Here is a 72,089-nt window from a genome sequence, read left to right as displayed (position 1 = left end):
AGTTACCATGAAAACATGGTAACAGAGTTGGTTTTGCTAAATTTCTGAGTGCCAGCCTTTCATCCTTCATCCTGCCTCCTTCACCCATAAAGTATCAAGCAATGCTTAGCACAGATTTAAAAATAGTGTTATAACCATGCTACACATATTTCAGCTAATCAGGAAGGAATTGAAAAGTTACAACAATGCTATGCTAATCGGGGCATTTACTCACTGTCAGCTCTGCCTGTTCCTGGGTGAGTGTCAATTTGTTACATCCCACTGCACATATAATAACAGGGGGAAAAGGTAAAGAATGATATGCATGCTCCGTGCTTGTGGACAGATAGATGCTACACACCCCCCATTTCACATTAAGAAGTTCCATTAAAAGGAGTAAAATTGTGAGAGGAGATTCAGCCAAGGACTTTGAAACTGTTGTCCATTATTTAATTCTTTTTGGTAAAAATAAGAAAAGAAAATGCAAGCAGAGTTAAAGGCATGAACTCCCATTTAGCAACGCTCACCACATTAAAAGAAAAAGTTATAAGGCACTGGGGCACCCTTTGTTGCCTGCCGTGAGTCAGATTGCTTTCCTCGAGACCAGTGTAAAGTATTTTTGCAGAAGACCAGACTCTGAGAAGGAGAGGGGTTCAGCAGCAGAACATAATTAGCACTCTCTAAAACTGGAGCTACAGTGTAAACAGCTCGAGTCTTCACTGCACAACGCAAACAAACAATCCCAGCTGAGAATTCCCTGGCAGGAACCAAGCAAATACAGCCCTCGCTGCTGACTGCTGTTATTGCTATGGTTGCTTAATCAAAACAGACAGCAGCATGTAAAAATGTAAATATTTGATATTTGTTAATACAGTCCTAAGTTATTGCTCTGGCCTGCTGGTTTGGTTCCATGCATTGGGATCCTCTGTGCAACTCACTCGTCATACATTTCAGCAGAGGAATATTTTTAAGAAGCCATTATCTAAACTGCTGATGTAATAAGGCACCGGTATATGAAATACACTTAATAACTCAACTTCAGTTATTTATTGTGAACGAGGGTGCATTCTCCTTGATTCCATTTCCCAGCAAAATATAAGTGGAGCTTTCATCATGAGTGCTTGAATTTATGGCAAGCAGACCAAGTGACATTAAGAAAGCCACACAATCCCTTCATTCAGGCTTTAATAAGGAAGCCAAGGAAAAATTATCCAAGCTGGTTTGTGGGTGACAGCACAAGAACTTTTTGGAGTCAGAAAGTTAGCACGGAGGCTCCCTGTCAGCCCATTAAAAAGCAAGGTTGGCATTCCCAGATATTGGAACCATGTGTGCAGAGGAATTTTTCTTCTGGTAAGACATTCCAAATATTGTCCCAGAGCCAAACACTTCGGTGTTAGACTAATTTAAGCAGTATGTTGGAATCAGCTCTCAGGACTTTGATCATATGGAGATCGTTTGTTACAAATTGAACTAACCCAGTCTCTATTTCTGGTGGATCAGAACTATGGATTTGTTGAATTAAATGCCTCATTTAATGCAGTTTGCACATGAAAAGAAAGCTGCACTCAGGAATCTGATAGTGAATTTTTCACCTAACCAACAGGTCTACTTTTTTATTACTTTTAAACCTAATCCATACTCAGTCCACACTGTTCTTAATAAGCCCGAGGCTGTTTGGAGTGAAGGTTTAAATCAGCTCGTATGTTATGGGGGGAAAGCATCACTGAATTATCAAACCGTGTAATAAGGAACACATTTGAATCCAATTCTAGAAATAATTTTATGAAGAAAAATAAATTAGTTCTTGGTTGTTATTTACCATCCAAATAGCTCAGTGCTCTTTCATGACAGCAGTGGACAGAAAGCTGAAAAATGATTTTGCAGACATACGATTTTCTCCCTGCTTCTCATTGCTATCCCCATTTTTGCAGCTGAACTATTGTGAGGGTTAAAAGTGCACAAAATAAAGCATTTCCACATATGGCTGCACTTTCTTTTCGTTTCTTGAAGTTATAATGTCTTTAACTGTTGATAATGATATTATAAACTGTCATTTAGTGCATTTTGAGTATATTAAATACATGAACAAAAGATGTGTAGTTCCAGCTGGACCCTGATCAGAAACACTGAGATCTGATTCACTGAAACTGCAGATAGCAACGTGCAGAGCTTTTGAGGAGCCTCGTGGAACAGGTAGCACTTGCAATAGTAACAGAATAAAATAATTGATTAAAATAAAAGAAACCTGACAGCAATTATTCTCCACGAGTGGGATGAAACTGAGAAATGGGTACCCAAGTGATATCTAATGGAAGAGTGCCTGGCATGCTGCTACACAGTGGACTGACATAGGGCTTGAGTATATCACAACTCTCTGCCTTGGGGAACTCAGGATTTACACTGTTTTCAACACATTTTCATCTGGAGTCTCACACAAAATAAAAGCAGGAACACCAGCAATTCCCAGGGACCCTTCCTCTCAGTCCCAAGGGAATCTACATAACAGAGCTGACATGGAAGGAAATGGGAATGCTGTTTTCTGCCCAGAAGGGGCAAAATTAATCTCTCCAACCTCACAGCTTTGAAAGGACCCTACAGCCAAGCTGAAAACCTCTGATACATGGATATAATTTTTAATGACATCTCACTGTTCTACTGGTTTAGCAAAGAGATAAAATGCCATGGTATATGTAGCCTCAGCCCCTTGGTGCTGTTACAGGCATATCCAGCCACTGCAGCTGGAAAAGGAACTAACCAAAACCCCAAAAAGGTGAAACCCCTGCCAGACATGAGCCCTGAGCAAGAGCTTCATTGGGCCTTAGAAGACAGAAAATAGTGACATGGAAATAACATGGCAATACCCTAGGCCTGACCCAGTTTTTGGTGACCATGGTGTTTCCATTGCACCAAGCTCCAAGGGAACCATCCTGAGCCTCCCCTGTCCTTACCCAGGCCATGGGGGATGATGGGGAGCTTGGCACAACCAGTGCAGAATATCAAACAGGAGAGGGAAGCAATAAGGGTGTTGTGTGCTCCAAATCCCATCCTGGGGCAGGGGCAGTGGGAAGCGTCTCCCACAGATCATTCACTCCAACTCCATTGCATGCACAGAGCAGAGTTCATTCTTCATAAAGAAAAGGGAAACTGTTCCTTTAGGGAAGAAAAAACCCCAAAACAACACAAAACAACAGTTATCTAGCAGATACTGATTTATACACACTCACACACACTTACATATATATTTTATTGGCAAATAAAGAAAGATCAGATCTTTAATGAAATCAGGATGGGTTTGGGAGCTGAACTTGAGCTGAACTCCCCAGATTTTCATGGAACTTCAATTAAAAGGGTTTCAGAGGAGTTGCTGAAAGCCAAGCACTTGCCATTGAAAGCTTAATTTAAAATGAGAAGCATTTTTACACCACATTTCTCAGTGAAATTCTATCCCTGATCCTCATTATATACTTTTTTCTTGAACAATATATTTTTTTTTCAGATAAACCATGTGACAATGTATATAAATTTTATCCTCAGGTGTTACAACCAGCGCACACATAGTGGCTACAGTGACTAAAGAAACTATCATTATTGTGCAGAAAATCCCTCTGCCTTCTCCACTCTAAAACTAGTGGTGAAATTTCAATCAGAATTTGTTGTCAGGTATGATATATAAGGATTTAGATACCTGATAAATACTAGGACTAGCAAAAAATGTGGTTTGGGGGAAGAGTGAAATCTAACTTCAGAAAACAAAACAGAAGAAAATAATGAAAAATAAAGATGGTTGTTTAATTTCTGCTTACCAGCCTATTCTCCCTCAATCCCAAGAATACAAGGTAAATACGCAGCTTCACTTTAGGGCCCCTTTCAATACCAGTGGAGTCACACAACTCAATCTTTGAGCTTTGCCTTCCAAACATATCCCTTCTTGATCAGATGCACTACAATTCAATTTGAATGTCAGCTTCTGGCTGTGGAAAGAGCAGTTGAAGGGTGACCAAAATGGACACAGATCCTGGAGTTTCAGTAGCTTGAAAGCATTAAGGGAAATGATCTTGTTTTAACCAGGTACCAGGAAATAAGTTACTTTGAAAACCATTTAAATAAATAATACTTTACTGTGTAATGAAACATGATGGAATAGAAATAATTGTGAAACTTTTTAAAGTAATGATGGGGGGGAGGTGTGCCTAAAATAACAAAATCCAGCACTGTGTCAGGGACACAGTTACCAAGACAAACTTTATGTGCTCTGGGGTGGAACCTCTCCCTCTGCCCAAGATATCTGCACTGCAATTGAATAATAACAGACCTGCAAACCATAGCTGAGCTCTTGGAGCTGACATGTAAGACTAAGCACTGTAGTTTCATGGTCTCACATGCAAATGGCAACAATAAACTGACTGAAAGGCCTTGTTCCAATTAAAACATTAATTTCACATACTTCTTCCAGTTTTCATTTTCCTATGATCATTTCTTCTGTCCTCACTGTAGACCAAAGATTTCTAACTCACTTAAGAAAAGGCAAAACCAGACTGTCCTCAAAGGCTCTCCAGTCTCCTTCCCTTCCTGGCAGCTTTGTGAGGAGGCTCAGGAGGAATTCTTTCTTCTTTCACCCTTTTGGGAGATCAGTTGTGTCCTAATACCTTCTTTGTCCCCATTGCATTCAGCTGTGAGGAGCAAACTCCAAAACCTTCCTTTTTGTAGTCTGGGAAAAGAACTGACAGTTCAGATTGCCAGACATGGATGCTAGGAAAGTTTGAGTGCTGGATTGTCTCTTATGGGGCCGAAACGCGGTCGCAAAATTGTGCAAAATTCAGAATGTTCAGTCTTGTCCTGGTCCATCCCACAGGAGAGCTTCCTCCTTTATTCCACAGACATGGTTCCCATCCTGCCTAAACTTCAGTGTGAGAGCATTGGGCAGCAGCCAGCCTTTTCCAGGTCAGTATTGTGTGCCTTGGCTGGTGATTACTGCAAACTCCTACCAGAGCCTAGGACTGCAGGGCCTCCTGTTAATGTTCAGAGCCATCTGAGCATGGCCAGACACCCAGCAGGACAAGGCTCTGAGAGAGGCACAGCTGCAGCTTTGCTGGGCTCACCAAAGCACTCAGCTTCTGCTGGCTGAATGTCTTCAGTGGAGCAGGAGTCAGGTACTGGGGCATGGTCAGGCAGCATCTTGTTCTACAGCAGCACCTGCAGAGTGGTGGTACATCAAACCCAGCAGATACTGCTTTATACACACACACACACAGATAAGTTATTATACTGTGTATTATTATGTGTTACATATTGTATTCTTATATATCTTACAATATTTCAAATCAAAATATTTCAGGTTGGTACCAGAGACCCATCAGCGGGGTTGGCACAACACTGAACCATGTATTAGGACAAGTTTTGATATAAAAATAGATTACCTGGATGAGTTAGAGGAAAGAGCCTGCAATCTGGTACCTCACCCTCAGCCTGCTGCACAGACCAGAGCTAACACCAGCTAAACCAGGCTGCTCCCAACATGTCCAGGATTTCACAGATAGTGCCAACCTTCCAATTCATGTTTTCAGCCTGCTATAATGCAGCAAGGGGAAAATCAGAGCAGATTTTTCTCTCTGCTCATACCTTCTATTCCCATAATTTCCTATTTTACAAAGAGACTGATGCTATTTAAAATGCCAGAGTCATTAAATCTTTTGTTTTCTCTAAATAAGAAGAAAATGGTTTCTCACAATTCTATGGGAAGCCATCAATCTTTTGCAAAGTGACTTACTGTATGGAAGAAAATAAACATTGCTGTGTATGTAAAGCAGAGCAGAAAGGCTGCAGTCATGGGCAAAGCACTGCTTTCTTTAGCAGTAGCAGCATATTAAAGCCAAATGTAGTCCACTGAAAGTGACATAAATAAGTGGATTTCCCATCTGAAACATTGTTTTTAGCAAGAGAAGCTTTTAATCCCCTTAAGTTCATTTCTAATCTGTCTTGGAAGTGCTTGTCTAAAGAATATTACATTGATATAAAGGATTTAATTTATTAAAACTAAACAGCAGCCAGCACACTACTAAAGAATATCTTGTACACAGTACTCTCCCAAATGAATAAAGCTGCTACAGGTAGAAAAAAAAAGCCTGCACAAACACATGGCACGGCATTCATTAAAAATTCACACATTAGGTTCCTGAGCTCTCCTGCTCACTGTGCTTTTCCCAATAAAGCAAACACTTTAGAATTCATAATACCTCTTTATCCCATGTGCACAAATGACCTCCTCTCCTTTATGCACCTAGCAAATGAACAAGTACAAAAGGGAATAGAGTAAGCAGAAAACTAAACATGCCCTCTCCTACCCAGGAGCATAAAGAGAGGGCAAGCAGAGGCTCTCAGAAGGGTTTAGAGCAGCCTTGACCAAGATGCCAGGGCTCCCATCAGTTTTGGCCAGTGCAGGCTACGTAGGCAGCATCAATTATGGAGTTTGTCAGTTAATTAATTTTAAGGGCTCTTAGAATAACAACTGAAGGAAACAAAAGCTGCCTTCAAAGTACATTTAAATCACTCATTAACCACAGATTTGGCAGACTATTTAATAATCAGCAAGAAGCCAACTACCAAATGATAAAAATGGCCTTTTTTCTCTTCCTGAGGGTGTAAAAATATCTCTGTTTCTAGCAGCCCACCTTGAGACACCATGAGACAACTCCCTGATTTCTCCATGAGTGCTTTTAGTATGTAAGGTGGTGTCCAAACACAATAGCGTCAAACAAGGCCCCAGAGATCTTTTCATCCTACACACTAATCATGGAAAAAATTGCAGAAATTTTCAGAAAATGAGCAACCAACTGTTGTAAGGGAAAATTTAGTCTGCAAGGAACAACCTTCACCTTCAAAAATGTAGTTACTATAGGGCCTCTTTCCTGAATTTTGCAGATTGATATAGTACTGGTCTCCAGGGGTTTTCTTCTGTCTTGACAAAAGAGACAATATTTATTGGAAAAATTCTGCTGTGCTGTGGCACAGTGTGTGTGTTGTGACTCACATTACACCCATGATTCCTTCTGAAGTCAGAATGGAAGCTCACTGCTACAAGTGAGATCAGAATTTGGTCACACATTGTTATCACGCTGGATCTTGGATGATGTTGCACATGACACAGTTTCCTTTTCCCATTCCTCTCCACTATGGCCAGCAGCCATCCTGCCTCCATTTCAAGCCCACATAGCTTAAGTCAAATGGGGTCAGGATTGGTCAATGCTGGAAGGTCTCCAAAGGAAACCATGAGGCAGGCAGAGGTATAATTCAGGGATTAAAATTTAAACCTGCAGAGAAACATGTTGCTGAGGAGTCAGTCTCTTAGCTGGTGTTTTCTGCAGTCTTGGGTTGGTGCTGATGGTGACTAAACACACCCCTCGCCAGCCAGGGAGAGAAAAACAGACTCAGCAAGCCATACTGGCTTTTGTCCTACTACACCATAGCAAAGTGAAGTGATTCTCATTCTAGTACCTACACACAGCTGTGGCAGTTCTAGCAGCATGGACACAGCCTGGTGTGAGCAGGAGGAGGACTGGCTTTCCTGAGCTCTTGCAAAATAAATTGTCCATGAAACCAGGGGCCTATAACAGGAAACCATTTCTCACTGGGTGTTATTTACATGCATATTCTAACACAATAGCAAGGACAATGAGAAAAATGCTCATCTTTAAGGAAAAACTTAATTAGCAAAGAAAATAAAGTCTTCTGCCTAATAGGAAATCCCTTTTATTCCCTGCATTCTTCCCACCATTTTAGATGGTGCTGTAGCACAGTCAAGTGGTACTTACTGGCAATTTTATCTTGGGTAAAAGTCCATGAAAACATTAAAACATGAACAAGTCGTCAAGTCAGTTTATGAATCAATATACAGATTTCTTCCATGCCCATAGCTGATTTCCATAACCGTGAGCGTGCTGAAATCCTGTCTAGATGCCAAATCAATTTTTCTTATATATGAACATCACAGCTACTTGAGAAAGGGAATCTGTGCCAAAAACCTCACGCTCTTAACTAATTATTTCTGTGACTCCCTCCTTGCAAAGCACAATGACTGCCACATAAATACACATAACATTTATTAGGAACAGGCACACTTCCCACAGGTTCAGCCTGAGTGCAGCAACATCCCTGACAAGCTCATCTTCCCAAAATGTGCAGCCAGCCTTTATCACAAGAAATAGTTCTGCTTTTCCCAGGACTTCTTTGCTGTGAAATATTCAAGCACTTATCGTCTCAGGCAGGGCAGCCAGGAGGGTAAGGAAATTCCCAGCTCTCCATGAATGCATCCTGCAGAGACAACTGTTGTCTGGCATTTACTTTCACTGGTCATTGATCCTGGTCTTGCTCAGAGTCATTGTGGAGCTGCTGCCTGTGATATGAGAGCAATACTTTATGTAAATAATGTCCAAGTAGAGGAACTAATCATTAATGCAGACTGTTCTGAAAGTAAAAGCAAACAGCATTTGGCAGGGAAAACTATTAATGAGAGGGTCACCAGGGAATTCATTCTACAAACCACATGGAGATTTGCAGGGTATTTCCTTGTGAGGCATCTCAGAGCAGATGTTGTGCAAGTACCACTGATGGGGATCAGGAGAAAAGTGGGGCTGAGGTACTGGTCAGTGCAGATGGCCAAGTAGAGGGAAGACAAGAGGCTGTCAGGACAGCAGGGCCTGAGGAGGTGTGGGCTCGTATTGACAGGCTGCAAGTACACTGACATAATGAACTCCCATCACACAACAGGGACAGCACTGGGGAAGGTGAAGGTTGGGTCTTGGCTCCAGCCTTCTGTTGTTTTTGGGCTTTCTGGACTTCAGGCACCACTGTGCTTCTGTGGGGGTATAAATGTGTGAATATGTGTATAAGAATGAGGAGCTAATCTAAGCTAACCCTTGTCTTTCATAGGTGGCTTCTGTTGTTTAAAAATAAAGTGGATACAGAAGAGGAAAGAAATCCCTGTCTTGTGTTTCACATTAATATATGGTTTTGTTGAATTAACTGCTGGCCCCTGCCATCCCCCCACCCACAGTGTGAGCCCTTGGCTACCCTTCCCCATTTACTTCCCTTGAGAAAGGATGAGTTTTCATCATTTCAAGCACTAGCAGTAACAAGAAAAGGAAATGTCCTACTCAAACATCACCCAAATTGCTACATACATAAGTTACAAATTAAATATATTATGCAAAAATCTGAATCACTCATATAAAGCAAGAAGACAGAATTCATTCCAGGCTGCCTGGTGATGTGATGAGTATCTGAGGAAGGTCTGAAGGAAAACTGCTTCCCTCATTAATAAGGTCTGGAACACTTGTGCAGTGTCCTTCCTCAATGCATTTATTTAGAGGAGAGAATACCAACCAGTGGAAGGTTGACAGTGGGTGCATTCACTGCCTGAGTTACCACTGGAGTCCAAGTTCCCAAAAAATTTGAGAGCAGCACTGTGCCACAGCCACGAGACAAAGCTCTGGGCATTGAGGCACTAATTCTGTGGTATCTTCTGGTGCTCCACAGCCTTGAACCCCCACCCGTATCGGTACCCTGAGCACTGATCTGTCTGAGTACATGTAACTGGCACTTCACTTCACTGGTGAGAAACCTCTGTCCCCTGTGCTGCTCCTCCAGTGGGCACTGGATGCTGCCAGCCAGGTGCTACTCCCTGGGGATTATCACTCTGCCTCCCTGCCCTGACCCAGCTGAGCTGTGGCACAGGAAATGCCACAGCCATCCCACACTGCAAAGCCAAGCTTCTCCAGATTCCTGTCAGGGACAGAACAGGAAAAGTGGGTTTTGAGCAAGTGCTCTCTGCTGCAATGAGGCCTAGACTTTCTCAGAGCTCCCATGGAGACTGTCCATGTTCCCTGGCTTGTAACACCCAAAGACAGCAGTGCTGCAGGCAGGCTGCATTTTACCCAGCAGAGACCTTTTTACAAGCACACATGGTCCCAAGCTCTGCACTTAAACCCATGGCACCTCTGAGAAGGAAATAATCCAGTAATTGCTTACAACACATGGGCAGTGCCATTTTGTAACATCATCTTACCATTTGCAAATATAAGCTAAATACCTAAGTAGAAGTAAAAGCTACAGACAGGACAAAGCCTGTCTATGTGACAGATCCATAACTTTTCTGGGTGCTTAGTGCCTCAGTATCCTAAACAGTATCCTAAAAAATTCTTGTACAATCTAATGGCCAATTCTTGATCTAATGGCATTGGAGCTGGAGAACTAAAGCACTCAATATGACTCAGAACTGACTATATTCTACCTCTGTGCTGTAGTTTATATAAGGAGATCATAACCTCCTCTGGCACCATAAATAACCATGCCTCTGCAGCAGCAGGGCCAGGCACGACGGACGAAATCACTGAAATTGCTAACCAAACAAGCAGAAGGAGTTATTAAAGAGCGCTTAGACTTCCACATGTTTATTTTCAATGATTTCCACTGCAAGCACAGCCTTAGCTCTCCCAAAGAGCCAGGGCACTGATTTTGCTCTCATTAAACAATGCCCTGTCATCAAGCCGAGACGCTGGATAAAATGCATGATTATTAATCCCTTCTACATAATTATAGATGACAAGAAAGAGAGAGGGGAGACCGCAGCAGTGGAACAACTTTGCTCACCAGAAGAGAGAACAAACAACGATGATTGCAGATGTTATAAATGTTTCTAATTCAACTAAGCAGTAATTTTTTGTTTTTCGAAGTAGCATCCATTGGGTTTTGCCAACGGCTATGAACATACACTATGTGCTTAGAAAGGTTGCAATTCTAGTACATATAGAAGGAGGCAGTGTTTTTGTTAAAAATAAAATTAACAAGCCATTACTTCATTGACAAAATCAGTTTTTGCTTCAACAAAATGACAAACCTGCAGTCAGAGCCTGGCTGATAAACTGGTGACCCAGCTCCAGTGTATGGTTTCCATGCACATTTTGTGAAGCTATGGGTATGCCTTTGGCTGCTTTTTGTTAATCTGGGTGGAGGAGCCAGGAGCACCCATGGAGGGTGATGTGTTAATGACCAGGACAAGTTTTCAGCTGAAAAGAGAAGAAAGTTGCTTGATAAGAAACAATGTTCTATTTTCAAGAGGCTGTGGAGACACCATGTGTGAAGGGATGTTAAGCAACCATATTCCTGAAGGAGAAGGAGGGGTGCAATGACAACAGCAAAGAGTTAGAGGTTCAGAGGTTATTTAAAATATCTGTGTGGTATTTGTAGGAAGTCTGTGTGATTTCCTGGGCTGCTGAGCCCAGGACGAGGTGGCACGTGTGTCTGGGAAAAGATATTCCCGAGCTAAGGAAGAGGTGTTGGGTGAGTTGGGCAATGGGCAGAGGAGCAGGGCAAGAGTGGAACTGTGATAAATGAGTTACAAGACAGGAGCAGGAGCCACAGGAACATGTGAGGATTGCAGCTATGGAGCCTTTGCTCCACAAGAATTGATACCAGATGACTCAGCCGTACAAATCTGATACAGATCACACTATGGGCATGTGACTGCTTCTACCAAATTAGATACAGCACATGATGGGAGCCTGTGCCAGCTTCACTCAGGCTGTTGAAAGACAGACAATGAGGATGAAGAGCCTTAAAGACAGTGTGGAGCAGTCAACCACCACCTATTCAAACCGGGATCTTCTCCCCAAATTTTTTCTTCAAACAAGCTTAAACCTGTGGTGGTGGGATATACTGGGACAGTGCTTTGCATCACAGGGCCATGACATTTTCCACTCAGTAGCTGGAGAACAGAGCCAGATGAGCTGTGTCACGCACAGGTGGAAGGATGTGTGGCACCCCCACAGCACAGGGGCTCTGCTCCAGCAGCTGAGAACAGGAATGGGGTGATTTCTACCTGGGACCCAAGGCAGCAGATGGTGTTTAAAAGCTTGACTTTCTCTTGGCCCTGCTGTAGAATATAGGTCTAAAACCCAGACTATACTGCTTGCAGCATCCCAGGAAGTCAGATTTGCAAAACTCTGAAGAAACTGAAATCAACACACACTTGAGAAAAACCCCCAAACTAGCAACCCAGACTCAAAACTCAAACCTTCTGGTCAGTTCATTCAAAGCTATTTTTCTTTTTACTTATCACTGCCACCAACGCTTTGCTTAGTCTTGAAGAAAATGTTGTCATTCCACAGTCAGATGTTTTTACATGTACATCCATCATGGCCTGATATATCCTGACCTTAGTTAAAACTAATGTTTTCTAAATTGTACTTTTATGTTGAGCAAGCCCTTAGGCTACACTGTTAAAAGTTTACATTGAAAAATCATTTATAATTGGTTTGTTTGAGTTTGCCTGCTTTGCCTGTTGCAAAGTCACCAGAAAGGGCAGTATTAATTAGCAAGGACTTATATAGAGTCTAGACAATAAAAAGAAAATTATTTTACCTTTTTTAAAAGCTTTGAGCATGTTACCCATTCTAACGAATTAATCTTATAGAAATTACATTTAAGGAAAAAAAATACTGTATAATTTACAGCAAAGCTGTTCCATTTGAATAATTTATTTTTTCTTGAAGTATTTTCAGGATATACACACATTGCTCAAATAAAAATACAATTATTGTGAAATTGAGACAGCCAACAAAAAATTTTAATTTATTCCATTTGTTATGCAAAATCTTGGTTGGAGAATTAAACAATAAATTTTAGTTTATTGCATAATGTCCTAAATTTCACTATAAAGGACTTGTTTTCATTTTGGGAAGATAATGATGACAATTGCACAGAATTTTTAAATAGTGCACACAACAGAAAACTTTCCAGAGCTCCAACAAACCCTTCCCTGCACATATTGTTTCAGCAAAATTAAGGAGTCAGCTCGTCTGGGTTAGACACCGAGGGATTGAGCTTTTAGTTCCAGACATCCTTTCCAAGTGTCTGACATAACTTTGCAAAGCCTTATTAAACATGAATTAATGAATCATTGGAGCTGATTTTATTTATTCACAATGTCACTGTGAAAAGACAGAGGAGTTTTGGATCATGGCACTCTGCAGCACTTGATGTTATTTTAGTTCATAATTGGTGGTGACAAAGCCACAAAATGCTTAGAGCATTTGGCTAATGCCAAAAAAACATAATAGCAGGCACAGAATTTATCTTACATCTACCTTCATTTGGAAGCAGATTATTTTGTCATCTTTGAGGAGACTGACAAGAGACCCCAATTTCTGTGTTGGTTCAGATCATAACTCGCTGCCTGCCCTGCCCACATGTGTTGCAGTTTATGCTGCTGTCACCTGATACCCTGGAGGTCAGCGTGGCAGGGGGCGCTGAGGAAGGACTGACAATACAAGAATGACTGCGAGCAAAAGGCATTCTTCAGGGCTGATTCTGATCTCAGAGCAGCCAAAGATCAGCATGTATTTAAACAGATAGGGTTACTTTAAATAAATGTACAGTAGCAAAAATTCCAGGAAACCCTAAGGCAAACTGGAAAAAATAATCTGCTCTGTTTCCTTGTAGTCCTTTCCTATTTTGTATTGGAAAAAAACAAAGAAGTGGTTTTTTTTTCCTAACACAAAGAACAGCTGAAATAGAAAAAGGAGAGAGGACTAACATGCTTTTACCGCAGGGCTTTGCTCAGCCCAAAGACAACCTCTAACTCAAGAAATATTTCCTTCTTTCATCTCTCCCATTTTTCACTGAAAAAGGTAACAAACTGTAGGCAAACACAAGAAATGTGAATCTCCATCCTTGAGCTGTTTCTTGATCCCTTTCCTATTTTTACTTCCCATCTTCTATTCTCTTACAGATCCATTCTTTCCCAACAGCTCTGGCAACATATTTTTTGAAGTAAATGAAGCTGATTGAGATCTTGCTGACCCAGGTTAAACACAGATTCATGTCATGAAAGCCAGAGGAGCTGTATCAATATCAAACCAGTGTGAACAAAAGTAGAATCAGACCCAACGGCATAAAGGTATGGAAACATATATGTCCCAGTTGCCTCTTATTCACATCAGTTTAATGTAATGAGGTGCCATTGGCTTCAGAGGAATGGTTCCTGACTTACAGAAGTAGAAGTAACTGGAGATGCCAACAGCGCATGTGTTGTTTGGCACTGCTCTCCCTGCGCAGTGCAGGAGGAACGCCAGGAGAGCCAAGAATGCCTTTCCCTGCCTGAGCCCTCTCACCGGCTCCCAGCTGAGCTATTCTTGCCCACCTGCTCTGGCAAGAAGCTCCCACACACGTTTGGTGTCAAGCACAGCCATAGGGTGCTCCCCATCCTTTGGCACGGTGTTTCGGTACGTGGCCAAGGAACGGTGACTGGCTCCGTGTCACAGCCCCTCTTTCCATGCACACAGCCTATTTGCCCACAAGTCAGCCTCAAGCACTTGTTTGTACCTAGTCTTGCTGCCAGGTTAAAGAGCAGTTACCACAGGCAGAGGAAAAGAAATATTTTACAGGTTTGTCATTCATTAAAGCACTGGACCTGTTCCAATATGAGTCTACCGTTGGGTAGGAAAGAAGACATGTTGAGACTGTGGTCTACAATGACACACTTGTAATATTTGTGCACATTTCTAGTGACTGAAACTATTTTCCGGGTGTTCTGCCTGTGCCAAGAAACTCAAGCACACAAATTCAAGGTAATGCCCTTTTTCTAGCATGATTCAGGCTTCTGTCATTTCAAGTTTTAATGGTAGATTTAAGAGGGTCACTTCAACCATGAGCTATAAGACAAACACTCCTGAAACAAAAAAATTCCAGCATAGCACAAACAACAAAATCACCTTAAATCTCCCAGGTGTGGCTCTTTAGTGGCTTATACTTAAGTGATTTCTGTGCATGTGAAGAAAAACACTTCAAAAGATCTTTTTACCGGTATTATAGTCACACATTTACCTGGTTGGAGAAAAGAGTTCTTGTCTTTTCTCTTTTAGAAAACCTGTAGAATAGAATTTACAAGACTTTAGAGTCTTTGGCCATGATCCATAAATCAGTACACATCTTCCTATTAATCAGAAATGAAAGATTTAAGTAGAAGTCAGTAAAATTGTGTCCTCTGACAAAACTGACAACCATCTCTTTAGTTTTGACATCACTGACTTTGGATATCAACCTCAGTCACCTGTTACTTTCCATAACAGCTCTAACCAAGATCTTTCACATTAGAAGCAAAAACTTTGTTTTTAAAATTCACAGAAAGCTTTAAATTTCTCCTCTACTTTCAAAAGGAGGTAATATATGTGTGACACCAGAAAAAAAATTTAGAAAAAAAAAGATATGTGCAAATATTCACAAATTGCATGCAGATTCAAAAATATTACCAGTTCTGATTTTCCTTGTAATTCTTTACATGCTACTATCAGAATATCCCTCCAGTTCATCCAGTGTCAATTTGTACACACTTATTGAGAGATTTACACAACTTAACACCAATAATTATACTCAACAGGGAATGTATATTTCAGAATAATAGCCAAATTATAATCCTAAAAGGTAGAAAGGTTGAAGCCAAAGTAAGGGGAAAGAAGAACCATAAAACAAAAAACAGATTCTCTTGCTTTGCCCAGGCTGTAGCTAAATGCACAGAGAGCAGAAATAAGTCTCCCAGGAATGTATCAAACCAAGCGACATAAATGCAGCCTCAATGCACAGAGAGTCAGCAGCAGTGCTGCCAACCTCCAGGAGCCACAAGTCAGAAATGATGTCCCAGAAAACCAGGAGACGTTAAAGGTCAATGAATGTAAAAGTTCATTGCATTTGTTTGTGAAGTTTGCATTTGAAATTCACACTCAGAAGTTTTTTTTCTACCCCTCCAAACCCTGAAAACATTTATTAATTGCTAAGCTTCTCATATGACTCTAGGAGCTGGGGAGTTTATAGAAAACATTAAACATAGAAAGCTTGGATGGGCAAACTCAACAATTCTGAGAGACAAAAATTAAACAGGACACAAAAGCCATGCCACCATGGCTGGAAAGACCCTGTGGACCTGGCAAGAAGTGATCCAGTGGGATCAGCCATGCCAAATCACACAGTCACTGGATGGCTGGTGCTCTTCAATCCTGGCCTTGGGGTGACCATCTACTTCTGGTTCAGAAAATTTGGGAAAATCTCTTCTGGGTAAATGGAAAAGAAGAGAAACTCAGAAGTCATAGACTCTTTCTGAAGAGGATGGTCATGCAGTCAGTACTTGACTTTATGTGACAGTCACAGAGGTCACTCTCAGATGGGAACAAGCAGAGGGACCTGGGAGCATCAGCACTGGCTGAGACCAGCAGAGCCAGCAATCCCTGTCATGCCATTCCCAGGGCCATCCAGGCAGGGCACAGGGTTCCTCAGGAGGCTGTGAAGTCCCCCTCTCTGGAGGCTTGCATGGCCCCACTGGATCAAGCTCTGAACAGCTTGGTCTGATGTCCCTTTCTGCTCCAAAAGAAGCGTTTCTGGCAAGGTCTCATCCATTGTGAATTGCACTCTGATTCTGCATTGTAACAATAATTGCCCAGACTGAGAACAAACCATCATTCTCTACCATGTTTCACATGATAAAGTACAAATAAACAGACCTAAGCACAGGCAAATATAGACAGAAAATTGGAGCTCACATATAAAAACCCTATTGCCACTCAGGGGACTCCTTTTCAGGCAGAATTTGCATGAGGAAATTATTGTCCCTGTCTTCACTCCCACCCAGGTGCCTCTCTCTCTACAGCACCTGTAGCCTCCAGGTTGCTCCCTGCTCCTGGTTTCTATGCCCCATGTCAGGATACACCATCCAGTGATGAAACCTGCCATCACCCAACGCCATGGCAAAAGCCCAAGCAGGAGCAAGGCAGGATTTCACTCCCATTATGGGTAGGAAGCGCTTCATGCTCCCCTTAGAATGAGTTATGAAGGGGTTGCAGCCTCAAGTGAAGCCTGTATCAGTGACTCTTTGGTGAGAAAATGCCCTAAATTGCCAGCCTCCACCATGGGCAATGCACACAGTATCAGAGTGTCTCACATTATGGTCAGATGGGAGCTCCTGACAGCCTCCTGTTTCAGTGCCCTGGTGTGGAAGAGAGTTTAACAAGTCAGTCTTTCCCATAGCCAGATCCATAGGGCACACCAGCAGGTCACTCAGCAGCTCCCAGCAGCAGATAATAAATAAACATATATATATATATAACTATAAAGAATAAAACAAATTTTAATTTCTACTTTAGGAGCCAAGGGAAATGGCCCACTGGCCTGTAGAGTTATGCAACAATTGACTTCCTTTCAAGTTGCAAATTACAAGATGGCACAAACACAACTATAAATATGTTCCTATCGTACTGAAATAAGTTTTGCTTTCAATTAAGCAGTTGTTAAAAGTATGTCTCTGTTTAAAGAACTGGCTTATGATAGGGGATATTTCTTCCTTGGCATTTTTAGTACATAGGAGCTTAAATTTAGGTTACAAAACAACCAGCCTGACCTTTTCCCAGAGCTTTAAATCCTGGACAATTTCCATGGCACTCAGAGGTTGCTCAGTGCTTTTGAAAACTGGACCATTTCTTTCAATTTTAGGAGCGTAACTTCCAGGTACCAGTCCTGACAATCCCAAACTAATGTGTTTCAGAAAATAGTAGTTTTCCTGAAATATAGACAATTATAGACAAACCTTTGTGGAGTCAGATATACAGGCAAAAGTTTGAAGTGCTTTGTCTCAGTAGTACTTCAACAAACTTTATAGACAAGAAGCACCAGCTATGAGTTTTAAAAACCACAGATCATCTGCTTTTCCATCTCTCCAAATGGAATTCTGAAATGTCATCAGTTTAAGGTTTCAGATGAGAAGATATTTTTATCCATTTGAGAAAAAAAATCCATTTCCCATGCATTAGAGTCATGTGAAACTCTAATGTTAGAGGCTGTGTCTGTCCTGCTCACTGATATAAATTGTACCCTGACAATCCCAGTGATGGGATTGGAAGTGGGTTGAGCACCACAGCATCTCATAAGACAGCTCCTCAGTGCTATTCCTGCAGATAAGATATAATTTGTGCTCCCCTCAGGCACCAAAGGCAATGTACCAGTGCAATAATCTTCTGAGTATCCCAACATTTACAAATAATTGTAAAGACCTGCTAATATGGTTTAGTTCAGCAACTCTTCACAGTGCTGAGTGCTGACAGAAATGACAACTAAGAGAGTATTAAACAGCCTTTAGGATGTCTTGAAGGAGAAGGCTTGTGAAGCAGTTACTACAAGGAACAAGCAGTGAGCAGCACATTGAACATTTCATAATTCTCCAGCCCCATGTTTTGTTCATAGACTGAACAAAAGCCTTATTTTGGGTTATGTAAAACTCCCTAACAAATGGGACAAGGAACACAATGGAGAGGTTACAGTGCAGTCATGAATGTGTTGTTTGTTTACTCATGTTCAAATTTTGTTACTAAACTGCTCAGCAGTCACATGCAAAGCAGGTGGTAGAGACCTTAACAGTTTTTTTTAAAAACAGTTTCAAGGGGTTAGAGGGTCTTATAGGACAAATTAAGGAGTTTGATAGAAGTATTAGAATAGCAGTTGATAGAAGTACTTAGGATGGCAACTAGGAAGGGGAAGCCTGTTTACACACCAGAGGAACAAGTGACACTGAAGCTAGAGCTTTAAACATCTGACAGAAAAACAGAAAAAAAATCCAGATAAATTGACTCAGATGCCCCCAGTGTTAATCACACTGAAATTAATAATACAAAGTGATCAAGGTAAAATATGTTGGTGTCAGCTGAGGCAATATTTTGACCCATCTCCCTCATGCCAGAGGCAGGGTGTGGAGTGCCCCGATTCCCCCTGGATCCCCACTTCCCTCCCCGTGCTGAGCTGCACAGTGGGAGGTTTTGGTACCAGTTTCTGCCAGTGAAATGCACAGGAGGACATTCCAGCACTGGTGCCCAGAGCCATCATGAGAGGCTGTAAGGCCCCACCAGACCTCAAGAGGTATTAAAGATCAAATTCTCTGTGGAGGGGTTGCCATCTGTGGTAACACTTCCAAGACATCTCAGCAGGGAAGCAGTTGCCATTTTTGTACTAAGAAAGAACATTTGAAGCCTCCATTCATTTTACTTTTGAAGTTGGATAGGAGTTGGGGAGGTAAATAATTATTAACTTTCTGGTTTGCTACACATTTCTTTTAGCTGACTCTGCCTCTGGTTCAACTATCCCATTCATTAAATGGTGTTACCATCACTTTCATCCTTCACATGAGAATCTTTAAAGTCAATCTACAAAAACTGTTAAGCTCTTAAATAACAATGTTTAAATATCAGAGAAGAGGGAGCTTGTATAATGCTTAAAAGAAACAAAAAAAAAAAAAAAGAAATCAAAAGCAATGCTTTTAAGGGTTTTTTCCCTAATTATCACTGTGAATATATTCATCTTTCCTAAAAATATAACTTTATATACTTACATTAAATTTGTTCGATTATTTCATACAATGCATATTTCTGAAAAAAATGCATGTTGCCAACAAAAAATGAGCGTTAACTAAGAGACAGTTACCCAGATTTTATTCTTCTGGAAGTGGAAAATCCAAGCACATAAATCAAAATGACCCTAAAGCAGTGACCAGCATGCCCTAAGCAGATCAACAGTGGTTTCATTGACCTCCAGACTCATAAGGGTCATATTTTCACACAGATGAACTGGTCTTGAACTGCCTTGCCATTGCATTGTGCACAAAGGGACCCCAGCCACAAAGTGTCTCTGCTTTCTGTTAGGGTAACCTGGATCACTTCCCAAAACAAAAAAAATCAAAGCCACATTCCATTTTAGAAAGTGTTTGTCTGTCCTGCCTGAAGCCCTTTCTTCTAGTCTTGATTTTTATTAGTACATTTGCATGAATTTACCATTAATATTCATATAAAAACAAACAAACAAACCAAACCCCCAAAACAGCACAGTAACAGCCCTCAGAATTCGTTATTACAGATTTTTCTTTTCTGAAGATTTTTCCAGGACACTTTTTCACACTTGTGAGACTCCAACTATTCAATGAGTGCACAAACTCTGGGCAGCTCTCTTCAAAGCTGTGGGCTCTCCTAATAGACATGCACTGAAGCATCCCTTACATCATAGGAGCGTTGCACAAGTGTTAAAGTGAAAATCCTTGCAGTTTTCCTGCTTGGCAGGAGGGAGCACTGAGGCACTGACTGTAAACAAGAGGTTCAGCCCTGTGCTGAAGGACACCACAAAGCTTACATGCCATTGGAGTTTTCTAAATATACTTGTAAAATGTCCAAGCAGCGGGTGAGCCTTGTTTGCCTCCCAGCATCAGATGCCATCCCAGCCTCTCTCTGGCTCTCAGCACAGGATGAATTTTGACAAAAACAGAGCATGCCATGGCTGGCTATGCAGAACATCTGTGGCACAGGCAGGAGCTGAATCCAAACCAGCTAACTCCCAGTTTACTGCTTTGATCACAAACTCTGCTCCTTCCTATCCTGTAGCATCCCTCTGCACGCTTTTGGGAGTGCTCCCAGGGCAAGGTGGAGAAACAGCAAGTGAGGGCAGGAACAGACAGAAATGGGAGCTGTGCAGGATGGGTCACCTGCTGTGGATTCTCACTCTTACCCTAGGATTTTATAAAATAATTCTGGAAGCTTTTGGGGTGACTTCTGTGGCAGAACTGCAAAAGACAAAGTTTTCCCTCTTTCAGAAGCCCACATTTTGTTCCTAGTTTCAGTGCCACCATTCATATTAATGAAAAATGCACAATGTTTTTGTTGCCTCCTTTTTTTTTGCAATGGAAGTGATTTCTCTCTGTCAAAATCAATCATCATATCAGTTTTAATCAGATAAAGCTTTTGGCTTCTACTATCTAAATTGCCCTTCCCACAGTGCCTAAGACAAGCATCAGTGCTCCATCACAAAATAAATGTGTTGATATTTGATAGCTCATTTGAACACGATGGTATTTACATCTTACTTGGTTAGATTTTCATTTAACACAAGTTATGGGTTCACATTAAAATAAAAACAATACTTCTCTGTTCCTCCTGCCATTCATGTCTACTTTTGTTTCAGCCTAAAATAACACATTGCTGGAGGGTATTTTCTTAACACTGCCAAGCCTGAATGCAAGCCCTGTGGAAAATGTTTGTGTTGGGCTTGCCATGGTCCAGGCTAATAACAACGTGATGATGTATAGGTGAATTCCTGCTCCTCAAGTCCTCTGTGACACACGGATTAGGTCTGCCCTTATCTTCTAAGACATCTGGATGAGTGTCTGGGTTTTAATTTCACAATGAAATCACAGGGGACTAGAGTTATGTTATGTGCTTATGAACAAAGTGGAATATCCCTGGTAAGGGCAAGAGTGGATTACCTTAGATAACTCTACTTAAACCAGGGAACATTTGAGAATGTTGAAGAAAGGAAAGAGGTTCCACCAATAAAAACAAACACAGGCTTAAATTTGTGTTCTGTGTACTAAACATTTTAAAGCTCCTGGAGGTTGAAATATGACCACATGCAAATGGACTGATAAAACTAAGACAACTCTTGAAAGACCAGATCAGGCTTCCCAGGACAACTACCAGCACTAAATCCTAATGGCATGCATAAATCATCTGAAGACACATTTATTCAAAAGATGCCACTTTAAAGTCAAAATACTCTGCTTTAATCACCAGAAATAGTATGTGCATGCTAACATTTGCAGAAAATGCTCAAGGGCAACATGAAATTAGTATCTTAAAATTCCTAAATTCGTGCTTTTCCTAAGATGAAGACTTTTATCTATTTATGCCCATAAAACTGTCAGGAAAAAAAGACCTGTGAGAGCATAAAAGGGTCAGTCCTGCTGACTACAGCCCAGCCATGGACAACATTAAAAACATCAAAGTTCATATGATGTTCATGGCTGGGCTCTGAGTGTTGCAGAGCTGAATAATCAGCTTGCCAGACCCAAATCCTGTAATCTGGGACTATTGCAGCTTCCCAGCTTCCCTGAGACTCTATTCCCTTCCTGCAGCCTTTGTAGACATTTCCTCCACACTCTCAGTCCCTAGTCAGGCTGTAATCCCAAGGGTCCAAGCCTACCTTGCTTGTCATCATGCTAATATGTGTTTGGGTCTGCAAGAGAGCCCAGGCTCAGCAGCCCAGAGAAGGGCTCTTCCCCTGCCTGTATTCAGACTGAGAGCCTGAAGGATCCAGGCTTATTTTCTAGCATGACTGCAGACTGTTCCCTGTCTGCTCATGCATTTAAGTTGCAAAAGGGCTGAACACTTGCAGTGCAGGAAAAAATGAAGATGCAAATAATGACATTGAAAGGAAAACAGACAAAATTCCATTTTGTTTAGCACATTAACTACCTGTCCTCTAATCTATTAAATTAAACGAGATCCAGACATATTGAAAGCTTTTAGTAAACCACAGAGATTAATATATACTTAAGAAATCTTCTGTTAATACAGTATTAGTTCATAAATATGTAACCAGCAAATCCATTTTAAATAAGCAATAATATAACCTGCAAAAGTTGTTGCTTTTTTTCCCCCTCAAATATCAATAGAAAATACATTAGGCTTCAGTGAAAACCATAGAAAAACTTTTATTGACTTTGGTGGGGTCAAGATTTCACCCAATAATTTTCATGACTGCAACAAAATAAAATATTTTCCTCCTGATTTAAAGACTCTACTTGCAGTTTCTCTCCCTAGATGGGAATATATCTTTAAAATTGTCTCTGCTGTTCCCATATAGACAAGTTGTTCTATTTAGGCTAATCCAGCCATGAAAATAGCTAAATGAGGTGTCAAGATTTCTTTTTGATCCTCAGTTTAACAAGAGTTTTAATCAGTAATAGACCTAACATACGTGTGATGCTCTGCAAGCAACGTGAGAAAAGTATATCAGTTTTCTTTCTGAGCACTTCACCTGCTTAACAAGCAATCAAAACACAGATCCTGTTGTTATTGTTCATACAATAGATACAAATGGGGCAGCTCCATGACACTAAACTTTCTCTGAATGTGTGTGACTGCAGCCTACAGACCACAATATTTCAAGGGGAAAATGCTATGTGAGACAGTGGCCCTGGAAAAATTATGTACTACAAAAAACATCATTATATGTCTTTTCTATGTGTTATTCACAGCTGTTTCTTTCCAATGTAAGAAGTCTAAAATCCCATCAGTGAGACTCAGGCTAATCTTGTGAGCATAGATGTCCTGCTTGGCTGGAAAGCTGGTCCTTTAGTATGTGAGATTATATATAATCACTCTGATCCATTTGAAAGACACAGAGATGGCTGAGATTTAATGTTCTCTTCATTTTGCAAGGAGAGCCCACTGGTCTGGGCAAAGGGGACAACAGCCACTGAGGGCTGTAGTCAATCTCACTGAAGCTGTTGTCACCACCAGGTGCCTGCTGCAGTTGCACCTCTGTACTGTGGGGTGGAAGGGGATGCTCTCAGCATCTCAACTTTACAAACAAATATATTAGCTTAAACCACTGGTAAAATGCTGGACTAGTGCTTCTAGTTGTGCCATAAGGACAAGTAGCAGGGTGGCAGCTGTGTCTCTGAATCCTTCATTCATCACTGGAGCTGTTGTCAAATGGAAATTGAGTCAAAGCCCTAAAACCAGCTCTGAGGCTTTAGTGTGTGGATAGGAGCCAGGTCAAATGGCTAAAACATCAGGATTAATGTGACACCTTCTAGAACACAGTGGATTGGTGAGAAGGAGTTTCCTCATCTTTGACAGGTTAACAGGTATGCCTGAGGATGGAGGCAAAGCTCCAGTTTATCAGAGGAAAGCAGGAAAGCTTCCAAGACCAAGCAGATCTATCTACCATCTCCAGTAACTGTGGGTAGGCTGAGCAAATTTGCCTTCAGTGTTCAAAGGGAGGCTGTGGCTCTGAGAACAGCAGCAGAACCCCACCCAGCCCTCAGCTGCAGTCTCACCTTTCCTGTGCAAGCGTGTGTGGGCCCACCTGAGCCACACACCTCCTGCTGCTCCCGGCATGCTCGGGCTTGCCAGCACAGGTACACCAAGGAGGGCCAGCCTTGCAATCCTTTACTCAGACAGATGAGTTGCACATAAATAATGAGCTGCTAGCATCCCAGCATGTTAGACAATATGCTGACAATGTCATAACATTATTTCATCCTTCTTAAAAGATAAGACCCAGCCTGTTCGAACCCGCTCAGGTCATTATCTTGTTACCACAAGATGTCCTGTCACTAACCAGTTTAGAGTATGTAAAGCTATAATTTGCACTAAAATGAATTATGTATTGTTTACAGTTTACCATTAAATTACAATGAACAAAAACAAGCATTTAGGATGCCTCTTTCAAAGTGTTCCAGATGAGTTTAAATGTACACAGAAACAAATGTCTTGATATAACAGCATTAGAAGTAGGCTGGAGCTTGGTTGACTAATTTTCACACTAACTTACTTAAAAGCCAGAAAGAAAACAGTGAAGATCTTTATACAGGCCATCAAAAAGCCTGACTGCAAGTGTTTCCAATTTGCTTTAGTAATTAAATTGAAAGGAGTTTACGGGTTTTTTCACCCAGGTCATTTACTACTTTGGAATTTTACTGCTTGCTTTGCAAAGAAAACAAACTGGAATGAGTAACTGGTGAGTATAAAGAGTGGATGAACACTGCTAAACAAACCAAACAGTGAGCTCAAGTGGATAGAGAAAACACAAGTCAGAATTCTAAATATGGATCTGAGAATAGTGTAAAAGGATTAGACATCTTTGTCACATGAAGAGCAAACCCACATGCCAGCATGCCTTTCCAGTGCAAGCAGCCACTGATCAAAGTAACATCTACCAGTTTGTAAATATGCTAATCTTCATGTTTACACAAAAGTGTCAGCACTTGCTTTACATCACAAAGAGCCTCATGCAGTTGAAGATTAATTACTTCCAACACTGAGATAGTGTGTAAATACTGGTTTCACCAGAACCCTACCTTTTGCTGTATTTGCACAGCTCAGCAGAGGTGTATGTTGCTAAGACAGATAATTCAGGGACACTTACAAAGTGTCAAATACCTCCGGATAGATAGACTTTTGACAGGTATTTTAGTGATTATGTGGAGCCAGGATTAGGCAGGTTTAGGCTTCATGTTGCAAGTACTGGATCGAAAAATATATTTTTGCCTTTTTCTATGAATTTTAGCTCTGAATAGCACTATCTACCCTAAACATGATTTGTGCATTCAGCTTTTACACTTATATGTGATTACAAAACATTTAAAATTAATTTTTCCACTCACTGGCTTAATATTACTTTCCTTCCTTATAGTGGCTTAGAGCCACCTCACAGTCCAGCAGGCTCTTGGCAGCATCCGTGTCTGTTTGCTGAATGCTCTGTTCTAACTCCTGTTTAGAGAAGGATGAGGGCTATGATAGGGACACACAAACACATCATCTTCTAGCAGTGAATTTCAGAAACCTTCAGCTGTGGTATAAAACAGGGAAGGTAATTACAATGTGCAGTGAGAAGGAGAGATCAGTACCTACTGCTGCATTTTTGCAACAGGGAATGACAATAAGGAGATGAAGCCAAGGCAAGACTGGATTTCCAAGGTTCAGGTGCTTAAGCCATGTCTTGCAAGATCTCTTTAAAAGATATTGTTCATTTTCATTACCAGGTACTCTCTACAAAAAAAAAAAAACCACGGTGGCAATTCTAATACCAAAGGGCCACGAGCAACAATTAAAAAATGAAAAAAATTCAAGTGGGAATTCTCTTCACCTCTCCCTTGCTGTAAATGCTCAGCACAATTGCCACAAGAACATCACTACTTGCCAGCAAATAATATCACACTTGTTTCCTATTCTAAACCTAAGAAAAAAAAAGTGGGATGTCGGCAAATGCTAGCATTACAAGATTGCCAGAGCAAACAAGAGTGACTAGATGAGGATAATTGGGAGATTTAAAGAAAAGAGAATCAAATGCAATGTTTAGAAAGTGAGAAAGAAATGGCTTCCACGTGAAACACCAAACCTGAATGGAAACACTTCCATATTAAACACTCAAGGAGGCATTTCATTTCACAGGAGTGCTTGCTGCCCAAGCCAGCCAGTCTTGCACTTCCCTCTTTACTCTGGCATGGCACTGGGAAGAGCTCTCAAGGCACAGGGGCTGACAGCAGCCAAGTAAGATTGATGAGGTAACACAGGGGCTGCTCTGTCCCCAGTCCCTGTCCCCAGGATGCAGCCCTCACCCCCTGGCAGTGCAGGGGCAGCAGGAGCTGCAGGCTGAGTTTGGGCACAGAGCAGAAGCAACATGTGCAGCAGAGACTGAGGCTGCTGTGGTTAAATCAACATGCTCCATCTCACATTTGCATAGGGCAACACAACCATCAGATTAATTACTAATTACAGTGGATTGCTCCTAAGTAGGTTCACAGCAATAATAGTAATAAAAAGACTAAAAGAAGCATTATTAGCATAGTTAATTATATGACCATTGGCGAGATTATTGATGGAGATACAAAATGCTGTTGAACAAGAAAGATATGTTTGACATTGCTTAAGAGAAGCTTCACTGTTGCTTCATATCTTTTTGGATTTTTCTAATCATCTCATCTGTGTTCCAAAAGTGCAAAAAACCAGTAATTATCTCTGTTTGATCTTTGAATAACAATTATTTATGAATCTATTGGAACAATAGTATTTCTGAAATGTAAGTAAACCCAGCAAACTTTATCAGCATGAAATCTTCAGCCACACTGGACTGGGTTATGGGAATCTGTCGTGTGATGAAAGCAGACAATAGTAATTTATTGGTTTAGTCATAATCCTTTCAGTAGTCCAGATTGCTGTTGCAAATTTGTTAAAAATCTGCTACCATTCACTGAGCAACCGTACAACACCTGAAGCAATAACATGGGTGGGGAATGTAAAGCAGCACTCTGATATTCATGTGTGGCATGAGTTAGACAAGGCCACGGGAAAAGAGCTGAGAAAGAACAATGTTGCATAAACCAGAGAGAGATTCCTGTTCTCCCACAGCATGTATGCAATTTAATCTCCAAATGGAGACCAGTTTAACTTTTCAAATGCTTCAAGAGTACAAAAAAGAATTATTCACTCAGCAGTTATTTTTTATCCTTTACAGAGTGGCCATGTGCTCCCATGAAGGACCTACTGCAACGGGACACCACCTGCGTAAAACCACACTCTCATGTGAAAAGTATTTACATTAGTACACATTATTTTCCCTTTCATTTTTCTTTATTTGGTGCACTTGGCAATACATAGCTTGCAGCTCAGTCAGCCAGTTGCCCCAGTGTTTAACATGGCAACTTCAAGAATAAATATTAATATTTTTAATCATCTAGTTTGGCAAAGGAACTGAGGAACAGCTGCTGTATTTATGACTGCCTTCAATTCATATCCTGAAATAGGCTGGATTTGACTGCCCCCCTTTAAAAATATCCTAGAAGGCAGACCTCTGTTGGAGTCTAACTTTGGTCGCAGGTACAATTACTGCTCCCATTGAGAGGAAGACAGAGTTGTGACCAAGTGATATAGATCTGTTTTCAGAGCAGCACTCAGCAAACAAATAATCCTCCCAAGCACTTCAAGGGAACACAGAACAGCATAAATGGTTGTGTTAGCATGTTTGTCTCAACATTACTTTTTGGTTATGTTCTGATCACTCACTGCTAGTCATCATATTTTATGAACCTCACCCATGAACACTAACATGCAAACTGAAATTTAGGACTCCTGACCTTTAACACAAAGTGGCCATAGGTGTTCCCACAGCTGTTAAATAAACCTATGTTTATGGAGCCATAAATGTAGAGCAGGTGAAGTTTCCAATGATGTAATAACAAGTTCCATCGCTGTGCAGTTTGTCATTTATACAGCAGTGTACCATCACTGGTGAATATTGTTTTACAATAACAGCACAGGTTCCTTCGATTAAATCACTCTTTCTTCATTTATGAGTCATTCGACCTTTAACCTCTCAGAGGAAGATCAAACCACTTCTTAAGGCCCCACTCTTTTAACCAAGGAGCACAACAGTTGGTTAGATAACTAAGGAGGTTGGTATGTGCCCCCAGGGTTTCACAAACAACTGTCCTAGATCTTTTATAAGATAATCTTAACATAATCATGTAGCCACAAATTGTCGTGTAAATTCCCAATTAAAAACACCAAATAGGAGCTGTAAATCATGATACAACTGCCACCTTTTCAGCACTGAAATGCAGTTTAAAAAGCAGTAGAGGAGTTCTTGTTTGTGCTTGTTCTAGTACTCAGCACACCAACAGCAAAACAGTCCATTTATTTACAAGAAAGAGACAAAGTGACAGGACAACTAAAACTGCACAAAACTTAACACAGCAGCAACAGAGAACACAGAACTTACAAAACTGCTCCATCCCCCATTCAGGACAATGCTTGTAAAAATGAGCATTTGTGTTGGCATGGCTCCACACCCACTCCTTGTCCCAATTTACATAAAACTGCAGCATGCTCCTGTTGGAAGGATTGATGGCAATTTGGGGGATGGGAGGAGATTTTGTTTTTGAGAAATGGCAGCTTAATTACAATATAAATGTTAGAAAAATAAATAGTCATTAAAGCCCTTTATCCATGGCTGATTGGCTTCATTCCACAAACTTTAGCAAAGTTTGAATCAGACAGAACTGAAGACATCCCATCTGCCACTGTGCTTTGGCCTTTGTCAGGGACCCAGCTGAGCTGTGGGTACCCACTCAAAGTCCATTGGGACACAATCTCCAGCCTAGCTCATGGTAACACAGCTCCTCATTCCAAGACAGCTGCATTTCTCCTGCCACCACCAAAAGTCAATCTCTGCTCCCTTTGTGAAGATCATTCTGTAGCCTAAATTATTCCAGGACTAGGCTTTAGTACTAAGCACCTTGGCTACTTGTCCTTCACATGCACACTCACTTGAAGATTCACATCCTTTCCCTGTGAAATCCTTCCCCCCTCTGGCAGCCAGAAACAGGATTAGAATGGATTTTATAGGGGGTGCATAAACAATCCCTACAATTAATTACAAAAATTTTAAAGCATTCAGCAAATGTCTTAGTTGCTGTCAACAAATGCAGATTGCGTTTTTCTCCTCCTACTTCACACTTTCCATGTTTCCCAACACTTGCCAGAATGTTGTGGTGATAGATTCAGACAATAGATGCTTTACTAAACATGTCCTTGATATCTGCATAATCTCCTTTAATATATATCATTAACTTGGGCCAGTCCCATGTTATTGCTTCCTCAATAGTGCTAGCACATCATGATCAGGAAGGAGCTATTTATTGCTCCAAGAATGTGACTGTCTCACCCAACCAGTCAGACCTCAAAATTTTACTTACTTGTCCATTTTAGCTTCAGTTCCCTACAGTACCTAATGCAGAAAATATGAAAATGAGACATTGCAGCAATAGAGATTTGCAATAAAATATTCCTCCCAAACACCTTTCCACGCTGCCAAAGTCTGAGCATTTGTAAATCCAAGATTATAGACATGTCTTGTGATCACTAATAAAATCCTTTCTAAACAAATTTTTCAAGTGGAAAATATAGTCAGAGATATAATAATTTTTTTCAAGTGCAAAACTCATGCCTGTGAGGTGCAGGGGATCAGAATCCTCTGAGGGGAACCTTAGATATCTCAGGATAAAAGAATTCCAGAGCTGTAAAAGGGTCACCTTCCTCTGCGTTATCTGGTAAAACATTGGACCTGGGTCACATGATAAAAACAAATTCCCTTGGCAGGAATGTGGACAAAAGACGAGTAAGAGGCACATGCTGAAGAAACAGAATGTTGAAGTGGTGGGCAAGTCCAGCTTCTCAACCTGAGTAGTCCCGGAGAGACTTCAGAGAGTCAGAGCTCTTTCTCTTACGCCAGATTTACTGAAGGAACCCCAGGACTACAGTCCCCAAACAAAGAGCCTCAGATGGAAATGCTCAGGCTGGAAATGGCTGCAAAGAGCCTGCAGTGAGGAAATGCTTGGGTGTCTATCTAGGGCCCACATCTCACAAAGGAAAAACAAACCTGCCTGAAGCCTGCCTTGGTGTGGTGCAGCAAGAATCTGTGGTCCTTTAAAGACAGCTGGAATGGTTTGGCTCCCAGTGGCAAAGCTGCCCTGACAGCCTCCTGCTAAGCAGGCCTCCCCAGGACAGCCCACACTGCCCCCAAGGCGCTCCTGGGCTGGGCTGGTCAGGAATGTGCTCCACGGGGCTGTGCCCCACCAGGAGCGCGTTCCATGGGGCTGGGGCCCACTGGGAGCGTGTTCCATGGGGCTGTGCCCCACTGGGAGCGTGTTCCATAGGGCACGGCCCCACCGGGAGCGTATTCCATGGGGCTGTGCCCCACCGGGAGAGTGTTCCATAGGGCACGGCCCCACCAGGATTGTGCCATGGGGCTGTGCCCCACCAGGAATGTGTTCCATAGGGCACAGCCCCATGCACTGCTCTGGGCCATCCTCCTCCCAGCAAGGCCCACATATCACTGGACCACAAGGGCCCCCTCTTCCCTCCCAGGCATAGAGCAAAATCACCTTTTTTATCAATAGCCCTATGTTTTTTCCTCCGTCTTTTTACCTTTTTTTTAAACTAATTTTGTCTTTATGGAGACAGCTATCAGTTTATCAGAGGATAAGACTAACAGCCTCTCCTTTCTTCTCTGGTTTTTTTTCCCATGGCCAGCAAAGGAGATCCTAGGGGAACAATGATTATATCCCACCCTACCTAGCAGTTTTGCCCAGCATAGTACTGTAGCCAAATGCACTGATGTTTCCATTGTTTTTACTGCATAAATCCCTCCAAAAGGCTCTTGTCATCCTTCCTTTTGGACAAATAACCTCAGATCTTGGCATTTTCTACATACTTCTTGTGAGTGGCTGTTTCAGGAATCGTTACAAATCCACACTTTGTGCTCCTTAGCAGTACCTGAAGGCCATGGGAACAGCTGCTCAGGGCATTGCATCTACTCTGCTTCATTTGTAAGGCACTTTCCAGATCCTGAAGATTCAACACTCACACCAGGCCAAGAGACTATTCTGCTTTAGGCCACAGGGATCATTCAGAACCATGCCAATGAAAGTTGATAGTAGATGCCTAAAATATGAGCACGGTTGATCTGAATTACATAGATATTTGTACAGGCTCTGCAAGCCTCTCCCAAAATGCAAAGAGTTCACTCTGATGCAACCTGTGAGAACTGCTCTGGGACCAATATAATTTTTTGGTTGTTCTTAAGCCCTGAGTAGAAGCCTAGGAGTTTTTCTCCTAGGACCTTACTTTTGGTATAGACTGTATTTGTGTTTTTTCTGTAGGTACAGAAGCCAGGACACACAGGCTGTTTCCTCCCAGAGGGAGGCAGACAGATACAACCCCTCCTTTTTCCTTTTTTTTGGGAATTCCACAACAGCTCCACTGCTCCCCAGACAGTCCTGAGTGAAGGCAATTCATCTTGCAAGGAAAGGCCAGCAGGTTCACCGACCTAGCTAAAAGGCATGCTACAGGAACTCTAGAATATGTTCAGACAACATTTTCTATTTGGGGTAAATGCTCGCGCCTCTCATTGGCATTTCCTACCCATTGTATTCTCCTGATAAATTCAATGCATTATCCTTTGCCCATCCTTGTTGGGTTTTAATTCCATATGTCCTGTATCACTGTAGCAGTCCACTGAAAATCTGATTTCCTTAGTGATCTCTGTTAAAATCATGACAGAACTTGCAAAAATATAAAATGGATTCACCCAGGAGCAATTTCTCTTCTTTGCTATGAAAAAAGCTACCAGCAGTTGTGACAAAAACAATACAACCAGGTTTAGTGGCCAAGCAAAAAAAGGCCAGGAAGGAGATCAAGTGTGAAACCTGCCGAATTCCACTGGTATCTCCCTTTTTTTGAATCTTCAGCTGTTATTAATATTTCAATACTAGACTGGCAATATTCAGTACCTGATGGAGATGAATATTACTGAAAACAAGCACAGCAGAAGTACATCATTCTTTAGGTTTTGGATTTTTGATAAGCCATTGCCATCATGAAATCTGTCCAACTGCTCAGGAAAATCCGGCAAAGTGAAACAAGATCCTTTTGCCCGAACCCCATAACACAGAACCTTGTGCCACATGACTTTATTTCTTGCATGCGTAAAATTTGCTTCAGTCAGTTGACAGAAGGTTTGGGGTTTTCCAAATGTTGTGAACCTGGTTGAGATTATTGAAATCCTCAGCTCTAGGAGTGTTGGGTTACTGTTCTTTTAAAGCATGCTTCCTCTGACAACAAAATGTAATTAAGGGGGGCATCGTTGTCATGTTACGGTCCTTTTTAGAAGGTCTGGAAGAATGTAAAAAGGGCACAGCAAAAGTTGCTTAACCTCCTTAGAAATAAACGTCCCTAACATTTTTATGTCTTCTCTTTGGTCCATTATTGGTCACAATGATGAAACAATTTAAAGGAGAAAAGGTCATGGCAAAGCAGTGAACTTTATATGCTCTTCAGTGCAATAAAAGTTACTTAATGTATTAGCATGGGAAAGGCATGCCTGGCAATATGAGGGGAGAGGATGGATTTCAGATTCTCAGTAGGCTGTTCAGAGAAAAAAGTCTTTGGGTATCTGTGTGAATCAAACACCAAAAAAAAAAAAAAAAAGAAAAGAAACACTTGTAAATTTTCCATCTTATCTAATTTCACTAAAAGGGAGAAAAACAAGGTTCAACCCTTCCATGCAATATTCAACATGCATAAAGTATCATGGAAAACCATCTACCTCACTTCCAACACATATGCTGTACTGAGGGCTCAAAAATTGCCATGGTTGAAGCCATCTCTAATTCATGCCAGCACCTACAGGAAAAAAAGATAAATTTGAGTCATGAACATTATTTTAGGTTTTATATTGAAAATTAACATCATGCCTAATTTTTTATCATATTTTCTATTTTGATTGCATGTAGCTGGGGTATGAAGGAAAATTCTTAGACCATCTCTGAGCTGTTCAAAAGCCAGCACTTTCTAGAAAAATTATCTTTTCCTCCTTGTTCTCATGCTGTCAATACAAACACAACTCATTCTAATAATGCAAATGCTAAAATTTTCAAAACTTTTTCTTCTATTAAAGCCAAAGATTATGTAGAAATAAATAGGAACTGAGATCCACACACTTCTTGAGGTTTGGGGGTTTTGTTCTTTTTTGTTTCTTTTTTTCTTACATTAATTTTGTTTTTAAAGAAAGAGTTAGTTATCTTCCTAAGACAATTCTTTTTTAGTCCTTAATTTTAGAAACTGCACTGGAAGGAGAGAGATTTTATTTTTATATATTATTTCCCAGAGTATGCTTTCCTTCAAATCTCAACATAAATCCTTTTTAAAGCTTACTCAGCTTTTCACCATTCTGGAGGTTCACATTTTTATATATTTCTGGCTGGTGTCAAAAGAAATTTTGTTCCCAGCACCCTATGACACCAAAAATTTTTGAAGTTTGTTCGCGTTGTCTCACAAGTCTTTACAACATCAACTGATTCCAAAATGTGTACTGATTCAGTCAGAAAAAAAATATATTGTACTGTGTGCCCAAACAAAATCACCCCAGACTTCAAGTCCTTAATATTCAAAACCTCCATGAGTGAACTGTAACCAAGAAGAATCCATTATAATAATTTGAAAAATGAAAACTTGAAAAAGTTGTATCTGTTTCTGAACAATTCATGAGCACAGAATGAGGCACAATTCATAGAATGAATTATTCTTTGTGAATTATTGGCCCACTATTATCCTCATAACCAATGAGACACATGATTTACATTTCTTTTACAGGCGATAGTAGCTAATTGATGTCCTGGTGTGATATGGAATGAAGCACAGTCATATAAATAAATTGTTTCCTAAATTCTTCACAAAAACACATTAATATCTTTGACACCATGCAATTGTATGCGGTGAACACTGCTAAGACAGTAATCGTGTCATCAAGAGTTAATTTATTCTCAGCAAGTCCATGTAATGCAGATATTAATCTCCTGGAGCACACACTGTTGTTCAGGGTTAAAACATTCACAGTTTCTGAAACATAAACAAGTCTCACACTCACAGCTGTTCTCCAAGAGGCAAACAGAGCTGCTGCTCGGTGAGGATTTGTCACTTTGCTGCCTTTTTGAAGAACAAGTAAAGAAATTCAGAATACAAAGGGAGGGTGAACTTGTTCATATTTCCAGCGACTTTTCTGCTACCTTTGGGTTACAGCTGTCAAATCACAGATGCCTATGAACTCTTATAAAGTGAGAAATGCAGTTCTTGGCAAGTGGCATGGCTACAGGTAAGACTCAGAAGAAACACCCTTTTGAAAGGACATTTATAATGCAAACAGGGCTTAAAAAACTCCAAACCACTTCTTAAACCCATCTTGTTGCGTTGCCATCTTGCAGTTCAAAATGGACAGAACACACGCCCAGAGCAAAGCTGACACTTGGGTAGAGCTTCAGATTGCTCTTCCAGCAGCCAGCACACAGACAGGGACACCACCCAAGTGACACCAAGTGACCTGTGCCACCTCTAGCACCCAGGAGCAGAAGTGGCCTCTGAGCAGGTGGCCACCACAAACCCCACATGCCTTTAAGTCTTCAGAATAAGAGCAAGGTACCCCTGGCCCCTGTCTGAGGCAGCTGAGCTCAGAGCAGGAGGAGGCTGGGTCCAGCCTTGCATTCTCCATGCTGCTGCCTCCAGGGAAAGCTGTGAATGAGGAGATTTGATACACTTCCCTGAGGTGTAATTTTTAAAAAACAAAAATTCTCTCTTTCTTTCTTTTTCTCCAGTTGGCTGCCTTGACTATGGGCTCAGCACAACCACTGCATGATATCTTCATCAGCCATTTGAAAGCTCTGGGTCAGAAGCTCTGAGATTTGAAGGTAGAGACATGCTAATTTGCTGAATGGCCCTTTTGACCATAGTCAATTTCTGCTAATTAGAAAAAAAAATATAATTAGTTAATGTTGGTGAAGAGCTTTGAAGATGAATAAGCTATGGGGAAAGCACTAGGCATATTAGTGGGAAACAAGTTTGATCCTTTTTAAAATTTGTATTTAAGTAGCTCAAAGTGATTATAAATGGACCAAATGGAATAGCTAACCACTGTAAGATTAATACAATGTCTTTTGGGAAATTACAGTTTATATTATACAATTAAGTATTATACAATTGTTTTATTTTAAGGACTCCTCCTTGGAATTTTCTATTTAGTTCCGGTCAGTATGCTTTTTATATGTCATTTAATCCTTCCTCTAATTTGTACAAGTAAATTATAATTACTATATAATAATGATAATGGCAATGGTTGGACAAGTAAATGTGAGTCCGCACCTGAGAAATATCATATTATAAAACAGTCAAGTAGAAATTACTCAGGCAGGTTGTTTTCCATTCACCGGATGCTTTGTCTGCCTGTAACTCTTTCCAGAACAGCGCTGTGACACCTTCACAGGGTGCACACAATGAGCCACATCCTGAACTGGTTATATCAGCACAGCCCCATTCCTTATCACAGTCTAAAGCAAGAGTTACCCACTTCAAAACTAGGTGAAAACGGCAAAGCAAAAGAGGAAGATCCCCTTTCTTCTTGCTAAATTCTGAAGGTATTTGATATGAAAAAAATTATAGAAGTCTCTTTACTTTGCAAAAATAATATGGGAAATGCTGTCCAGGACTGAAACACTGCTGGGGCCCCAAGTGAGAGCACTCTGTTTGGACAAAAGTATTCTCTTCATTTCCAGCTCCCATAAAAAAGATCAATCTTTTTGTATTACCACTGGACCATCTGGGTATGTGTCGAGGTACTTTAGCTCCAGCAGCGTGACCAGAATTCCTGCATGAGTAACACACTGTACTCCTCCTGCAGGAAGGACTATACTTTACTTGCCACACCAGCCACTCCTCAGAGACACCTCTGCAGTACATATTAGTGTGTGCTTCTCTTCTCCCCTCCCTTTCCAAAGTGCCACTCAGAAATAATTTACCCGCTGTTAGCTGGAATGATAAATGGAAGACATATTTGGCAACCTTCATACCTGGTTTCCTTCTTGGCACCTCCTCTTGCTTGTAAAACTCAAGATGAAATTACCATCCTGCTGTCATTACTATTCCATTGCCACAAACCAGCTGGACACCTTATATAGGGTGTAGAGAAAAGGAAGGAGTAAAATAAGCTTTGGATTTATGTGTTGATTCCTACTCTGCTTTGTGGACACATGATGCAAAGCCCTTGGGTCAGATAACATATCATTTTGTGTAGGAGTAAACTAAATGAGGTGTCATGACATGAAAACTCAAGACTTTAGCATCTTTTGGTATCTCAAGTCCAAATAAAAGTAAGAGGAATGTAGCTCCTTCCTGAGATGCATCTGCTGGATTGACCTAATGCACTGTGTGGGCTTCAGAAACAAAAGCCCAGACTCCTTGTCTTCTGCATGTGGCAAAAAAACTAATTATATTTTAGTAAGAAGAATGAACCATACAGTGTACTTGGCTGCTGTAGGACCCACTGACAGCTGGACTATTGAACTGGTATTTAAGATGGCTTTTTGAAGTGGGTAAAAAGGCTATGAATACATATTAATGTTTGTTTGGTTGATGTTTACAAAATGAACAAGTTGTAGGTAAGCTCAGGAACAAATATTTTAGTGAAAATGTGCTCCAAGCCTCAAACAGATGATTATAACTTCAGAGAAGGTTGACAGTCTGCCAGGCAAAGCAAATCAAATCACAGGGGATCAGCACGAAGAACCTGTTGTTCTCACAGACCCAAAAGTTCAGTTTCAAGGAACTTCAACCATGACAAATCATGAGTTTGTGGATGGCAGTACACCAGGGATGGGTCATTCTCATGTACTACTGATCCCCAGGGTGAGGGAAGTCCAGAGGGAAGGAGCTTGAGTGGCATTTCAGCTTTTATATCACAACAGAGGACAGTGAGCAGCTTTTTGGAGTGTGGCTGTGTGGCTGGAGCCCTGCATTTCCTTAGCAGCTCTGCTGTCCATCCCCCCCACTTCTGATGTGGGTCTGGGCTGTGAACTTCAAAGCAGCATGACAGGAATATTGCAAAGAAAAAAATATCAGGCATAAGTCACTTATTTTTCCAAATAATCAGTGTATTTCTTTTCCCCCCAGACATTTATTCTTATCCTACTCTGTAGTAATAGCTAGAAAATGACATATACATAGCTCCCTACCATAAAAATAGCAGCAAGAGAGAGTCATACTCCAAACCAGTCTACTAGGAACAAGTCTTTCCTTAGAAGTAGGAAAAAAGCCTACAAAATAGACAAAGCATGTGAATTAACTAGTGCCACGATTTCCAAAGCCACTGAAAGCAAAGGAAGATCCAAGAAAACACTGATATTTATATATATAGGGGTGTTCTATCAGATCTTGCAATGTGACAACAACACATGTCAGTATCAGCACAGGTCCTGCTGGCAACACCTTGAAAACTGTGTGGAAGTATAGAAAGTAAACAGCACTAACTGTGATTTCCATGATAAAATAAGAATGTAAGGAAAGTCTCTTGGGATCCATAATCTGGAATTGTCACGGGATACAGATTGTCTGTCTTTCTGATAAAAGATGTCAGTTCCTTTTCTGGGATTTAAACAGAAAGAAGCACTTGTGATTATTAGGCTGGCTGTATACCATGAGGGCTGTTGACAGAATCACTACAAACAGCAGATGTGTCTGCTTCAACCATCAACGTTCCTAAAATTTCTGTATCAAAAGAACAGTGCAGCCCAGCCTCAGCCACAGGAAATGCAATTTCCTGACTCCAGCTTTTAATTTGCCCTAATACACACAGTGGAACAAATCTAAAATTTGCTGGTATCTACACAGATCAAAAAGCATCCATTAGATAATCCCATATTAGGCATCCATAATTTTAAAAAGCAACTGATTGATTAATCTTGGGAAAGCTGAGGTGGTGGCTGTCATTTTGCAGAGCTGGAAGCTTACACTCTGGGGGTATGTGCTGTTTCATGGGGGAAGGATGTGCCCACTGAACCAGCACAGCTCACCCTTCGTGGGAAGCTCTCCTGGCTTTCAGAAGGGCATCCCAAGCTGCAATATGCTACCTTGGAAATTAATTAAGAAATGCATCCCACACTGAGAATTATTATACTCAAGTATCTTTAATACTCCAAAGAAGACCTAAGACAGAAATATTGACCTTTCTGCTGCCAGCATCAACACTGCTGCCAATCCAGTGAACAGAGAAGGAAGCCCTAAACAAAACAGGTGTGTTGCTCAAGGCTCATTTTAAAGCATAGGACTGAAAATAAACTTCCAATTGCCAGTAATAAAGCAGAATTCGAATAAGCTCTCTGAAAACAAGTCTTTGGGCTGCATCAGCAGTAGCTCTCATTTTGCACACCACAGCCTGGCTGGTGAAGATTTGCACAGCAAACATCAGGACCTGCACTTCTGTGAATTCTTAGTAAAGGTGAGGGTGGAGTGCCTCCCTTGTGCTTGCAGGCATCAGTCCAAAGCTGAAATGGCTCTTGTCAGAGCACAGTGCTGGGTGTGAGTGGGTCTGTCACTGTGGGAATGACCATGCTCTCCTAACATCAGGCATCCTGCAAAAGCCAAGCAAAGAGGGACAACAAACATGCTCTTTTCTTGTCTGATGTTTGCCCAGTTGAAAATGCACAGCTCTCAGCCACTCCACAGATTTCCTCACACACTCAGCCCAGTATAAACCAGGCTGCTCTTCAGTTTCTTGCACAGAACCAACCACATGAGCAAACAGTAAACTCCAGAGCATCACACACTGACCTATGAGTCATCATTTCTGCGCTGCTTTCAGGTGTACAGCACTGCCACAGGAACAGGACTGGCTTCCCTCCTGCACTACTTATAACCCGACTAACTCTGCTCAGATCAGCAGCACTGCACCTGCCTACCCAAGAAAAAGAGAGCCTTTATCCCTCAGCATTACACCTGGGAGCCTGAAAGCATGGGTTTCTGCTTTCAGTTCTTGGAGATCACCATTTCCACCCATCCTGCTGTTTGTGACTCACATTTGCTTTACTACCAGGTGTGGGAGAAGTGCCTCAGCCCTGCCTGTGCTCCTCCTGTGGTTCTTCCTGTTGCCCACAAGGTCAATCCATCATCTGCAAGCATAATGCAGGCACCCATGAAGATCATCCCCTCCCTGCCCACTTCCAGACTGCTACACAGCAACACCATCATTCAAAAATTCTCTTGATGACTTGAATGGTTATCCAGAAAAAGAAAAAACACACAGCTCATAAAAATGACTTCTACATTCTCATAACAATAACATTCTACTTCTACATGGTCTGTCTTCTCCAACAGACCACCAGTAAGAGGACTCAGGGAAGAGGAAACTCAAACACAAGTGGAGACTGGTTGACACTGAAAAATAAAATCCCTATAATCAATACTCAGTGCAAGGACAAAAGAAGAGTTAGAGCTAGAATCCTGTAAAGCTGCCAGTGTTGATGTTGCTGACAGTTTCAGTTTAAGACCCTGAGATGAGCTCAGTTGGTTACAGCAGGGCACTGATAATGCCAAGATTGCAGGTTTGATCCCTGTATGGGCCATTCATTCAAGAGCTGGATTTGATGATCCTTGTGGGTCCTTTCCAACTCAGAATATTCTGTGATTCTGAATTAGACAAATATTGTTCATGCAAATCAGAGCTCTGCAGTGTTTAAGAAATATTCGTGTCATCATGAATCAATATTCATGGCATTTTTTCACCTGAGACCTCCTCTCACTTCCCTACATCTCCACTGAACCTTTTTTTCACCCCTTCCCCAGAGCACAGCAGCTAAATGCCCAGCATGTAATCTACGTTGAAGAGCAAGTAATTTTATTAATTAATCCAGGAAGCTGGATATTGCAATATTTTTCAGGCAATTTCTTTCATTGGAAGCCTGGATGTCAGTTGATTTTCTGCATGTGTGGGATGTCAGGGGAACACAGTGAAGAGACAAGTCAGCTTCATGGGAGGGTGGATGCTTTTTGTCCAAAGCAGGGAGCTTCCAACAGTCAGATCCAAACCACTGGAATCAAAAGAAACTCTCTTTTTTCATCAACTTCAGTGGGCTTTGGACCAAATCCATAAGCTTTACTAATTCAGCACTGTTAGAAAACTCAGTTTTGCAGAATTAGAGTGACTGACTTACAGATGTCCATGCCCACTTTAATATTTATCCTACCCTGATAAAAGCATCATGTCATTTATTTTTCTCTTTCCTTCTTTTTTTGAAAATACATTCTGATTATGCCAAAAGGGCAAATGGCCAGTTTAACTAACTTGAGCCTTTGATCCTCTTGAGTACTTGTCTCTTCAGCAAAGTTCTCATTTGAAGTGCTTTCAGCATCTGATTTATTAACAGTCGGGTGGAGTTAGGCTGTTTTGCAATTCCTGAGAAGCTGATAATAAATCTGATTCTCGTATCACAGGTGGTGCTGATATTTTTAGCTGGATTGCAAAAAAGTTCATAAACTGAAACAAATGTTCAACCTCTATTGATGCTTCCATCCTGGAGTCCAGAAAGCGACTCGTGTTGTCCATTCTGGTGGACATTTTGCCTTTCACAGATTTCCTCTCTGAATACTCCAAATTCAATCTTTTAAATTACTTCTCTTCATATTATACTCATAAATTTTATTTTAATAAAAATCAGTGTCTAACAGGCATAAACAAAAAATGCCAAAAAACCCACCTTAATTGTTTTTCAAACCTTTTGCACATTTTGTTTAAAACAGATGTTTCCCTGACTTGTCACTGTGATGAAAGGAAACCCAATATCCCCTCTGCTTTCCAGTGCAGAGCTGCAGAAACAAGGAATGACAGAGGAAGAGCAAGAACCATCTTAACTGGGAGGTGATTATTACAGCTAGAAGAGAAAGAGCAAGGACACATGCTAGTGGTGTGAGCCCATGCATTTGAACATTCTTGTTACCTTTTTTCTCACAGTCTAGATTAATTTTAAAGGCTGCATCTGCGTGGTTCAATACTCCAGCTGAAACAAAGTCAAATAAACTCCACCCACCTGTTGGGCAACATTCTGCAAATCCAGTATTAATGTCACGTTCCTAATTATATTTCACTTCTCCTGTTACATTTTTGCTATGATCTTGTCTTCAATGAAAGCAGCTTTCATCTTAAACACAGTTTTTCTTAACTTCCTACTTACTCCCTGAGACGCCATTCATGATGCACAGCCTTGTCATAGCTCTGATTTTCATGGATAATCTTAATCCCAAGTTTATAGTAAAGTATTAATTGTATGTTTTCTTTCAGTCTGACTCATCCTTGACTGTCTTAAACCATGCTTAGTTTATAAAGCCATCACAAATGGTGTGATACATTTGAACAAGAGCCAAAAGCTTTGTAAAGATCCTTTGCTGCCCGTAACAAAGCAAAATTATATTTCCTTTCTTTCAACAAACTGCCATGTTGCCTTTGATATGAAGGCAATGTGAGGCAAAAGAGACAATATGCATAATCAACAAATATTTCTCCTTTATCAGAGGGTATTTTCTGCCTGGTCAATGTGAAAACTGGATCCTTTACAGATTGCTGCTCGTTCAGTAAACAATGCAAGCTAGTGCTTAAAATATGTAACTGCTAAAAGGATCTTATATGCAAACAAATCAGGTATTTAGGTCCAACAGCTTGACAGTCTCATATGTAATTTCAAGAGTGTCTTTTTGTTTTAGGGCAATGGTGATTCTCTTCTCCAATACTACTCTCCTATAATTTTGAGAGTAATTACACCACAGATGGAAGAGCAAGAGGCAAAACTGATGAGAATGATCACTCCTCTTGAGGAAGCAGAGTCTCTAATTCTACCTTTTCCCATTCTTTTCTGCTGTCTTTGTCTCATACTATACTCAAGGAATCAAGAAAAATAGCTATATTGGTTTTCTTTTCTGAATAAACAGTGCTGCACGGATGTGCTTTTAATGTGAAACACAAGCTTTGTTGTGATCATTTCCTAAGCATGATGTTTAAATGGAAAATAGAGCACTTGGGAAAACCAGTCTGAATTCCCTTCCCCAGATGCAGCCTGCTGATGTAGAATTCAGATTTAAACAGGGAAGGAGACTTTCTCCTGTACTGCAAACATAAATCTTTTCTCAGCGTTGCTGGAAAAGCCTCTGCAGCTTACATAGGTGAGACAGCTGTGAGGAAATAAAGAGGGATTTGCTATGGGAGAGCTTGTCCAGTTTTCTGCCTGCAAAAGATAAGAGTTCAAGTTGATGGGCATCCTACTGCACAGATGGCAATGAAACCACTATATTCTCCTTCCAGAAACACAGGAAGAGATATGATCCCACGGTGGATGCTGCTTTATATTTCTTTCTCCTTAGACTTTTTCAGTTTGGTTTGGGGGTTTTTTTGGTAGACAACTGCAAATCCACAGATAGTTAAGATACTTGAGACATTTCCTAACTTTGAACTCTTCTCGTCTTAGCACTAAGCTATGGCTAAAGCTCTACTTTCCAGTTTGCAAAGCTGCATTTAGCTGAGGGTTTGAGAAATCTTAAATCTTATTCTCACTAATCACTAATGGGTTCCAGACTAGGAATGTCAGTCTCACTGATCCAGCAAAAATTTTACCTTACACCAGCGGTTCACTCCCCAGCTGTCATCGTCCTGTTACCCAGGAGCTGCATGAATCCATCATAGCTGCTCTCAGGAGTGGGTAATTTGTGCCTCTGTATCAACACCCAGATGCCAAAAAAAAAAAAAGAGGCCAAAGTGCTCTCAATGAGTGAACTGTATTTACATCTGCAGATCTCAGACCAACCAGTCTTCACAGAACAAGTCACAGCAGCCCCTGACTTGCTGCAACTGGCACCCAACTTTTATAGCTGCAAGGAACCAAGATTGCAGGCAAAGACTTTTCAGATAAGCATGTCCTGGCTGAAGTCTGAACATTATTGTAGGGATGTGACACAGGAGTTACAGAGGCATGCATTTCCTACCCTGGGCTTTCCCGTGCAGGGAGAAAGTCTCTGGAGATGCTAATCTGCAGGGGTTTGAGGGCCAGCAATCCAGAATGAAAATGTGCACCTCCTTCTGAACCTGCACACTTGTGCTGATATAGATGTGGGCCCCAAAATATGTGTGATAGCACTTCCCATGCTCTGCTACCAGCTGGGGACAAGAAAAAAACTCTGAATGAAATGGCAGCTAAATCCACCAACGCCAAACAGTCCTGTTTTTTTTCTAGAAGAGAGTTTGAGTTACTTGATTTTCTCTGTTTTGTTAACAGTTGTAAGGAGAAGCAGGAATGTTGGAAGCGTTTGAGAGCTGACATGACAGAATGCCACAGCCTTTCAGTGTCTCAGTGGTCGGCTGTGTAAATTAGTAGCTAGAGCATTTTACAAATGTATATTATTTACCCAGCAGATGCTGTTACGGTCTCTTGTGTAAATTTGTAATTAGACTATGTACTGCTTTGTGAAAATCCTTTAATAACAAAGGTGCCACTGGGTGCTGAAATAATTAAATCAACCCATTTGAAACAACACTAGTTCACCACTTCGACTTGGGTGATATAATATTACACATTCTTGTAAAAAAAAAAGCCAGAGAAATTGAGAATGATCAGCTACAAAACATCAGATACAAGGGATAATATTACCCATTCAGTAGCTTTGGGTTTGGCATGAGTCTAGTGTCACAGTTGAGAAAGTTGCAGCCAACATACCAACAGCACAGACAAAGAACAGATGATCCATCTCCTCTGCCATCTATCATGCACAGCATTGCCAACTCCAGGGCTTTACCAGCACTGACATTTAAAACAAAGTATGTGTCAACCATATTAAATAATATACCAAGCTGTGGGTTATTAAGTGTGGGGTAATTTGACCACAGCAATTAAACTGAGATTAAAGAATGATAAAGGCAATGTTATATGCACTGTTCAGTGGGGTTTTTGGAACATATGGAGTCCTGAATATTTCCAAGTGTGAAAGCCACATCAGATCTTAAGGCTCATGTCAGTCCCAATCAACACACTCCTCCTGTGCCCTCCCTCCTCCCCTTCCTCCTGTGAGATGTTCTCAAATGGCAATAGTTTTCATTCCACATACATTCAACCAATGAAATGTCTTCTGACTTCTGTCTCCAGACAGCAGCCCAAGGAGTGTGTGAGCAAAGCAAGGGTTTAGCATGGTAGCACAGTAAAAACAGGATTTGTCAGGCTGTGCTGTAAGGCAGCAGGGAGTGGGTAATCCATGGACAGCCACTGTGCACACAGGCCACAGACTCACAGACAAACCACTCATTTTCAGAGCAGTAAGCCTGTGGAATATCTACTCTTGCCTCCTCAAAGGGTTTTCTGATTGAAGTCTAATGGGGAATTTGCACATAACCATCTTGTCTGCACAGAAACAACCGTATCCAGTCCAGGCAAGTTAAATCCACAGAAAACTGAAATCTAAAGGGCACAAGGCAGCTCATCAGCAATCTGTTCTCACTTCATGTCTGCAGGCATTACCCCTTCCAGCAAGGTGGCAAGACAGAGAAGCAGTGAAGAGCTCAGGTCTGCAACAGCCAATAAAGGAGCATTAGAAAATCAGGGTCAGAATTTCCTATGTATGACCCTATTCCTAGAAGTGTTTCACTATTTAAAAGAGAAGACAAACATAAAATTGAAGGTGAACTCACATTCCCAAATGACACAGTTACCAAACACACTGTGAAACTCTCCTCAGGTATCTGGGGATCAGACTTGCTCAGCAATTGCAGCAAGTGTGGGTCAGCTCTAATGCACCCGGCTTTAACATGCAGAAATAAAAACCCTAATAAAACGATTGAAGCTCATAATCCATTTATAAACAATGTCTCTGAGGATAATCCTGATGGAGAAAGCCACCACAGTACTCCTCATAAATACCTCAGCCCTCCCTTTTTAATATTGTCAGGTGGCTGTCTTTGGTACATCTTTGAAAATTTCAAGTAAACAACATTTCTCTAGTATTTGCTCCCCCTGAACCAGAACAATTCAGGTATGGTAAATGGAGGTTTTTGAATACCTATCTGTTTTTTAAAAGCCACCTTTCCCAGAAAAAAAAAAAAAGAAAAAAAAAAAAAAAAAGAAAAAAAAAAAGAAAAAAAAAAAAAGAAAAGAAAAAAACAGAGCAGAATGGTAATTTTAAAATTAGCTACAGCAGTGCAGAAAAATAAGGCAACATTCTAGCAAAACATAAATGCAGAGAAATGCATACATTGAGATAAGAGAACCTCTATTTAAAATGTCAAAAGAACACCTAAAATACTGCCAGGACTGAATGAAGCTTAAATAAGAAAAAAGAAATTAAAATTCCTGGGAAACTAGTGTTAGCCCTAGACCTCAGGCTCTACAGCACCCAGCCCATCTGAGGGCCAGAACAGCCAAAGCAACCAGGACATGTTTTGTGGTACTGGCTTTCTACTTGTCTGCCCTGTGATGGCCTCAGACTTGGCTTAAGGACACCTCTTTGAAGACCTGAGCAGCAATTTTTATTCTGCTGTTACAAACTATTTATCCACCTCTACCATTTACCACTAGCAATAGTACAGGCACATTTTTTTTTCTCATTATTTGTTGTTTCTATGCCCATAGACCATGACAGTGAAATAGAAATCACCAAAGTAAACCAGATTTTTAAATAGTGGACTCAGAAATATTTCTCTCTGCTGTAATTACAAATGCCAAATTTCATGACACCTTCTTTTTAATAACTGAGCTATAAACTTATCAATAATGAGTCTTGTAATGGAAATGCTAAGCCTTTCTTTAGTGCTGTGGCATGAACTTGCTGCTATAATCAGCTATTTTTATCAGTTAGTTGATTACACCTTAGAAAAAATGACTGTTGGCAGCACAAGTCCTGTTTCATTAGAGACTCTCTTAAATACTCCAGTGTGGTAATGCAACCAAGAATGAAGAGAAAGCAGGGTTGAAAAGAGTGAAAGAAATATTTAAAGAAAGATGGGGGAGAAGGGAGAAGCATAAAACTTAGAGGGCAAGGGGAAGGAAGAGAGAAATATGTGCAATGGGTGACAGTTGCAGACTTGTCATTTCCAGCTCTCTCTAGCAATGAAAAGTGCTGGGTTGGTGTTTGCCCTGGGCTCTCTCTGCCCAGGAGCCAGGGTCCTTTGCCACCCTGGGAATGTCAGCAGCTCCTGGGCTCCTCCTGGGTGCCTGCCTCTCCAGACAGCCTTGACGCCCTGAGTTCTGTGGATAGAAGTCTACCACCACCATTAGGGGCATTGTAAGTTTTCATTCTTGATCAAGAAAACCTGTGATCTCCTGGTCATTTCAAAGGGTTTTTCCTCTCCCTGGTTTCTCTGAAGACTTCAGCTGGCACATGTTCATCCACAATAATGAGCCTGCAGATTCCTAAAGCTTTCTATGACTCAGATGAGATACATGGCACATATTATATACCAGTTTAGACCAGATAGTTTATTCCCTTACCTAAGTGAGTCCTGAGTTTCTTTTACTGTTTTAAGTGTGTCCATGGTATGTTGAAAGCCTACATTATTTCCTGCATTAATAACATCTGACTAACTTCCAGTTGTATGCTCTAGAGGAGCAGAAGAGGACACAGGAAGAATATCAGCAGCCTGTCTTGTCCTGAAAGGTCTTTGAGAAGTACATGGCACAATGTAAACCAGAAATATTGTATCTGTTTTCTTCTTTTTAAAAAATAAACCTAAAACTTTTAAAGCTTCATATTAAATTGCCATTAACAGCATTATCCATGCAGGTGCAGCTACATACTGAGCATCCCAAGGACACAGTGGCATCTTCTCTTCTTTAGACAGTGGGAGCTGGGGACATGTCTACAAAAATCCTGCATTTCAACAAGAACTTTCACTTAAGAACTTTGTTATGATTTTGCTCAACAGTGCAGAGATATGATAAAGGGAATCCATAAGACACTTACCATACATTGTATAACTAATTACTGAAATGTGCAGACATAATCCTCTGACCTTGGAAAAAACTACAAGAATATGTAAATATAATTATGAAGGGCACACTGTTGCAATATGATGACAAGAAGTATTAAACATACAAAAGGAGGGACATTCAAAGAGGTTTTTTGTATATGCAGAAATTGTAATTTGTTTTCTCTGCTGGCTTCCCAGGCAGCATTGTGCATATGCAGTTAATCATGCCTGTGTTTATACAGCCATATTGCAATTGCATTCAAGTTTTCCTAACTCTTCCACATTTAAATGAGAACCATAATGCTGACCATTAGAGAGAGCCAAATGCTGCACTGTAAGGAGACAAAACCAAAACCCCATGGATCTTGTCTCAGTTACAAGATGAGGAGGCATTAATTACATGGCTTTATAACCCTAATCTCTCAAAAATACGTTTTAGCCCTATTCCCCCAAACCTTCAGAATTTAGCCCATTTTCCCTTCAAATTGTTTAAAAATTCCTAAAATCTTTTGTGATCCTGCAGTGTTGCAGAACATCCTCCTGACTTGGACAGAGACAAGACTAGACCCAAAGCAAGCTCTGTCCTCATCCTTTGCACACAGATTGCCCTGCATTTCTTCCAGCCTTCAGGGACTAAAAGACAGTGAAAGCCATACTCTTTACAGACAAGTCCTCTTGTCTTCCCAAAGGACTCCTTGTTCCACTTTTTTAGTCCAAAGATGCTGGGAAAGTAGAAAAGAACACTAAAGAGACAAGAACTAGAAATTATATGACCATTTTATATATTCAATCTCTACTAATTTCCCTGCCCTAGGTCTCTAATTCCCTCACATAAGACTTCAAAAAATACTGTCTGGAATATGTCCTCCCGCCCCTAACACTGACAGAATGCATATTTGCATGTACTAATTTGGCATAGGTTTAAAAGTAAGGAAGAAAGAAAAAAAAAAGTAAAACCATTTTCTTTCTTGAGAAAAAATAGAGTAAATTGATCAGTTATATAAGGAGATCTATGTAAAAATGCTTTCAGCAAGATGCTCATTGCAACCCTCAGCCAGGCAGCCCCATTAACATGAGTGAAGGTGAGCCATCTGTGAAGGTGAGGCATTGCCTCAGAGTTTCACAGTCAGTATGAGCATCACATCCTCAGCCACAAGGCAAGAATATCACAGGTGTATTCTAGGGCAAGAGCACTGGAGCATAGAATAGAATGGCATCACTCTTAAATAAAGCTTTTTGTGGTTACAAAACAATTATAAGAGTTTTCAGAAAACTGCCCTGTTTTATTAAGCAGAAAAAGTCTCCTCCACAATGTTGTGGAACAGCAATTCCTGAAAGTGAGTGAAGTGTAGCCACTATCTTTTTCCTTTTTTTTCTTGGGTGGCTTGAATTTGCTTGTTCTTTATGTTCATTGGCAGCCCTGCTGAAATGTATCTTTGCAACCTATTGTCTTAGGTAAGATTATATCAACAGCTCCAGAAGGACCACTTTTAAAAATAAATTCTGCTTTCCCTTATCATTGACAGGAATCACATTTACATATTCTCCTGGTGGAACTGATAATGCACCAGATGATTAATGTGCCTCGATGTAGTGATACCTGTAGACTGTTTGATCAATGTCTTGCAAAGAAAGTGTCTTTCATTCAGTATGCTCAGAGTCCAAAAATGCCCTGTGATTAATGTAACTAAATGTTTGGGGTCAGCTGAAGCTCCAGTTCTTGTTCCTGATTCAATATCAAACTAAAGATAGGTCACAGGAGAGTGGATTAGTCATGTGAGGAAAAAGTCTGACCATGCAACTTCATCTCCTTAAGAAAACCTGAAGAAGAGTTCTAGTATTTTTTAGTTACCACTACAGTCATCTGCACCATTTTTTCATCTCATTGTTAAACAGAACAGCCCAACATGCTAAGCCTTTTAATGCCAGGATACTTTCACTATAAAAGTAAGTGGGTTTGATTCAGTCCTTGGCATTGAAGTTTGGATTTATTCAGATTTATTTATTACAGTTAGCGAACCATGAAAATCCAAGTCTCTGAAGTTATTCCCCAAAGAAAGCACTTCATACAGTTGGAAGATAACAAAATGTCTAATGAATACTAGAGACCTTTTCTTGGTTTTATTTGATTATCTGGGGTAACACTGACTATTTCTGCTTGATCTTACATCAGCTGTTTTGCATCTTGTTAAAAATAGATGCGAGATATAGGAAATACAGGGACCTGCTGAGGGATGACTTTCACTTCCACCCATATTTACTCTTTTCCTTGAGTGTGAAGGAGGTATAAAAGCCATTCAGCCCGTGAGGAGAAATGTCTCCTCTTGCCACCCTGCCAGCTCTTCCCACCTTTATCTCATTTCAAACACATCCCTGACCAGGAGGCAAGAAAGTGGACTAAGGAAAGAGCTCCGATGCACACTCTCAGCTAGCTCCCTACGTGGTGAACTTGGTTGCCTTAGACTGTCTCTATAGTCATAGAAAGTCCTTGAAATAAAGTGAAGATAAATCCAGGCCAAAATATGGCATGCTGGGAACAGCTAAAGGCATCTTGTAGGATAAAGGCATCTTGTAGGACATAGAGAATTTGGAGCTGGAATAATAGCTACTGCATCCAGGAGAATAAAGGTGATGTGTAAGTCCCTTAGCCCCACGAGCTGCTGCACTGCACCTCCCTGTCCTCAGCTCTGCTTCACACACCACAGAAGCAATGTCTTGTCAACATAGAGGACGTATCCTGGACTCTGTCCTGACCCACTAATGCAGAAACCTCCTCCTATGCCACACTGCCTCTTATGCTATTGAGCTGCCTCTCTTATAGCCAGGCTTCCAAAGGCAAGTGGCATCATCTTATATGTAACGTCTGCCAAAGAGAAAGAGGCAGTGAGATCCACCTGAAAACTGCTGGTTTCCAATGTAGTTAATCTTATAGACCACAATGATCTCCAGAGTAAGGCAATAAAAGACCAGGTGAGAAAATTATTACTGATGAATTTTCACTCTTCTCCTTATGTCCTCAGAACTGACTAAGGCACCATTAAAAGTATAGCCTGGGCCCTAAATTTCTGTGTTGCAAATGAGCATGTCTGGCACCAAAGCCCAGTCTGTGCCTTGCTGAAATTCCCAGCTGATGAGGGCTCCAGCCCCTGACTGCTCTCTCTGATCACCAATACCTGCACACTTTGCATAAGGGAATATGACAAATCTGGACCTGGTACCAAATTCACACTCATGAAATGTAATCAGCTTCAGCAGCTCCATTTCTTACTTTCCTTATGGCAAACAAAGGTTTCTGGGCCGTGTCTTTAACTGCAGTGATGCACAGGACATTCCTTACCCTCTTTCTAATGTTTCCCTCAACATAGCTTAACTCAGTGCTTCACAACTGCACTGTGGCCTTCAGCATCAAAACTGACACAAGCTTTCAACTTTAAGAAACTATAAGAGGCTCTGAGATTGTATTTATTATTCAAGGAAAACTCAAGACTTATAAACATATTGTAAATACTAATAGAGCTGCAAAAGTTAATTAATGAAAAATAACTATTATGAAAAGCGTTATCAATAATTTCAGAAATAACGTACATGCATAATGAATGAATTTTGCCCAGGGGTAATAGCTTGCATCTTGGCCTGATTTAGTATGGAGAAACTGCATCATAATGAAAGGCAGAATTATCACATAGTATAACTGTGAGCTTTATCACTGCTTGGTAGGATCTTAAAACTGTCATCAAAATGTTAAAATTACACTCACTTAAATGATCTCTATAATACAAAACTATGTGCATGTGGATTTATTGCCCTCACAATAATGTGAACAACTTCACCATCACTGATTTGTAAAATGCTAATTATTCTGCTGTAAAGATATACATCAAAATAAAACAAGATGGCACTTTTAAAGAGGGTAGGCTTGAGGCAGGAACTTTACCAAATACGCTCTCTTGATTTTAAATATGGATTAAATTATTTGTCACTTGAAATGTTTGGGGTTTTCTATTTAATTTCTTGGGTAGTTTTGTAAGTGACATTGACTTAGGCTACTAAAATATAAAGGATTTTTCATTTTTTGAGAAATATATTTGACCTGGTCTTTTCAATGCCAGAATAAGAGGGTAAAAGTGATTTCCTTGCTTTGGGAAGAAGTTCAAGTTACAAAGTGCAATGACCTAAATGTCTATGTCTCTTAAGGGACTAATTCTTGCTCATACCCAAATCCAATGGAATAATAAAATGGAGTTACTTTATAACAGAATAAATGTATTGGGAAGATAAGTGGATGTTATTTACACAGTCTTATATTTAAATTTTGTGTAGACAATATATACTCAGCACAAGCCATTACATCTCAAGCAAGGTTTTGCTATTATGTTAGAGATTTTATTGCACCTCACCAGTAAACCTGCTTTTCATCATCAAATACCATCTAATTGCGTATGAGTCTTATTAATGCACAATATAGCAATGTTTTAAATTATACGGGTTCATAATGAATTACACAAAATATGAACGGTATTGTTCATCAAAACCTTAACTTCACACCTACCAACATTATTTAATTAAACCTATTTGTTAGAAGGAGTAGACTTAATCTAGTCTTATCTCTAGACAAACTTTAAGGTCCTGATTCTGCAAGGATACTTCTATCCTTTCAGACTTCATTTTCAGGTCTTAGATTTTTAAGATTCTCACATTCATTAGTCTGCAAACACAAACATTTGTAGATATGAAGGCTATCAGAAATCCTAACTCATCCACTACATATCTTCCTCAATCTTATGAATTAACAAATTTAAGTAACTTTGCAACATCAATGAACCTATAATGCAGTATGTATGTATATAGTGCTGGGTAACTGGGGAAGGAGACACAAACATGCAGGTAGACTTCTTGTTCAGTAGCAAAAAAATAATAATAAAATTAAAGTAACAGTCAACAGTGGCATTCAAATAGTACCAAATTCAGTAAAATCCTGGAGGAGAAGTTAATCTGATAGAATATTACTATTTGTTGGTTGTTATAGCTTTGTGGAATCTTTAGGATGTCTGCACGAAGTTCTCTAGTTTTTCCATGAACTTCAAAGGATTTTCACTTCTCTGCCTTATTTTCATAGGACTAGGGCTATTGTGAATCCATGAATAGGTTATAAACCACTCCTCAACTCCATCCTAGGCCAAGTAGGGTTTACCTAATATTCTCTAACAAGCCATATTTCAGTTCCAAAATTAACTCGGTTTTGTTGCAATTCATTAGAATCAATACTATCCTTTTTCACAAAATGCTCAATTTTATAAAATCCAACTACGTTTCTCTTTTTAAAAAAAGCATCTCTGCTGTATTAATCTCAGGCAAATTAGTTTCTTCAAAAGCACATGAGCTTATTGGGAGGAACACTTGGAAATGATTGCTAAAGAGGAAGGTTGCATGGGGTACGTCTTCTAAGACATTGAAGAATGGAAGCAAATGGGAGTGAATGAACAAATTAATGATTAAGAAAGATTTTTTTTTTTATTTATTCTGGAAGCTCTGTCCAGCTTGGCCTCCCAGGTTCGAGTAATCTTTCACTGTCAACATATGCCACGAGATTGATTCAATTAAGATTAGCGGCACTAGAGAAAAGAAGTGGCATGGTTTACTTTTGATTAGTATTGTCTTTCCTCCCATCTCACAGTGCCTGTGACCCCTACAACCAAGATAGCTTAAATATATTAGATGATGAAAGTAAATAATTTGTCCAGTATGAATAAGCACAAGAGGAAACAAGCTTAATCACCACTTATATTTTTAGATGCTTTTACATCTTTGCAAGGATTCTCTTTTCCATTTCACACATTGAATTTAATTGACTTACGATTAACTCTTACTCATATCTAAAACAGGGGCAATGGTGTAGAGCTGGGAAAAAAGGGCAGGGTACTGAATACAGTTTACTGCATGAAGTAGTGTAATTCCCAATATAATTACCTTTGAAGGTGGATTAGTTTCTATCCCTCTTGCATCAGAAGTGCTTTAAGAGTATATAAAGGACACTTAGTTCCCATATCACACATTAGCAGGTAGATTACATTTGAAAATTAGCTGGAGACTCTGGGTGTTCATCTCCCTGCTGTCACTAGCATGGCCTACATTTTCTGCTGGTACAAATGGGATAAACTGTCTTGAAAACAATAGAACCAGACATACTTACAGTAGATGAGAATTTGACTGAAAGCCTGGGTTTTTTGTTTTTTTTTTTTTTTTCCCTTACATCAGAATGAAAAAGGAAGCTAATTCCCATATTATCCATTCTGGAGAAAAATGTTATGGCATTTTTTTCTATTTTTCACAGTCTCCTAGGACACAGAAAGATGAAATAACTTAAATCAGACAGGTATCCTAGGCTTCACGGTAACACAGATAATAATAGGTAAAGGAGCACCATTTGCTACTCTAGTTATGTTTCTGTCACTGTATAAAAAGGTTTTATTCAGTTCAACAAAATAGATCATAAATCTAGGGCACAGTGTATTGCCTTTATGTTTCTGGAGCTACCTATAAATTAGAGGTTAACTAATACATCTATTTTAATTACAAACAAACTGAAAGAGCAAAATCTCACCTTTAAGTGTTATAACACAAAAACTGCAGACCAGCATTAGTCAACAGCAGCTTTTAGGAACATCATCTTGGCCAGCCAGGGGCTGATTCTGACACAGAGATGAAGTTTCTTCTGACTTATGCTAAGATTTCAATCATGGCATGTAAAAGGTACTTTTTAGCACTCATGGTGTTTGATAGAAACACATGTCAATCACAAATATTTTTCCCTGAGATATATGAGGTGGGATCCTTGTCTGGATCCATGTCAAGTAATACTGGTAGAGGGTTGGTTGATAGGTAAAGGACACCAACATAGCCTTTTATCTTTGCCCCAAATTCATATTCCAAACCAGTCTCAGCACTGAGTGTAATGAAATCAGAAGTCTCAGTTCAGTCCCTAGTGGCATTAGTTCACATTATAAAATCATTACACATCATTTGACAATGTTGTGCACTGTTAGCATAGAGAAGAACTTGTTCTGTGTCTCAGGGGGAGATGGTCCCCACAGAAAAGATCAGGTTTGTGTGTGATGAGGAGGTGCAGGGGCGAGTGCAGCTGGCTGGTTGATAATGAGCACTTTGATGTTTAGCGTTTTTACTCCCTTAACACTCATCAAGACCAATATTTGTCAGAATACAAAGAGGGGAAAAAAGTCAAATTGTTGTTTTCTAAAAGGGCAACTGAGTAACATTTACCTAGTACAAGCTTAAAGAGAAATTCAGATGTTGGAAAATACACAGAATGTATTAAAACAGCTTTGTCTGTTGGTATTCAAAACATCTTTGACTATTGGTAGGCTGGAACTTCAATGTAAAAACATGGATGTTTTCCTATTTCCTTTCTTTTTTCCCCTTTTAAAGGCAGATTTACAGCATAACATCTGATCTCATACACTTGTCACCATGGTACTCTCCAAAGGCCCTGAAGACAATGGATCCTTCCCAGTCAAGCAAAGGAGTGAGTGTCTGCAGACTGGGTGTCTAACTCTGCATCTGGGGCTTTGAAAAGCTCAGGCAGAGCCTGCCTCAGCTCACAGTTTCCCCAGCACACAGTGGGCTGTTTATAGCCTGCTTTCACAGCTTGCAGCAGCACATCTTCAATTACTGGGAAAGAATCCTCTCTTTAATTGTAGTTGAAAAAGTAAGTCTCCTTGCAGGCCACGTAACAGGCTCCTTCTCAAGTGGGTTGAGCCACAATTGTAATTGGAATATAAAGAAGCAAGGCAGTTAATTAGCTCTGGAGTTTTAGTTAAATGCTACATTGGCTTTTGAGTCATGGAAAAATCACCATTCCCAAGAGCATGGGTGAAACTGTCTGGACAGCTGCTGGAAAACCCAGTCCCCAGGGGTGACCTAGGGCATTGTAACTGCAGAGGCTGGGGATGGTAAAGCCAGGTAAAACTGGCTGGAAGCCATCACTTTGCTACAGCATGAGAACTTCCTCGTGTTGGTCCTATGACAACTTAACTTGAGGCAAGTCAAGACCAGAGAGCTGTCCTGTCTGAGCCACATGTTCCTCCCCTGAGCCTCCCTGCTCCTCCAGTGGGGTGAAATAGATCGGGGGAGGCAGAACAGGAGCCAGGACCATACTGGGGACAGAGAGCTCTACCTACACAGAACCAGTGCCTAGGAAGTATGCACTGAACAGTCTTGGCTCTGGCCTACCTTAAACATCACAGCAATTGAAGTGATTTACAGTAGACTGAAAAGCCTGTCATGTCTGTCCCTTGACAGAAAACTTAAGGTTGAAAACATCTGGGTCTGATTAGCAGCCATCAGTCTAGGGCCCACAAAAGCCATGGCTCAGGCCTAGAGCACCACTAACATCTGGGTTTGGAGGCAATTTCACCAAGCACGTTGCACTTCCTTCTGTGTCAGCCAGTTCTCGAGTTCTTTGATTTGGGTTTCTGCCTCATTTTCATAATTTCTCTGAAATTACTATACCACGGTTTGTTTTCATTTCTAAGACTGATGTTCTGATACATTCTCAGTACCCAGACTGTTTTAAACAGAGCAACCTAGCTCATGCTTACCCTGATACAATAAAATCAGGAGACCTGACAATACTAAACACACTCTAGGTAGCCATAAGCAGGCTTATCTACTGTTCACCTCAGTGTCAATATTTTCAAAACAAAATTAGGGAATAAGTGACTGTTACAATTGTTCCAAGTCCTTTCTGCTTTAAATTGCTTCTCCAGCAGCTGTAGTCTGGGGGCTGGGGGAACGACAGGTCTTGGAGATATCTGGCTTCATTCACCATTCATTCTTAAATGGTGTAACAGTTTTATGGCCTTCCCTTAATGATCACCCATTGTGTAATGGATTGCCAATCAAGGATCACTTAATGACAAAAGAGAATAATTTAACCCCTATTCAAATGACAATGCCCAGAATTGCCCACGTAAATGTCTTTACACAACAGAAAGTTTTTCAGCTGAATGAGGTAAATAACACTAACAAGCTATTATCCACTAGCTCTTCCTCGCCAGTTACAAAAGACCGACCTTTGAACTCTGAACTTTTTCTTTGACTGATGGCCACCATTATAACATTTGTGTTAGTCATTTAAAACTGCAGGTGTAGCCACTCACAATACCTAATAAAATGTGTAGGCTTCGAGGGAGGAGAAACTTGGAACAAAACTGCAAGAATTAGGAAGGGCATTTCAAAAGGATTAATGTCCCGTAATTGTCCCGCAGCAAAGAGGGGCTGACACAGCAGTGGCTCTGCTGCCCGTGTCCCATCAGGGCAGACCCTGGCATTCCATGGCACTGGCTGGAGCCGGGCACAGCTGGCAGCAGCTGTCCAGGAGCTCTGACCTTTGGGGTGGTGCCTCTCACCGAGCATCTCGTTCTAAGGTCACTTTAGGAAATGTCACTAGGGTTGCTAAATCCAATCTTTAAAAAGTAGTTATCACTGCCGAATACATCACCAAGGGACAAGTGTGTAGTGCACACTGTCAGCTTCCCAGGCAGGGAAAGTTGGTGGTATCACTTTTTTTAGGTGACTGATCATAAACTTATGAAAATATGAAACATCATGAACATCTACAATAGGCCAGTGATCATCCTAGGAGCTCTACAGAAACTAAAATTAGTGAATACCTTGCTTACTTTAAAGCACAGCCTGGGGTTTAGTGAACTGACACAGCATAGGTGGCACCTGCACTACACCTCACTCCCTGTCTTTAATTTGGAAGTGAATGAAAAGACAACTTGCAGAGCAGAAGTTACACATGACACATGGTTACAGGACAGCAAGGCAAGCACCTTATCCTTTCATGTGGTCTTTACACATTTTTGAAAAACTGAAACCAATGGAAAGTGAGTGCAAAAATAAGTAGTTGTTTACTGGTTTTCACCAAAAGTGAATTTAAAAGGCAAATCAGTACAACACAGCCACTTATTGAAACCAGATTCTAAATTTGTACAGTATTTATAAGACTTGCCTTACAAGAAAAGGCACAATATACTTCGATTTATTTAGACAGTCTGAAATAAGCCACCTATGTTCCAGATAAAAGTTTCAACATTATGATCAATTCTGTGACAAAAATATGCACAATGTATTTCTCTAGTAATAAATTTAAAGACGTTTGAACATGGTTGTGGATACACTGCAATTACAGAAATAAGGAACTTGATCAAATAACATGTTCACTTTGAATTATTAATGCAGTTAGATTTAAATAATTGAAATATGTACTTTATTAATGTTTTGAGTTGAAAATAGTATCAAATTATGTAATGATATTTTAGATAATTACTACGTAACAGGAGCTAATCTAATATAAGAAAAAAAAAGTTTAAAAATTCAGATGTTAAGAATGACCACTTGATTCCCACCTACATCTGGGGGAATTTAGGGATTCTAAATGTATACTGTTTCAATTTTTTTGCCATCTTTTGTACTGATGCCTCACAAAACCACAATGACCCCATCAGAAAAGGCTTGCAGAGTTTGCTCTTTTGAGTACCTCCTATAGTCACATGCATATAAATATTACCAAAAAAGCCCCAAACAAACCAGAAAAAACCCAACCAACAAAGCAAGACTTCATACCTAATAACCAGCCAAATAAGTCCTAAAGACCTGGTCACAGAGCCTTAAGCCAAAGAACTAGAGATGGAGTTCCTGGTTTGGTACACAAATACTCAGAAAATCAAATTAAACCATCTGTTTGTAATACCAGAATGGGTGGCCCACAGGTCCAAATGGGGACCAGCATACTTATCCCTTTCAGTCACTGCTTTAAACAAAGAATAAGTCAGGAGCATTCAAAAGTCTTTAAATCCTCAGCACTTAGCTGAATGAGATGGTCTCTATCATGAAAGAAGACACAAATCTTTACCTCCATGGTAAACATTTCTGGCAAGTTCAGTAGGGATGATAAAGGAAGAAGGAAAGATACCTTTTTTCTCCTGAGAAGCTGGATGTGCATTCCTAGGCATGTCCCTGTCTCTGTTCTTGTTCTTCAAGGAGAAAATAGTGCAGCATTAGAGCTACAGGGACAGCTGGGCCAGGAACAGCTTCCACCCAGAATCCCCCAGCTGCAATCCAGTTAGCAAAACTGGACCCAAATAATGTATCACATACCTTGATATAGAGAATGGGAATAAAAGCTACAAGACAATTCCAGTGTTAACTGAGTCAAGATCAGGCACTTCTAACCATTGCTGGTATCCACCTCCAGCAAGGAATGGAATCCCACTGCCACTGTTTTCTTCCCAATTTTCTTTAACATTCTTGTGTTTAACATAAAAGACACCCACACATTGTACCAGAAATGCCACACAGAATAGGTTAGGGATGCTTCAAATAATTGCCTACAGTGTCCCTGATGTGACCAGCAAAGGGCTGAGGGAGAACAAAGGAAGTTTATAAAGAAATCCACGAATATTCTAGAGGCTAACATCACTTCAGTTTTAGAACAGGTATGTTGGACACACCAATATACACAGCTTGTATTGAAGTATTTTCTTTGAGGCCAAAGAATCAAGAGAGAAGTTTAGGGAAATACCAAATATTCCAAATCACTGAAAGCCCCCAAGTTACGAATGAGATGAGCACAAACCACACTTGTAGTAGGGCTTTCTCTCCTTCCCCAGAACCCCTCTTACAGGCTACTTGAACTGCCTGGTGTCAGCCACAGCCCCTGACCCGTGTGATGCTCCAGCTTGCTAGGGGTGAGGGCACACACATATCACCGCACGGGGACCTGACACGGTCTTATCTCAGGCCTTTTGCTGCTGACATTTGTCACCGCTTCAAAACTTATTATAGCCACCATCTCCGCTTAAATTTACAGATACGTTTTAATTAATGGGGGAAAATGCGTTTATCTCCTCCGAGCAGTGCCTGGCTTCCAAGCGTTTGTTATCTCCGGTGTGAAATTTAGGCTGACAAGAATCAGCGCTTCCCACGCCGCAGCTCCGCGCCGGCGGCCGGGCGGGGTTGGGAGCGGGGCCGGGAGCTGCTGCCTGCCCAGCCCTGCTCACACAAGTGTGCAGAACACATCTGCCCGGGCTCTACCAGCCGGGGCCGTGTGACCGATTCAGCGTCAGAGAGGGAAATTAACGGCAAAGAGTTTAATTGTGAGTAAACAATACCGCATGACGGACGGACAGACCGCAGCAGTAGGGACTGAAGGGCCGAGCACTCAATCACAGCTGTGGCCGCCGCGGTGCTTTCACGAAGGATCTCCCTCCCCGTCTGCTCTGTCCGAGCGGGCTTTCGGCGCTGCCGGTCCCTCCCGCCCGGCGGTGAGGATGCTCCGAGCGGGTGAGGATGCCCAAAACACTGCGGCTCCTCCACTGCTGGGAGAACGAGACACTGCCCACCTCACACACCTAAACAGGGGCAAACGACCGAGCAGACAGCATCAAGAGCGTGCTAGACACCTCTAATGTTTCTTAAATAATAGCGTTTCTTCCTTTAAAATTGCCAGCTGACTAAATATGTGTGTCATATTATACCCTCATAATATATGTGTGTCATATCACACCCTCAAAAACACATAGGCCTAGGAAGCCTGGGTACAGATGGTTTGGGAACAAGGAGTTGGTTGACATGAATAATTACCCAGATTCTGAGCGCCCTTGAACAAATTGTTTCAGGTTATTGGAGGTAAATCTGAGGAGCTGGAGCAGTTTCTGCCCACTGTGCCTTAGTTTCCTTCTTCGTGAAATGGGAAGAGTTCTGAGACTCTGAGAGACTGTGGGGATTATCTGCAGATCCTGTGAAATGGTAAAACACACCAGTTGAATAAAGTTTATGAGGGAAGATACCGAATTCTTGTTCATCATTTTGTTTCTTTGTTTCCCCTTCACTCCCATTCTCATTGCTTATTGATTTTTGTTTCCAGCTGACATACGAGCGACAGCCTACATTAAGACAACAGCAAGTGAAGCATCAGGAAAGTCAACATCACTATATACCATTATGAAATCTGCTGTTTGATGATGCACATTTACCACTCCAAGAAGTGCCTCAGGGAAATACAATCACATCTGAAGGGGGACTAGTACTAGGTGGGTGGGCTTCAAAAAAGCACTGCTCTGCATGATGTCCAGTAGGAGAATCCCTTTCAAAAACAGTGAGATGGATGAGCTGTCATCAACCCACTTCATTCCCTGCTTTGCAGGACACTCATAAAATGGGCAAAGGACAGTTTTAGTTTGTTCAACGCATGATAAAAATGCACAAAAGGTGATTGACATGAAGAAACTGCAAGTGTGGTAAACTAAACATATGCTTCTGGAAGCACTGATCTACTAGAATAACTCAGGCGTGTGTATCCTCTAGCTGCTGAAAGACTAACTACCACTTTAAAACAATTGAAATCCCTATATATTGTGAGTATAAGCTCTTAATTAATTTGCCTTATTACATGTATCAACAGCTAGACAGAAATGGAGCTTAACAGCAATTTATCTTCAATCATGTTTTGAAGCCAACACAAATATTCCTACATTTCACCCTGCTTTTGACTCACTCTAAGTAGAAGCAAAAGGGCCCAAACCACAGCTGACATGAACATTGTAAAAGGTGTAACCTGGCTTAAATCAGTACCATTGACTCTTCTTGTGCCAGCAATGGGATCTCTGCCTTCATTCATGACACTGCAAATAAGAGAATTTGATGTAAGAATAGCTATGAATGAACTCACAAGACTCTCACCCTTTCATGAAGTGTCACAGGCACCAGGCTTGCATGGTCCCCAGGCTGCATTTCAATTGCTAGGCAGGGACATTGTCCTTTGCCTGTTATGGAACACCAACTGTGCTCTCCCACCAAACACACATGCAGTGTACAAACCCTGTACAGAGGTTTCCACCGAGGTGCTCCCACTTCTGCTGAAGCCACAGTGGAACAGGAGCTTCTGCTCTGGGCTGGCAGCAGCTCCTTCCCATTACACAATCCATTGAGGGAACACATCCCCAGCTGGGCTTCTCCATGCCTAGGACAAACTCATTAAAGATACTAGAGGCGCAGTGGAACAGAAAAGATTAAAAACAAAAAACAAAACCAAGAACAAACTACAATACCATCACCTTCACACGCACATACACAAAAAAAAAACCAAACCCCAAAAACCAAAAAAAAATCCAACAAACCACAAAGTAAAAAAAAAATTAAAAATATAAACAGCACGTGCAGGAATAAAGGTTTCCCCTGCTTGTTCTGTCCAGGCTTTTGTGTTGAGATTTTCACCAAGAACCTTACCAGGGTTTTGTGCTGATCAACACAGGCACCACACACTTTGACTTGGCCATTGCATTAACCTTATACCACCAGGGCTCTTAGCCTAGACTTGACTTGAGCAGGTAAACGAGGAACCTCCTCCAGGTTTTGCCATTCAGCTCCATACAAATATTAGTAAGGCAACTCCAAAATCGAGATGCTCAAACCTGAGGAATGGTTCCAGAAGGGCAGCCATCTTCAACAGACTCAAGTGGAAGGAGAGACAACCTTGCTGAGACAGCTGGTCCATATTTGTGTTCTCCAGTTTATTCAGTCTTCCTCTGATTATTTCATTAGCTCTTTACTTTTTTAATGAGTGTAATCCCGCACCTCCCCAAGCATCCACACTACACAGCCTGTCCCCAGAAATTAACTCCTTCTGCCTTTTATAAAGCTCCCTTGCAAACAGACTGCACCACACTGTACATGTAACTAACACAATTTGCCAATTTGCCAAAGGGTGAAAAACTCTAAGCTCCCTTTATTTGTCTTGCTGCTGAGTGATATCAGCCCCAGTGACTAAGAGTCAAGCAGGGAGCTGAGGGGAGATGCCATGCTGCAGCTATACTCACCTCAGCTGCAAGCAGCAGAGCTGCCATCTTGCTAATCAGCTTTAATTTAGCTGTCTCACAGCTTCGTAAGTAAATAAAGACTTACTTAGTGTCAGAAATATCAGTATTTAACCGTAGAGTTAAAAAAGTATGGTAATTAAAAGAGTGCCACAAGTCACAGCTCTGTGCAATCCTAACAGATTGTAGGGTTTGCCTTTTTGAACCTCTCAGCACGTTTAGAAACTTGAGTAAAACAACAAAAGGTGTTAATAGCTTTAAGGGGAGCACCATGCTGATAGATTACCCATTACGGTTACCCACTTACAGCGAAATGGCAAATAGGTTTGATCAATTCGATTTTAATGCAAAGTGGAACTTGAAAAAAATAGCAATGAGCAAAGAGAAGACCTTTTGTTGCTAATGTGTCTGAAAAAAAGCACTTAATTGAGGTCATAATAATATTAGCAGTTATTCGCCATCAATAATTCAGCCTTATTTATTACTACATGGTAAAGTTCTGTCAAACAGGAATCGTTCAGGCTTTGTTATACATGTTAACACGAAGCTAGCTGTTGGATGACTGGTATATATTTCACCAGCTGCTCAAACCTGCGGGATAGCAAGAACTAATGATATTCTTTCTTGGTCCTTGCATTACATAATAGTTAATTTGCTGCATGCAGAAATATATGTTACAAATATAATAGTCCCACATCAAGTATGCATAATAAAAAAAGCATTATATCTGAAACAGTGACTGACTAATCTTGCCTGAGCTATCTGTCATATGGAAAACAATTTCAATTCCTGCATGATTTAGTACTCCTACAGCAGGAGAAACATAAATTCTGCCTTTTCACACAGTTCTAGTCACCTGTGATTAGTTATCTTTAAAAAATCTAAACGAACGTATAATTGTACAATTATATATGCAAACTCCAGTGTTAAAATTTAAAATGTATTAGTCTCGTAAAATGGCTCATTAATCTCTGGGTCTTAAAGGACATACTTGTCCAGTAATGAGCCAAATGCAGGAAATATGTGTGTGATGGTGGATGGGGGAATTTTACCTCATAAGGTTTTGGTTGGGTTTTTTTGTTTGTTTGTTTTGTTCCTGTTTTTAACCTTAGAATAATTTTATTCCTACAAAGTCTGTGCAGCAAACATGAAGAAGTTGTCAGTGACAAAGTCAGTTGTAGTTCTCCGGTCATTAACTAAAGAAATAAGCTGTTTTGAGGAGATTAGTTTTTCCTTATACACGATATTCATGGGTTCATAACAGCTATATAATTACTGACTGGAACTGCAACCAGAAAGGTTGGGCAGGAATATTGATCTCTCCGTGTCTGCTAATGACCACTTCTCCGCTGCGCTGATGGAAGGAAGCCTTCTATTAGATTTTTACCACTTTCCTCGAGTGAAAAAAAAAAAAAAAAAGAAAAGGAAAAGGAGGATCATAGGGGCACCTGTGAAATGCAGAGCGTATCGCACGTCGAGGCTGTCAGGCAGCGCTTGGTGCGGCAGTTCGGGAGCCCAGAGGCGGGGGCGGAGCGGGGCAGCGCTCGGGGCAGCGAGCCCGCGGGGATGGATGAGGATGCGGATGCGATCCCGGGCGGGGGGAGCCGGCCGCCCCTCCGGGAGCTAATCCACTTGGCAGCGCTGAGATGGCTCCTTGAAGGAGCTAAAGTAGGCTGACACAATGGCCTGCGAGGCATTAAAATGTAGGAATTAAAAACTGTTAAATTGCACAGAGGGATTCTTAACCTCAGCCCTTTGGCAACAGTGATGCTTCTTCCCTTTTCTTCTCCCTCGCCTCTTCTTGAAAGCGATTTGCTTTTTTTTTTTTTTTTTTTTTCCCAAATGCCTCACTCATCAGACCACACTAATTCTGCATGCCAGTTCCCTGCTGTACACAAACCCTGTTAATGAAGGGAATAAGGCATCCGAAAGAGTGCCTCGAAAAATAACTTTGTCTTCTCCTGGCTGCTCCTGCCCCTCTCCTGCCCTTCTCCCTATGCTAGTCCACAGCCATGGCCAATACAGCCGTCATCACTCAAAAGCACCTCTGGATTCATAGATCCTTTGGTCCTGCAAGATCTCCAGACAAGCCTTCCTCTGCACCTGGGGCTGTGCAGATTCCGGGCACCATTTGAGTGAGAAAGGTGAGGCTCTGTGTTCTTTAAGTCGACAAGCAAATGTTCAAAACGATTTTAAACTGGGGACAATTATTGTTTGCCCTGGAGCTTAAATGGATATGAGCTTTTACATTTTTTTTCTTTTTTTTCCCCTCTGAAACACAAGTCATCCTCAGGCTCAAAAACTGACGTGTGGTTCCTGACAATAATAGGGTATCACTCAGCCACTTTGTAGAGAGCTGCCAAAAGACACGACTCTTCTTCCCTGGCTGGTGGGTTGGTTTTGGGTTTTTGTTGTTTTTAAACAGCGTGACATTTTAAAAGTTATTAGAGCATTAATGCTGCTTTTTAATGAATAAAGCTTTATAAAACTACTGATAGGGAATTAACATAAGTTTACCTCTGAATGCAAGCCTCTTTTTTTTCTATTTTACTATCCATTACTTCATTAAATCAACACTGAAAAAGACTAGCCTTGCCAAATTTCTCACTGCACATTCCACTGTTTGCCCATGACAGTATTTGAATGTGCTTATTATTTCTAGTAAAGCCCTTATCATTTTCACTGTGAAATTTAAATCACCCTGATCCAACTCTTCTTAGCTAAAGTCAGCTTTATCAACCACAAGAGATGTGGGATTTTAAAAAGATCTGAGTAAATTCACATTGTTTGGATAAACTCATTCAGGGGGTTCAGCAAATGAAAGCTGAAATAGATATGTATTCCAAGGAGGTTATGGACTGCTCAAAAACAAAGAAGTTAACGCATAATTAAAAAAAGAAAAAAAAAAGTTAATACTATCAGTATCTTTTTAATGAGGGCATTCACAGACCAGATTTTGAACTGGTATTTCTGTGCCTCCACAATAATTCAAGTGAAAAGAAAGGAAAGAAAAAAATAAAAAAAGAAAAACAACCCGAAACATTAAACTGTTTACACAAGGATTTTTTTTCTAGAATCCACTCTGCTATGTTATCTGGTCAGTGTTGTGCTATCAAAAAATGTTAAGGGCTGCATTTATGCATTATCCCACAATTTAAGTAACTGTGTATCATGTATATTTAAAACCATCTCTCTGTAGTTTTAATTATCTCAGTCTGCAGGGAAAAAACGCAGCTCTCATGCCTGAGACCGAAATGAAAGTGCTGCACGCTGACAGCTAAGATGTCTGTCCTAGCTTGTTGAGATTTCCTGTAAAATTTGCATTGAAAAGGCAGCTTTAAATATACTTAAAATAAAAAGAGCATTTGCATCTAATTTGCTACACTTGCAGTATTAAAGTTTTATCTGAATAAAGACATGTCAAATGGATTTATATAGTTAAGCTGATAGCTTTTAAAGTCAACACAGTAACATCAGCTAAATTCAACAAAGTAATGGCAGCAGCTAATGGCATTTATTAGTTTATCATCATTTACTTAAAAACCATAACACAGATCATTTTATTTTCACATTACTGTTTGTGATTCTTTGACTCAGTTTGTATTGATTCCACAAATTATGGCAGAAAGTGACATTTATCTAACAGAGTTTTCCAAGCTATAAAGGTTGGCTTTAGTGGGAAGCAATTGAACACTTGCCACACAATGGTTTGAGCCATGGTAGAAACAACCGTCTTCAAATAAACACATTTGGCAACCATTTTAAAATGCGATTGTTGCTTGTCTGATAATGACAGAAGGGTTTTTGTTACTGATAAGGCTCTTATTACAAACCACTGCCTATGTAATCTACAGCTTGATCACACAAAGTGCTAAGCACACTCACCCAGCCCAGCAAAGAGCTGAAGCATTAAGCTTTGTTTTGAAGATATGCATAATAGCAAGCAAGGCTTTTTACAGTACTTCTCTTCTGCAGACCTCAAAGAACTTGACAAAAGAGATCATTGCTGTTTACACAGGAGGAAACTGAGGCTGAGAGAATCCAAATCACACCCAGTGCTGCAGTGGGGCTTGAGTGTCCCAGTTTTGTATTCTACACACTAGGCTCTACTGCCACCTTACCTTCCTATTGACTTCAGAGCGTCATCATCACTTGCCCAGACTTCAGAGGAGCTACCTTCCAAAACTACATGTTTATGATAAACATTGTTGAAGGGTCCAGACTGTTAGAGAACAGCTTTTTCACTCTAAATCCATGGTAAAAACCAGGCTTTTTTAATGGATTACAGTCTCAATTCTGCTAAAGTTGCCTTTTTACCCCTCTTTTTAGCAATAATTGATGAAGCCTAAAAATTTACCATGAAACATTCGGCAATGTTTTATTGCCACCATAAAAACTAGGCACACACAGATCTTGGTTTGTAAATATCCTGGGCGTGGACACCTACATGTCAACACTCGGGTTTACAACTGCATTGAAAATGACATCAAAAGTTTCCAATCATGAGATCTACTCTCTTCCCTGGTGACATCTGTGCTTGTTCTTCAGTGGAAGAAAAAAATCCAGCTGAGCAGGAGAGAGGGTTTATTTTCAGAACTATGCATGGAGGTCAACGTTCTTGCTAAAAGGAGGCCCATGTCTAATTCCCCATGTCATATCCTAAACCTTTAATTCCAAAGAATCACCAGCTTCTCTCCTTTTTTTCTTTGTTTTTGGGGATTTTTTGGTTTGGCGGTTTTTTTTGGGTTGGCTTTGTTTTTGTCATTTGGTTTGGAGTTTTTTTGTTTGGGTTCTCTTTTGGAGTTTGTTTTGGTTTTTGTAGCAGACCATATTCCCAAGAAAAGTGACAATCACAAGTCACATTTGGCAAGAATTTAAAATGATCATGCATTGTTTCATGCCATTTATTATAATTCTCCCACAGCAATGGTCTTTGTTCTGCTGTGTCCTCACCCTGAACTCTGGCTTCTATTTCAGCACACATTTGTAATTCTCGATCCTTGGGCTGAAGAGCTCAAACCTCTGGCTCACCAGAACAGCCTGAGACAGCTGGAGCAATGGTTTCTGAAGCATACCCATCCTTCTTGAATCACCAGCTCACAGCTGGCCAACTTTCTTATGTGTAAGTGCTGCATCGGGCAAGAAGGAGAAAGGAGCTAAAAACTGTATTGATTTTCACTTGGAGCCCCAGTCTGACCTCCTTCAATTCAACAGGAATTCTGTTCTGATTTAAACAATGCCTAGATCGAATATTTATAAAGTTTTATTTAACTGAAGATTACTTGTGAAAAACTACTGCAAAAATTGATTTGGGGTAAAAAATTGAGTAAAAAACTTTACCTATTTTGCTGTATACGCTCTCTTCCTTCAGCTCACAGAACACAGCTGTAACCTACTAAAAATGCACATCATATTTTACAGCTATTTCAGTCATGCTGGACAGAATGACAACCCCAGAAGTTTCCATTGTGCCACAGAGACATGACATGTTCTCCTCGGGACTGGAGGGGAGACAGTGCCTCTAGCAAGACACCTCCAGAGGGGAATGTTATGGCACAAGTGTTCTGAAACAAAAGCCCAGAGCCAGGTAGCTACAGCACTGCAAACAGCATCACTGCTTAAGAAGTAGGGCAGCTTAAAGGAGGAGAGAGACTTCTATTCAAAGTCAGAGAGAAAAAAACAACCTCTTGGTTTCCATCCAAATGCAAATAGAAAGCCAACGTTGCAGCTGAAGAACTGGTTCCTGCCAGCTCCACCTGAGGAGCAGGGCATTTTACACAGTAGTAGTTAGAGCCTCCACATGGCTTTGAGTACAGCCCCTAAGCAGTTTAGTTTAACCTGAAAACCCCAGGACCCGGGAGAAATTTCCCATCCCTCATCACAGAGATGGGCTGGGGGAATTCCTCTGAGCACTGATCCCTCTGGAGTAACACAAAACAGAGCAACCTGACCCAGTTCAGGTCGTTTCAGTTGCACCTCACTGTGTCATGGTGAGTTTTCCTCTTTATTTCAATCGTCCTATACTTCAGATAGCTTATTGCTAACTTGGGCTGGCAAAGACCATTCTCCACTTTCATTCTCTCCCACTGAGACCCTTCCTATGCCACGTAGGAGTGAAACAACAGCACCCCAGCTGATGTCTGTATGGTAGCAGGCAGGATAATGTCAGCCAGAATACAGGGCCACATTCTCAACTGATGCAAATTACCCTAACTTCATTTACTCCAGTGGAGTTCTTGGTGTTTTCTATCAGATAAGGATGTGGACTTTAGCATTAATCATGTGCAGAGAAAAAACCCACCATTTCAAGCTTCATTATGAAACAAGTGCTACATTAGCACAGAGCATGGAAAATCTCAGAATTTCCCTTTAATGATCTTGAAGATTATGTGCAGCAGGAAAGAAGAAGTGGAAAATCTGTCATAAATGTCATTGAATATTTTTAATAGCTGAAAGCTGGGCTTTCTTTAACATTCTTGCCTGAAAAAAAACCCCAAAAACTAGAGACTACTCATTAACTAGAAGCAAGGGGATTGGTTTTTCATTATGCTATGCCTGTGAGACAGCACACAATGGAAAGACAAAGTTCTCAGGCCCAGAGACAGCATAAACTAGGGGAAAAAAGTAGATAGGCAATCACAGCTATTTTAAAATATATTATACGTAAGTATGGAAACAACTGAAAAATCTCAGGATGCACTTATTAAATATTGTCTGCTGTAGCCTGTTCTTTTCTCAGCCTTGGCAGTCACTACTCATCATCTGATGGCACCAGGAAATACCTGTGATGGGGACTTGCTTTCCAGCATGTCTAGGGACAGCTGCAGACAGGTTACACGAGTGAAGGCTGCAGTGGAGTCCCCCTGCTCCCTGGTCTTGTGTGGTAGGTGCACAGAACACTGCAATTGTAGCCAGGCATCAGAGGCTGCTGCTTGTGCTGCTTGAACTGACTGCTACTTGAACTTTATCATGAAAGAAAATGTTCCTCAGGTCAATCTTTCCCAAGCCCTGGTCTCTGCTCAGGCACCACCCCAGTCTGCTTCAGTTCCTGTGCATCTCCCACACCTGAGGTTGGCTTAGGCCTGAAGAAACCCTCTCACACTGCCCATCCTGACCTCAGAACAAGAGGCAGAGCCGCAGTTCCTACCAAAGCAGCCATGGAAATGACAGCTTTGTGCACTGTCTCAGCAGGCTCTTATGAGTCTGAGGCACTCTGACACCAAACCCTGACAAGTGTCCATGTAGTAAGAATAATGTTTGACAGGAGGACATAAAGAATTGGTCCAGAAGGTTGTAGCTGTTACAGTGTTTCTACAAGGAGATGAACTTACTTCCTTTAGATGGCTGTGTGAAGTAAAAGCATCTTCTCTCTTTCACAGGAACTGGAATTCTACTAATTACATGTTATTTGCTAAAAAAAAAAGAAACAAAAAGATGTGGAATATTGTCTTCTATGGGAAAGGAACTAAGCCAGCATGTAGTGCTGCATTTTACTGAAGTTTTTAACAGAATGAATAACCCAGAAGACTTCACTTGAAGAAAGGAACTGTCAAGTACTACAACCTTTATAAAAATTATCAGGTTACTTTAAATGCATGTGGGTGACGGTTACAAGAGTTTTTTGCTTGGCTAAATTTTATCACACTCCTTAATCATGCTGCCAAACATAATTTCATTTGCTCTTGTCTACAAAAATCTTAGTGTCTCTATTTCTACAAAATTATATCCGCCTTGTGTCCTTATCCCACAGAAGTCTTTGAATGTAGGAAAACCAGCCCTTTTTTTATTTCTTTCTTTCCCTTATAGCCTTTTAATGACAAGTTTATCCTCTTTTTGGAGTCAAACTTTTGCCAAACAAAACAAACCACACCACAACAACAAAACCTTTTTGAGAAAGAGAGGAACGAATATGCAAACTACACAATTACAAATAGACAAATAAGAAGAATAACAATGGAATTGTAATTAAAACATTACCATTTAGTTTGTGGACTGATTTCATGCTCCCCTTCTCCAGTCTTTCATTTAGAGTTGGAGGGAGCAGCAGAAATCCCTTGGTCTCATCTGCTGAACCTGTAAGGCCCAAGAGTTACAAAGTCAGTTCTACCTGTGCATGGTCTGTGAGCTCCCATGTATGTTTACTGAAGAATGGTTCCCACAGAGCAATTACATTTCATTTTTTAATACCAAAAACTCAGGTCCTGAAAAACTGTTTTACCCACTTATCATCAAATAATGTGCCAAGTTGAACAGTAATCTGCTAATCAGTCCTTCCTACTAAGGTCTATTCTATTGTCTGCATTTGAGATAATGAATATTAAAATTGCACAATTCATCCCACAGGGTGTTTTTCAAATTATGCAGAGCACAATAGAATCCATTTTCTTGCTGTTGAAATTCCGCCTTCTTCAGGGTGGAAACACAGGAGATATGGATGAGTGGAACACAACACTGTGCAGCACAGAGGGGAGGAGAAACCCACGCCAAATATAGCAGGGCAATCCTTTAATCCTACAGAAAAATAAAAGGTTCTTGGATGTTTGCAGCCTAATTTGATACCATCAGGCACTGTGCACAAAATCAACCACGTCTGTGGGTAACCCAAAGGTGGCCAAACCTGTGCAGAGGGAGCAGGTTGTGTAAGGAGTGACAAGATCAGCTCAGGCTCCTCAGCCTCACACATGGGCTTTGATTTATGTGCAGGACAGGAAGGGTTATCTTATAGGAAGAGAACAAGCACACACTTGTATGTGTAGGTCCAGAAGAAAATCTAAACAATCTAATTTATAAAGTACAGCCCCAGAGAGGTGAAAGGCTGCTTCAGCCTGGCTGGGTGCTGACCAGGTATCCCAAAATCTCTGTTCTCTGGAAACAAGTGAACAACACAGGGCTTCACTGTAGTTTAGCTTTATAATAACATTGTTTCCATTTATTGAATGATAATGATTTAGAATGGCAAAAGTTCACAGACAGTAAGTCTGAACAAAACTTTGGAAAGTAATCTCTAAGGGGCAAAACTTCTGGTGGGTTTGGTGAGAGAAAAGGCCCAGATTGAGGGTGTTTGCAAAGGTTTTAAAAACTTTACCTCAAGAAACTTCCAGGTCCAGAATCAAACAGGAAATCTTTTCCAAAAACCTATCCTGAGCTGCTTGTTCATTTATAATTGGATAGGTAGAATATTTAGCTCACAATTCCATGCTGTTTTCAGACCAGGAGAGAACTTTCTACATTTCTTCCATAAACCAAAACCAAAAGTTTCTGTGGTGGGGCAGGCAAAGAGGCTGAGTAAGGCCATATTCTGCAGCTTCAGTGGTAGCTTAGCATCCCCTTCCCTCCCATCCAGAACTTCTCCAGCCTGGCAAGATCAGACTTTAAAAAAGAAATGGAAAAATGCAGTTTATCGTGTTAACATCCCTCCTTCTTTAAGATATACTGTACAGGTCATAACTTATCCTTTTTAATAAAAAAGAAATAAATTTACCTTTTGGGTGTCATTTCTGACCACTGCTGCCCCTTTTCTAAAGCCACGAGGCTTTACAGTAGACAGCCTGATGGAATTCCAGTTCACAGCTTAATTTTCCTCCTGATAAAAGAGACAAAAAGTTCCTTTCAGTAAAAATAAAATTTAATATGGTCCACAAATTTGATATATTACAACCTCCGACCTCAGCTTAATTGTTCACAAAGGGCTAACGGTACCCCTGGCAAGTAAATGACTTCTACAGAGTGTTGCAACTCTGATAGCTGAAGAGAAGGGGAGCAGCAGCCTGACAGATAATCAAAATTTTTAATGTGAACCATAGTGAGAGAGGTTATTCAGAGCACAGCCAGACTGTAGGAGCCTTCTGCAGCTGCCATAGCAGCTCCTTAGGATGAGAAATGCTTAACCATCATCCTCACTCAACTTTGTTAAGTGTTGCTGCTGTTAGTCACCAAGCAATGGAGTCTGACACTTTACAGCAGCAGACAGCAGCAGTCTGGGGTCTGCACAGACAGAAACATGCTACTTAAATTTCTTTGGGGCCAAAGCTGCCCCTGTTCTGTGGCTCTCAAGAGCTTTTCTTAGTTTGACAAGGAACCAAGGGAAAGAGTATGAAGGCAAAAAGAAGAGTGATGCAAACACATCCACCACTGGCCCATGGAAGTTGCCCTTTTAAAGGCTACAGCAGAGAGCAGGATTTTAGTGAGGCAGCCAGGGCTCCCACAGCTCACGCAGGTTTGCAAAGGCCATAGGGGGCAAGGCAAAGGCTGGGTGGAAGAGAGCAAGGG

This window comes from Agelaius phoeniceus, chromosome 12 (genome assembly GCF_051311805.1).
Source record: "Agelaius phoeniceus isolate bAgePho1 chromosome 12, bAgePho1.hap1, whole genome shotgun sequence".
Lineage (NCBI taxonomy): Eukaryota > Metazoa > Chordata > Aves > Passeriformes > Icteridae > Agelaius > Agelaius phoeniceus.
Note: the sequence above shows the minus strand (reverse complement) of the source record.